We start from the raw sequence: 72,089 nt of genomic DNA on the forward strand, positions 1-72,089 counted from the left end.
GAATGTAAAGTCCATACATGGACACAAAGAAACATGGGAATTTCATATTTAATAAAGGTGGTACCTCAAATCAATAAGGAAAAGATGAATTATTCAATCAACCGTGTTGGAACAAATGGGTAAATAGCTGGAGAAAAAGTTACTAGCTTTAATTGCTTCGTCTGGTTTAGACTATGCATTATAAGAAAAAGATGGCTGTTCTCAAAAAGGAAGAAAAGGACAAAAAAATAAGTCCCCAAACTCCAGGATCTGTCAGACAGAAGATGTAACTAATTCCCATTTCTAACTGGAAAAATATAAAACCGAGATGGTCTTTGAGTGATTAAGGCCAATTACTACTAAGCCTCATGACAAGAAGCAAGTCAAGGGTATGACCATCAAAACCTTTTGCTTAAACATCTGGAATAATTAAGGTGGTTCTAAGTAAATCCTTTCAGTTGGACAAAATTGCTCCGGAAAAATAGACCAAAGGTACGGCTCTCCCACCAAAGCCTGATATGCTCAAGATACCTGCCTGGAAAAGAACTGGGGCATAACGATTGGCACAAAAAGCTAATTGAATAAAATAGATAAAAAGCCAACTACATTTTTAAGAGAGTTACACTGTCAAGAGAGCCACTAGCTGTGCTAAAAGGGGTTCTAACTTCTTTATCTAAGACCACAAGCTTATTCAGCATATTATTATCTACCAGACAAGTTCTCACAAAAGTTTTACTGCATTACATAGATTGCCTTCAATTTAGTCTCCTGTAACAGTTTCTTTGCTGCCCATTAGCTAGACCAGAAGCAAATGCCATTAATTTTCAAATTGCTCTTATGGAACTTTTTGCCCCACTCTTGGAACTAATTTCTGTATTAGCCAACTAAGTCAATGGTGGTAACAATGAAAAAGAGTGAGTCACTTATAATATACATACAAAATATTTTCCCAAATAATTATTTATATTTGGATGCTCTTTATTGTGGTTTTTTGCCATGAAGAATCCCTCCCACCTGTTTATATAGTCAAATACCGTTTGGTTCTCTTTGTCATTCTGGGTTATGGTTTTACTTTGAAAAGGTTGTGTCATTAAATCAACAAATTAAGGGACATAAGAGCAACAGCTCCTTGTTTTCTTCTAGTGTTTTTATAGTTTCATATTTTAACATTTTTAACCCAGATGAAATTGATTCATGGTGGTAACAATTTCAGTTGTTAAAACAAAAAGGGTTTATATTTTGTGCATATAACATATTTTAAATAAATAGAAGCCATGACACCTATTGATGGACTTTTGTATTGCTTCCAATTTTCACATATCACAAGTAATTCTGCATTGGACATATTTGTACAGATATCATTCTGCACGTGGGCAAGTATATCTGTAGGTTCTCTTTCTAGAAAATAGAATTGCTAGGTTAAAGGATATGTACATTTTAAAATTTGGCATAGACTTATTGATTTATACTCCCACTAGCTATATATGAGACTGCCTATTTCCTCCTACCCGCAACAATAGCATTAACCTTTTTGGTCTTTGCCCCACCTGAGAGGTGAAATGTAATATTTCATTAATGTTTTTTTTTTTATTTTTTCAAGTTAGATTAGACTTTTCCTTGCTTTTCATATATTTCAGAAGTCTTTTTACCTCTTTTTTTTTTCATATCCCTTTTTCCATTTCTCTCTTTGGTTGTATTAACAATGGTTAAAGAAGACAATTTAGTTGATCCAAACAAGCTTTATTTAACACTTCATGAAGTAGACAGTCTCCATTCGGAGAGGTGCAAAATGGGGTAGAAGGCAGGAAGCTTTTATAGGTAAAGAATAAGGAATAAGGAAGAGAAAAAAAAAAACCTATCTGATTGACTGGGGCTGCAGAGTCTACCTTGTTTGGGGTGAAAAAGAACAAGGAAATAAGGGTAGATCCCGGAGCTGGCTTGGTGTTTGGCTAACAGGATAGACTGCATTTCACGTCAAGTGGAACATTTACAAGGACACAGAAGTCACCCAAGTTTGAGTTTGCCTCTGTGGCACTCCAGGCAGAAGTGGATCCATTTTGGGCCCAGAAAGTTATTTCAACAGACATAACTTTTTCTTATAGATTTATAAGAACTATTTACATAGGCAATAAAAGACTCACTTATGACATACACTGAAAATATTTTTCCAAGTAATTATTTATATTTGGATGCTGTTTTTTGTGGTTTTTGCCGTGAAGAATCCCCTCCCACACCTTTTTATATAGTCAAATACCAGTTGTTTCTCTTTGTCATTCTGGGTTATGGTTTCACTTCGGAAAGGTTTTCTCATTAAATCAACAAATGAATGGATATAAGAGCAACAACTCCTTGTTTCCTTCTAGTATCTTTATAGTTCCATATTTTGTTTTAACATGTTTAACCCAGATGAAATTGTTTCTGGTGTAAGTTGCGAGGGAGGGATACATATTTGAGGGTGGGTGTTTTTGTAGATGATGATCTGTGAGCTGTGGAACAAGAGTTGTAGAAGATTAACTTTCTAATGAATATATTTTTGTAATTTGGGGTTTTGTACCTCGTTCATGTAAAATCTACCAAAAATTCATTGAACTAATTAAATTCTTTGCTGTGATGAAAGAAAGCAACAGGAACACGGACAGTCTCTGCTCAGCTTCAGTTAAATGTCACCAAGGCAGAAATATGGAAACAGTATTGTCAGACCTGCCCACTTTTCAAAAGAAGCTGAAATCTGGATTTTCATGTGAAATCCCCGGATGTTTAAATGTTAACAACTAATTCAGAGTTTTAAAAACATTGCCTGGGCCAAGCAAACACATCTGTGAGCCAGATGGGGCCCTCAGGGTGCCAGTTTGAGACCTGTGGTTTAGACATGTTTTCCTCTTACCCTCAAAGATTCATTTAAGTGCCTCTTCTAGGGGAAGCCATGGTGTGGTCAGCCTGTATCACAAAGGATTTTAATTGATTGTTGGTGGCCTAGTTTTTCTATTAAACTCAAGCCTTTCTATTAAGTTATAAAGTTAGAAATATTTATAGATTTTGAGATCCCCAGGGCCTAGCACAGTATCTTGTACCTAGTAGACATTTAATATGAATGTCTGTTGAATGAATAAGTGGATGAATGAATGAACTCCACTGCAAATAGAATCCCTGCCAAACATTTGGACAAAGTAGCTCAGGTTCTCAGAGGTTACCTCCCCCCAACCCCCCAAGTCCCCCAGTGCACTCATGGCAAGCTGAACATTTGTACCCGATTTTGTTTACAGGTGGCCTCTTCCACGTTGTGAATCTTGGCCACTAGATGTCTCGCTTTGCTTAAAAGACATTCTGGAGCCCTGGGTTCAACTTGTGGTTTGCTACAAAGAAACAATACTTAAGTAAAAAAGAATGCCTTAATCTCAGGCCACATCTTCTACATATGTTTGTCCTCTTGAAGAAGCTGAAGACAGCCACAATATCAAAGAAAAAGTGCCTAGGGATGGAATCAGATTTATTTTGTTCTGGGAGAATTTTTTATCCACAGGAATGCACCCTTGGGGGCACTGAATGACAGTCTGTTGGGTTTTCGCCTCTAATCCAGCAGATTCATGAGTGTTCTCCACAAGTCTTGTTGGTGTTACTTTTCTCTGCTGCTTTCGGCTGGTGGAGAAATGCATCTTCCTGTTACGGGTCTGGGACTCTAGAACCCGTGTAGTAAAAGCAGAATTCTTGTAAGCTGCATCAGGACCAACTTCCCCCCTGAGGCTGCCCAGATGCTCATCTGACTTCCTGAGCATCACGTGAACACAGGGGATATGCTGGTGTCTGTGGTTGTGTCTTTCATGTGCCCAGTGAGGGTCTGCTGAGCTTGGAAAGGTGGGCTGCTTGGTGCGGTATAATTCTTATTTTCTTCTTCTTCTTCTTATTTTGGCCACACCCACGCAGCCTGCAGAATCTTAGTTCCCTGACCAGGGATCAAACCTGGGCCCTGGCAGTAAAAGCACCTAGTCCTAACCACCGGACTGCCATGGAATTCCCTTTCTTTTTTTAGTGCTCTATAATTCGCGTTTTAAAGACAGGCAGAGTAAGGGGTAAAAAAAAGCTCAATACTTTTATAGCCCATGGCTTTCTCTTCTCAGTGTTACCTCTGGCATTCAAACACAGTACATTCTGAACTGATTAAGGGCAATGGATGGAAGATTGCCCAACCCTGTTAAATGCACCCAGGGCCTTGAATTTAATGATACTTGAAGCTACTTGAATAAAATGGAACTGTGCATTCTATGGGGCTCTGGTGGCTCTCTGACTTATTATGGAAGGTTCAGATGGTAAGAACGCTGTGTCTCATTAGCACCTGAGACATAGCCTTGCCTTTACCTTTTCTTTGGTTATTTTGCAAGTGTTTGACACTTCTCTTTGTATTTCTCATCTGTCTTAGAGAAGCAATGGAGTGTAGGTTCAGAAAACAGACTTTGAAGTCAGCCTGTGTTAGTGTCCTGGCCCACCATTGAGACTACATCAATTTGATTGTTTTACCATATTTGTAAGACTTACCATATTACTCACTGTAATTTACATTTTACAGTCAACTCTCCCCCTCTTTACTTCTCCTTTCAGTTGTTTTTTGTTTTTGTTTTTTTTTTCGGTACGCAGGCCTCTCACTGTTGTGGCCTCTCCCTTTGCGGAGCACAGGCTTCAGACGCGCAGGCTCAGTGGCCATGGCTCACGGGCCCAGTCGCTCCGCGGCACGTGGGATCTTCCCGGACCGGGGCACGTACCTGCATCCCCCGCATCAGCAGGTGGACCCTCAACCACTGTGCCACCAGGGAAGCCCTCCTTTCAGTTTTTCTTTCTAATTATACCTGAATTTTAAAAATTGCATTTAACCCTTTCACAATTATGGAATAAAGCCACTGGAAACAGTTCAGGACATATCCCTCCCTTGAATCACCATGTCATTCAATGTGGCCCTCTGTGTTTGCAGCCCCTGGATCAGAGCTTCTCAAAGACCAAACGCAAAGGATACCCAGCACTTCCGATGGAAGGACACTCCTCAGAGTGGGTACATGTCCTTCGCAGGTCCACCTGCTGATCAAATTCAGATATTGTCTCAAACCCACTCAGGGAAAGATTGCCGTCACTCAGGGAAAGATTGTTGAGGTCATAAGAGTTAGATGACTAGTTCCAGTAACACGATTCTGTTTGCTATTTCCTTTCTCCTAGGCCTCAGTCTTGTTGCTGTTTATTCCTGTGACTCTTCTCTTTTGCTGGGAAACCAAGCCGTCAGACCAAAACAAACAGATGGAGTTAGGAGGCCTGAAGCTCTTCCTCAGCCCCCGGTCTTTCTTCTTGTTCTTCTTCGGCATTTGCAGGATGCTAGACCCAGACTCGCCAAGGAAGCTCTGTGGTCAAGTTCACCAGAGGAAAAAAATGTCAGGTTGACCAGATGGACCAAAACGCATTGGTTTAGCTACCTTTGTACCCTCAGGTGAACAACTTTGTTTCTGCTTCATAGGTTAGTGGGTGAGATTTGGGGGCAGAAGGAGCATTGCCATTGCATCAGAGCAGCAACACTTCCTCAGCTCTGCCTTCACAGAAGGTGGCTCTTCTTGGGCTCATAACAAAGACATGTCACAATGCCAGCACAAGGCTCAAAGCATGCTTCTTCCTTTTGGTCTTTGTCCTCTGCAGTGATGGGGGAGTCCCATCCCCGAACCAGGAAATATTGAAAAATTCAGCATCGCGTGTGTTAGCATATTATTAGGAGGAAGCTGGAAGGGGTGATTAAATGGCTTGGTGGTGAGTCATCGGTAACCCTCTTTGTGAAACAACCTGAATACTGGGCATACTATGATCTCCTTCTATAAAATATGGAATTAACTATTAAACACATACATTTATTTGAATTCAGGGTTTCACCAAAATCAATGTACTCATGAAATCACTGATGTTTATTGGTTGCCTAATTTTCTAGTATCTGCTGAATGGTTTTGAACTAATAAGAAACTGTAGGGATCCCTTTGGTTCTGAGGACTATACACCAGCCCCTAGGAAGCTGGTGGGCTTCATGACAAAAAGAGCTGGAAGTGAATAACAGAGCTGCCGTACGAGCTGCCAGCCCTCACCATGCTGAGCTCCACACTGATCGGCCACTTGGTCTGCTCTTCTGCTGTTTCCTTACCCCTCCCCCTCGCCCACCACCCAATTCCATAGCTACTTTCTCCCTAAGTAATGAATAAATTATTAGTCCATTTTATCGACACATTCCCACTGAGATGTCAGTGACTTGTATGTTCCTACAAGCTCCTGAATTTTCATCCAGACAATAGGAAAAGGGCAGCACTGAACTGAAAATATGGCATCTAATCCTAGGATGTTAGACATTGGATCAACTGAGTAAGAGTATATAGTTCTAGAAGTCCTCAACCCTTCGTATTGAATGGAAATTTGGTCTCCACGTACCATTGGTGGATCCCGAAAACAGGCAGAACCCTGCAGAAAAAGCACATGAGGAGAAAGGAATTAACTTGACTAAATGATGAGATCAGCTTTATTCCACCCAGGCTGGTGGGGGACACAGGAGAGATGGTTGATGCCCTTGAACTATTGGAGGTTGTCTGAATGGCTTTGTTCTCTTGACAGCTCTTCCACTGGACCAGATCCAGACCTGGTCATGAAGAGACAGGATGAGGACCAAGTGGCCCAGATGGTGTTGGAAACAAGAGGATCACATTGAGTTTAGGCCTGATTGGCACTGAAGGTTTTCAAAATGAAAATATAGACCCTAATATATGGGGAATATTGTTCACTCTAAAAAAAAAAAAAAAAGAGAGAGAGAGAGAGACTTCTGTTAGGTTTTAGTGCCCCGAAGACCATTTTGTCCTTCCTGAGAAAATGGCTGCTTCCTCTTTTCTGATAATAAGAACAATGTATCTGACTAGCTTCCTCTTTTCATTGCTAGGAAGCTCTGTCCCTAGAATTACATTTTAAATTTACAAAACACTGTAACTACCTCATAGGTTTTTATTTACATTCTTTTTCTTAGTTGACTCCTTACTCTTTTTTTATTTTATTGGAGTAAAATTGCTTTACAATGTTGTGTTAGTTTCTGCTATACAATGAAGTGAATCAGCTATATGTATACCTATATCCCCTCCCTTTTGGACTTCTCTCTCCCCCCACCATCCCACCCATCTAGGTCGTCACAGAGCACCAAGCTGAGCTCCCTGTGCTATACAGCAGGTTCCCACTAGCTGTCTATTTTACATATGGTAGCGTATTTATGTCAAACCTAATCTCCCAGTTCATCCCACCCTCCCCCCCGCACCATGTCCACATGTCTGTTCTCTATGTCTACGTCACTATTCCTGTGACTCTCCACTCTTATAGTTTCCCCTTTTTATAATTCATGTACATACATATAGTTTATGTATAGAACATTTATGTTTCTTTATTTCTATTCTAATGTAATTTTATGCATTAATATTGTAAGCTGCCTCAAATCATTTGTAAGTTATAGAGTGGTTTAAAGTGTCAACTACCTCAAGTCATTGGTAAATGTGGAGTGTCAGCTTTCAAATCGGATGACTCCTTAGAAAGAAACTTATGAAAAAAGTTAGTAAGGTTTAGCTCGAGGTTTTCTAAGGACAAAGAATATACCGAAAGCATTTGCCCTGGGCGTGGACGCCGTTGCTCTCTTTTGCCCACCCCCATTACATAGTATTCCACCCAGAAGTCCGAGGTGCCTTTGTCTGGGAAAGTAGCAGGTTGATTCTTCAGGCTTGAGTGAGAAAGTGGGAAAAGGAAAAATGATATCTACCTCTCCCCATACCTCCCTGGAAAGACCCACCTCTCCCCAGCTGAAATTTATGCATGAAAGGCTACATTCCTTCTGCTTTATGGGCTATGGCCCTGGGTGTCCAGAGGCTGATGTGAAAGCTTGACAGAGTGGCATCATGTGACACGTGAATCTAGGACAGAAGTATCCTGCATTCCCCTAGAGCATTTTTCTCCCATTTTCCTTCTGTGATTTCTGTGTGCTGGGAGAATCATTAGGTCTTGGACTCTGAGCTCTTTCCCCTTACCAGGCCTGTTAGGGACTTAAGTGGGAGGGAGAGTCAACATAAAGGTATTTCTCTCTTCCTTCTTGAAGGGAGTGTGTTCTGGGCTTGTCTGCCTACTGGGCAGCAACGTGCTGCAGGAGTTGCTGGTGAATCAGTGGCCTGTACACCTGCCAGCGAGCCCCTGTGGCTCAGATATTATGATTATCTTTCCAAACAGAACAAGAAGTGATTGAGCCACGGTTACACCAGAGGAAGGGCTCCCTGGGGCTGTGATGTGAAGAGAGGAATCACAGGTAAGCCTCAAAGCTGTGATTTGATTCCTTAGAATGTGTCTTACTATCATCCTTATTACCTGTTAATCTGAGATGATTTTTCCCCTCCGCATGAGGAAAACTCTGATTTCAATATCCCATTTCCTAAAGAAGGATAACTAAAGGAAGAGAGAGTGGAAAAAACGATGAGCAGATACGACAGAGTTCAGCTTCTCGGTAATTATATAAATTGAGATGTTTGGTGAGTCTCAGACTAGAGGTTTGCTGACTCAAAGCACAGCCTTCTCTCTGTCGATTGCAACACGGTGACCCCTATTCTTGGGGGTGTGCCTGGGAAATGGATTGACTGGAATAAAGGGTAATTGTTAAAACGTCAATCTCGCGGCTTCCATGAATTAGTCATAGATTTCCCCTCGCCATCTCTTGAAATAAAAATATTCTTGATAGGATCAAGTTTATTTTCACTTTAAGACGAATTAGTTTAAGCTTTGACCTAATTGGTATATTTCCAGGAAGTGCTTCCCAATTTAACTCCTTCCCTAGACTCTAAAAACTCCACAAACTGACCCTTTTAATCCTTTCCTCTGCTCCCTCCCCCAATAAATATAAAGTGATACACTTGAAAATTAGTCATTTTTCTTTTCCCTTTTTTTCTTTTTCATGAAGAATTAATTTATGCAAACCTGATATTCTATGTAATCCATCCAGGCCAGATACTAAATAATGAGAAGTTACCAAAGGAGGTATAGGAAGAAGGTCAGGGTGGAGAAATGTGGAAAAATGATGACTTTGGCATTTCCATAGAGAAATCCATTAAACTAAACCTGATAATAACACACATAGGCTGGAAATTACAGAGACAAGAGAGGTAACAAAAACAGATAAAAGTACATTCTATAATTTATCAGAGTATTAGCACAAGCCTTTTGTTATGTTCTTAATAAAACCACTATTAATTATTCAACCATAACCCAAATTTAAAAGGATTGTATATTATGTAGCCACATATAGTACTTTATTCAACCATTAACAAGTAACATCATCTTGAGCAAATTATTTAGCTTTCCTTATTCTGGTCACTTGATTTGCAAAATGATAGCCATGAGCATGAAGTGTTAAAATGAGAGCCTGGGGCTTCCCTGGTGGCGCAGTGGTTGAGAGTCCGCCTGCCGATGCAGGGGACGCGGGTTCGTGCCCCGGTCCGGGAAGATCCCACATGCCACGGAGTGGCTGGGCCCGTGAGCCATGGCCGCTGAGCCTGCGCGTCTGGAGTCTGTGCTCCGCAGCGGGAGAGGCCACAACAGTGAGAGGCCCGCGCACCGCAAAAAAAAAAAAAAAGAGAGCCTGTCTGTGTTGAGTCTTAGAAACTTGACTTTCAAACACTCCTATTCTGTGCATGACCACAAGTTGACTGAAATTGTTGCCGACAGGCCTCAAAGGTACATATGTCTTGCTTCTCTAAAAAGACAGTGTATTTCTTTATTCCTTTTTAAAAGCAAGGACAGGGTTCCCATCACAGGGTTTATCTCTTGTGGTGCTGAGGGTTAGGCGAGCACAATACTTTGGCATCCATGTGCCCTCTGGTGTCATTCATTCCACAATTAAAGGGATACAAATATCCTCCTAGAAAAAGTAAATGAACACATTCAATCAAACTAGGGTGTCAGTGACATTTTTTAGCAGCTTGGCTGGGAGCAATTGTGAACTGGATGAAGCAAGAGGATACTGGGTACGGAAGGACACGAGCAGTGGCAGCAGTGTGTCCCCAGGGTGAACGACCCAGAAAGTAGAGGGATGGCATCCCTAGGACAATGTCACTGAATTCACAGTTTTGCTTACAGCCGCTCCTTAAGAAACCACGTTCTACCCAATCTAAACGTATGTCTCTGCCACTTTCAAAATGGTCTGCCTTGTTCTCTTTCTAAAGGTCTTTGGCAGGGAATACCCATAGCTACATAGAGTGTGTTTGAGCAGAGATGTGCTCACAGGATGTCAAGGTCTCCATAGTTCTGGACTGGATACACGGTCTTGATAGCTATGAAAATAATCTTAGAAACCTGGAGGGATGGTGCAAAAGATCTAGAACATCATCCTCTCTCCCATGCCCAGCTGGTTCTAGCCTTGCTGAATTCCACCACTGTAGTACACAGAACTGGGCGGGGAGGCAGGTGGGGTGGGGGTGGGGGTGGGGGGTGGCTTCTTACCCCGCCCCCCCCCCCCCCCCCCCCCGCCCCAGCAAGCCACAGATAATCTCATCAAGGCTCCAGTTCAACGGCAGATGAAAACCTGGGCTCTGGCATGTTGAGGCCAAAAATCCATAAGAATTAATAAGTGTGAAAGTGCCCTGGCATTTCCTAGAATTATAGTAAATTTCCCATGCACAGTCAGTTGAATGAATAAAATGCAGAGGTGAACAGCCATGAGGTATGTAGCCCTAAAATGTGCAAAATATAGTTAAATCTTGTTGATGAAGGTCATCTGGTCTTCATCGTGTCTCTGGGTCCTCAGTGAGAATGTCAGTCTTTGATCCCCAGAGGCTCACAAACCATGGAAACTCTAGTGTTTTGTTTTGTTTTGTTTTAAAGAAAGTCTTTTAAACTAAAGACTTTAAGTAAAGTCTTGAAGATAATTTCCTTATCACTTGCTTCTTTCTTATAAGACAAAATTTTTAAAAACCTGATCATAAGAATTCCTTTATTATTAGGGATAAGCAGGCATTTACTCTAAGTTTGTGGTGTTAGGACAGCTTTGTCACAACAGAACAGATTCACACCTGCAAAGTTTTGGGTAAAGAGGTTTTGTATTAAGCAGATTATATTTTCCATGACGACTTTTCACACTTGTGTTTGTACGTTAGCCTAATTTTGCTTAAAGACATTCCTGTGTTTAATCTCTTAAGAGAATCAGGCTAATTATTTCTAAGAGAACAACATATTTCTTAGGCATATAACACTCTTCTACATTGTCAACAAAGATGCCAATTAAGCAAGTAACTAGCAAAAGAAAAGACACAGATAGCATAGAATTTAAAAAATATTTAGGTTAGAATTTTATTATATGACCATGTGCACCTTTAACATTGATAAAGAATTTTACAGGTGGTCTTGATAAAGAATGGTTTAGTCAAGAAATGTAGTTAGCATAACTGGTTATGCATTTGGAGGAAAATGAAAGTAAACCCCTATTTTATACCGAAACCTAAAATAACTCCAGAAGGACTGAGAATTTTAAAGTATATAACAAACGAACTAACTCACTGAAAGAAGCGTTAGAAGATACTATAGGAGGATATGTTTGCCATCTTTTTATAGAAAAAAAATTCTTAGCATGACCCCAATTTAAAATCCATAATGGAAAGGATTGACAGAGACATTCATTGATGAATGTCTTAAACTTTTGTGCCGAACAGGACAACGTAAAAAGTTAAAGACCAAAGACAAATGATGAGCGCCTATCTATAACACGAGTGACAAAGAGCTGATATCCATGCTATGATCAGCTCCTAGAAGCAGTTCTTAAGAAATAGGTGAACATTCCAATAGAAACACTTTGGACAAGGACTTAAATAATCAAGCCAGAAAAAAATATATATAAATGACCAATAAACATCTGAAAAATGCTTAATTTTATTAATAATCAAAGGCATAAAAATTAAAGCAATTAGATAAATATTTGCCTATCAGTTTGGCAAATATCATAAAGATGTTGGGGCCAGTGTGATGAAACAGGCATTTCTACACCTTACCAGGGACTGTAAATGGGTACAAATTAGGAGGGCCATTTGGCCATGTCTATCAAAACTCAAAATGTAATAACCTGGAATTAAAGATGCACAAGAAGAAGGTTAACAGAAGGAACATTTGAGGCAGATTATAGGAGCCTAAATAACAAATTTGCCATGATAACGTGTTAGATTTTCATCTGCACATAACGTGAAGCCCAGAAGGTTTTTGAATGTGGATTGGCATGACATTTGCAGGATAGGTAGAATGCCGGGCAACTGGCTTTATTTCTAGAAAAATCATTTGGGGAATATCATTGGAAAATGTGCTTTTACTTATTAGGAAATTATGATGAAAACACTGTTCATATGCTTAGGGAAGCTCAAAGAATGAGTGTTTTTTGGTAGATTTGAAACAATTGAGGTTTAGCAGTGTGAGCACTGAATGAAAAGTCAGATATTGTTTCACTCTTATTTAAAAATAGATTACGCAAGAACAGTTTGGAACATCTTTAATCTGACCTTTCACTCATGAAGGCCCCACAAAGCCCGTTCTGTAGGTTCTTTCCAGTAGGCCTGATGAATTGTGTTTTCTCCCTTGAAGAGCTGAGTTTCTTTGGACACTGGTGACACTCACATTGTTAGGAGGATAGCTTTGAAACATATATTCTTCTTTTTCCTGAATAAAGAAAGCTTAATTGTCAGGAACTCGGATGGGGATCATGTTAATAATTGTGACTAAGCAACAAAACGAACTGGGCCCAGAGTCCGAGAGAAATAACAGGTTCTTTGGGGAGAGAAACTTAAGGAAATAGTCAATACATTCTTTCTATTTAGAATTTAGGTTTACCCCTCTCATTTTACACAAGTGTAAAACCCAAATAATTCCCACTTAATTGCCAAATAATCAAAGCAATACATATGAAAGTATTTTGTAAATTAGAAAGAATTATCCTATTTCTTCTTATGTAAATATCCCCGCCCTTGAGTGCGGTTCTGGTACATTTTTCAAGCAAAAAGTCCAAGAGGAAGGTCAAATTCTCTGGGCTTGTCAGTAAGCAAATTCGAGTGGGGAAGATGGGAAACAATGACCTGGGGATTCCAGGAAGGCTGGGTCCCCAGTTGCTAAGCTGAAGTCTTGACTGAAGAAAGAGCTTGGCACCTTTCCTGGAATGCCATTAATCATGCTTTAAGTGCTTGGTGGTAACTTGTGTTCTACTGAACCATGAGTGACAGGAGCAAATCCTCAGTTACAGGGGGTTGGAATAGAGCCAACCCTTGAGGCTGGCAGTCAGGCTTTTTACGACAGAATTGAGCTAGACTTGTCTGTGAGTGATAAACTCAACCAGTACACCCAAAGCAGTATTGGGTGATGAGCTAAGAACGACCAGTCATTCTGTATCTCTTCTAAGAAACAAAGCAGAGATAAATGAATTTAAAAAAACCAGAATCCTTGTGAGGAGGGAGCAGACAGCTGAGCTAGGCTGACAGCACCAGCAACAGGAGAAATGCTCTCTAGCTGAAGTTCCAATTCGTGGCAAAGGACAGAAGGCCTCGTCAGAAATGTATCTCAATTTTTGGATGGAAAAGAATCAGATAAGAGGCATGGCCACAAACTGGACTCTGAAGGGAGATCCATTCGGTGAAACATCAGAGAGTTTAAATAGGGAACAGAGAGACCCCAGCAACCCAGCAGTTGTTTTCAAAAGTAGGTCTGATCATGGCTCTTGGAGTTTCCCCAAGTGGGTGGCACGAACACCCTGCCTGGGAAATTGGAGGCGCTCAATACACAAGGCTCTCGATACACAAGTGATTGGACAAATCAAAGTTTAGCAGATTGGTAAAGTGTTGCAAGGAAAGGGACAACTTAGCTAAGTAATTCCTTTTGTCTCTTCCAGCCTTCCAACTCCGTAGTTCTTAAAAAACCTACCGCTATTCTCAACTGAAGGGCTTAATTCTTATCAGGTTCTCAGCCCATCTCCAAAGATGTTCCGGAATGATAATAACCAGTATGAGGAGGACACAGGAACAGAGTCCAGTAAAAACAATTTAATCTTTCTAGACTCAGATTTGCTGACTGACAGACACTAATGAAAAGAACAATTACATAAACAAATAGAAACTGGGAAATGGGCATATAATAATGGAATCTGAATGTGAACAGATCTGAGCGCACCCTATTTTCTTGCTTACTTTATAGAAAAGGAAACTGAGTCCAGCAAGTATTCTTTTTAACTTTCACAAATTCTAGCAGATAAGGGACAATGCTGAAGTTAGGGTCTAATTCATCTAGGTCTTTTCCCACTAAGTTTATTCAACATGAACACACTAAAAACATGCTGCAATATAAAATATGTGTTTAAAATTTTACTGGGAACAGATGTTTATACAGACACTCACTGAACTTTTAAATAACTTTATAGTCCTTCCAAAAGAAGTTGGTCTAGCTCATAAAAATTACCAAACCACCAAACATTTTTCCATATATGACATTGGTTATCTTTTCCGTCTCCCACCTATATCCCCACCTGTCTTTACCATATCTGCCTACTGAAAGGAATGCAAAGAAACTCTTCTCAAAGGCAAATGGCCCAAGGACTCCTATACAAAGGCAGATCCCAATGAAAATGTGACCAAAAACTTATAAAATAAGACGTAAAATAAAACCGAGATTTTAAAGGTCCTCTGCCTATTAATCAGTTCTATTTGAATCCTGATTTCTTTCAGATCCCAGCTGGAGATCTGTTCTTTCCGTGTGTGTGTGTGTGTGTGTGTGTGTGTGTGTGTGTGTGTGTGTGTTATGCATGTGTGCACATGTGAGTCCAAGGCAGAGAGGAGGGTGACAGTTCTACTGGGAATTCTTCTATTTATAGAGGAAGAAACATAATCCCATACATATTGATGCCAGGAAAACAGCCCAAGAGTTTAACTCTGCCTAAGAATAGAATGTTGCTAAAAATGCTAGAAAATGTATGTGAGAGCAGTGCTAGTTAAGCACCACTGTTGATAAGGAGACAGCTGTTGATATAAATAAGTGATATTTGGATCCGTAAATACATAACTGGAAGATTGAGGAGACAATGGGCAGCTGTCTCCAGAGGCGTAATAGCAAATTCTAATGATTGTTCTCTAAAAACTGAAGGACAGGGATTATCAGGAATGAATTCACTTGAATGAATTCAAGGAAGTGAAGGGAGTCCCACCACGGCCAAGTCTTCCCATGGATGCCAGGGCCTCCCATGGACGCCCGGGCCAACACAGCTGTAGGTCAGGCATCGCTGGCCCCCAGCTGCACAGAGAGACGTGTGTTGTAGACAAGCACACACACTCTGATGACAAAAACAGCTTCTCGTCTATGGCAAGGGAACATGGATTCTGAGAACTTTTTTTTAAAATAATCAGGACCCTTCCAGTTTAGAAGGGACGTGCTGAAAATACCACGGGGTTTGCCTCTAGGGAAGGCAAAGTTAAGTTGGATTTAAGATTACACCTCAACACACACACACACACACACACACACACACACACAGAGTATTTCTTGACCCTCTTTAGAGTCAGATAACTAAGTCACTGTAAAAATGTATTTTTACTACCTCCAAGCTGGGATCCCTCCATTGATACAGTGCTAGCTATCAACCCAGGGGCACCTTTTATTTGACCAGTTAATTTGCCTCAGATTGAAGTCAAATTCTGACACAATCCAACAAGTAACTACAAAAACTGGTGGTGAGATTGAAACGCTAGTCGTACTAATATTAGCAGCTATCAATCATTGAGGCTCACCACCTGTCAGGCGTTGTTCTGAGTCCTCTATATTCAATGACTCATTCAATTCTCCGAAGAACCTCTGAATTAGATACGACTTTCCCCATCTTATAGATGAGCAAACCGAGGCATAGAAAGCCTAAAAAAGTGTCAAAAGGAGTCTGGTTGATAAACGCCAGGACCTGAAGCCTTTGCAGGCTAGCCACAGAGCCCGTTTTGACCCATGCACCCGGAGATAACGATTTTCCTCCTTTTGATTAGTTGTCAAATACAGTCCAGTTAAGTTTGAATTTCAGAAAAACAGCTGTAATTCTGGACAATGAATAGCGTCCCAAATATCGTGTGGCACATACGCACACTAAAACATTATTTGTTATTTATCTGAAAGTCAGTCTTCCAACCCTACCCCAGAGGGAGCTGAGTGCACCAAGGGAGCAAAGAAAACATTTTGATAAATTTGACGTTTGGTCCCAAATCCCAAAGGAGAATTCAAATCACAGTATTAGCCTCGGGGCAGAACTCTTTTTCCCTCTCCTAGAAGCAGTCTAGAATAACAGCTCTCAAAGCTGTCTGGGGGTCAGCCTCGCTTGGGAAGGTTTAATAACACACATGGCTGGGCCTGGTCTGCATAAGGTTTAGTAGGCTTACTGTGGGATAGGGGCACCATTATTTTCAAATGAGCCCCTAAGTGTTTCCTTGTCTCCTTCCCAGCTCCTTCCCCTTTTTCATAGTCCGGCTATTCATGACTGGCCTATAGACCAGTGACTGGGAATCACTGGTCTGAAACCCTGATTATAAGTTCCAGTTGACCATTTCTAGCCAGTCCAAGGAGACAGCCCAGGCTCCACCCTCCAGTGTGGGAAGAAGAGAGAATTAACAGGCTGAGAGGATGAGAGAGTTTCCTCACACGCTTGGAGCTGTCACCCAGGCCTCCTCACGGTGGGTTTGCAGCCTCAGGCCTGAATGCTACATGCGAGAAAGAGATTTTTCAAAAAGAGAGAGATGGAGAGAAAGAGCCATATGAGGGCCAGGCCTCCCGTTTGGAAGCAGGCCCTGGCGCAAGAGAGAGGGTAGATCATGTTAAAAATTGTCCCTGGAAGTGGAGGAAAATTGGGAAAGGGGCTGGAAAGAGCACAAGCTCCGTCTGCAATGTGGCTGCACTCCAGGAGGGTACTGGGAAATAAATTTAGCAGGACGTGGCAATTCACCAATAAATAAACAAACAAACAGATATATAAATAAAAACAAATAGAAAATATCCAAAGGGCACAGAAAAAGAAGTTCTATTTCACAAAACTGTTCAGTTATTTTACATATATATAAAATTTTCATTATGTGTGAGTATATATATATATCTATATATATATACATAATACAGATATATACACATTTTATTATGTGTGTATCTATACCCTCATGTTATAAAATATGTTTCTTTCTATGGGGTCAAAAATATTTGAAAAACACCACTCCAGAGGCAAATATCCATCCCTTTTGGAAAGCAGAAAGCACAGACCAGAGCGAATAGGACTCAGAGCAGCTTTTGGGAAGGAAGATGGGGAAGAATGATCTGGAGACTGGACAGCTGCCCAAAGAACGTTAAAGCTGTCGATTTAGGGGGAGTCTTGGCAGGCAGGTGGATGGGAGCACGCGAGGACCATTCCCTAAGGGGAGAAGGTAAATACAAAACGGGTATGTGTCTCATGGCTTATTTTTCATGCTGCCCTAGAAAGCCCTAGAAGGAATCTCTGCTGACATGTAGGCACATCTGTGGGAGTCGTTACCCTGTCTCTAATGCCTTTTCTCTTTTCTTCTTTTTAATCAATATTTTTTAAAATTGAAGCATAGTTGATTTACAATGTTGTATTAATTTCTGCTGTATAGCAAAGTGATTCAGTTATATGTATATATAAATTCTTTTTAAAAATATTGTTTTCCATTATGGTTTATTCCAGGACATTGAATACAGTCCCCTGTGCTATACAGTAGGACCTTGTTGTTATCTATTCGATATATAAAAGCTTACATCTGCTAATCTCCGCCTCTCACTCCATCCTTTCCCACCTGTTCTCTTTTCTTGTAGGTCAGAGAGCAAAGCCTGAGGCCGCACTGTTGGGATGGCAAGGCGTGTATGAAGTTTAAAGTGCACCCAGGAAGCAAGGTAAGGGCTGGAGAACCAACCCTGGGCTTCTGTGCTGCTGTCCCCAGGCACTTATTCCAATGGTGGGTTACTGAGCTTGGGAATCATAGCTCTTCATCTTTTCCTATGGAGATGTAAAGAGAAAGGGAATTTTATGACCATGACTATGGACTTTTGTCTAAATTATTCTGAGATAACCATGAACTTGAGGACAATTTGTTGCTAACCACATCAACTATGAGGAAGGCCACAGGGAAGTATTCTTTCATGTTCTGTCAATACTGGCCAATAAAACGTTAAAAAAATTTTTTGTTAACAAAACCCCACACAACATAAAACGTACCATCTTAGCCATTTTTAAGTGTAAAGTTCAGCAGTGTTAAATATATTTACACTGTTGTGCCACAGATTTCTAGAACTTTTCCTTTTGGCAAAATTGAAACTCTATATCCACTGAATAACAACTCCCCTCTACCCCCTCCTCCCAGCCCCTGGCAACCGCATTCTTCTATTTCTATGAGTCTGACTTCTTTAGATCCTCATATAAGTGGAATCATATAGTACTTGCCATTTTGTGATTGGCTTATGTCATTTAACATAATGCCCTTAAGGTTCATCCATGATCATAGCACGTGACAGAATTTTTTTTCTTTTTAAAGGCTGAGTAATATTCCATACCCAATACAATTTTTGGCAATGATGAAAGTGTTCTGTGTCTACACTGCCTAACATGGTAACCACTAGCCACATGTGGTTATTGAGCACTTGAAATGTGGCTAGTATGACTGAGAAACTGAGTTTTTCATTCCATTTTATTCTAATTAAAATTAAATTTATTCTAATTAAAAGTAGACTGTCACATGTGGCTAGTGGCTACTACATTGGACAGAACAGTTCTAACTCGTGATTTTTTTCATTGCCACCAAATAACCTGTGTGTAAATGATTAAATCTTGTGACCATGACTATGGGCTGAGTTTTGTCTAAATTATTCTAAGATACCCATGAACTTGAGCACAGTTGGTTGCTAATTACATGAACTATGAACAAGGAACTTTGCTGGATTGGTTCACTATTATTTTTATGCTGAAATACTCAGAGTCTATCTTTATATTAATGGTTCTAGGGTCCTTGGTTATTTGAATGCCTGTCTTTACTGAGATGAAAAGAAAACCTCAGTGAAATATAAAAGGCTGGATGTTAAATGCACCCAGCTACAAAGTAAAGCAAGCCATGATTTTAAAATACCCTGTGTTGAGTCAAATTTGATCACTTAGATCAAACTTAAACGTAGAAGAGAGTTCTGGAGAAATTTTCTAGTAGGTTTATAAAGAGAAAAATTCACTAGTTCTGCAGTGGGAGTGGAAGTGATGTTGTCTCTGGTGGAAAAATATAACCATATGCTCAGGGCTTCTGATGAGCCCAGCTAGGCTTTACCCCTGTGTGCATTTAAAAATGTTGGCTTGAATGACTTGTTTTTGTGCCTCAGCCTTGCATGGCGCACACATCTAGTCACAGACTGTGACTCCAGCTGTTCTTGTCCTGTCCAGAAGCAGGAGGGGCCAGGGGAAGATGAGAGTTCCTATGCCCTGGCTCTTCTCCTTCTTCATGATCACCGAGGGCTGGAATGGCTTCCTGGGTGTAAGTTTGCGTACGTCCCGTTTTCTTCTCTACCACCTCCCCTCTGTCCTTCTGGCACTTTGAGCGTCTGTCACTCTCTAGGCAACTGCAGTGACAAAAGTTCATAGACTTGGCATCAGAAGTGCTGGGTTCTTGTCTCAACAATACCAGCATTAGCTGTGTGACCTTGGATGAGTCACTTCATCTCTTGGAGCTTGGATGACCTGACTGCAAAAACCGGGATCTTGGACTAAGCCATACTGGAGATGTTTTCTAACTCAGCGCATCCTCTCCTATGGCCTCTTTGATGGAGGAAAAGCATAGAGATCGACATTAGCAGTCCTTGGCCTCTTCCCTATCTATACTCACTTTCCTTTTTTTTCCCCAATAACCTTTTTTTTAATTGAAGTAATAATTTACATATTTTAGTTTAGTTTACATAGTTAATTTACAATGTGTTAGCTTCAGGTATACAGCAAAGTGATTCAGTTATACATATATATATGTATACATATATATATTCTTTTTCAGATTCCTTTCCATTATAGGTTATTATAAGACTTTGAGTATAGTTCCCTGTGCTATACAGTAGGTCCTTATTGTTTATCTGTTTTATACATAGTAGTGTGTATCTGTTAATCCCAAACTCCTAATTTATCACTCCCCACCTGCCCCTGTCCCCTCTGGTGACCATAAGTCCATTCTCTAAGTCTGTGAGTCTGTTTCTGTTTTGTAAGTAAGTTCATTTGTATCATTGTTTTAGATTCCCCGTATAAGTGATATCATATGATATTTGTCCTTCTCTTTCTGACACACTTCCCTTAGTATGATAATCTCTAGGTCCATCCATGTTGCTGCAAATGGCATTATTTCATTCTTTTATATGCCTGAGTAATATTCCACATCTATGCCACGTCTTCTTTATCCATTCATCTGTCAGTGGGCACTTAGGTAGCTTCCATGTCTTGGCTATTGTAAATAGTGCTGCTGTGAACATTCGGGTGTATGTATCTTTTCAGATTAGAGTTTTGTCTGGATAGATGCCCAGGAGTGGGATTGCAGGATCATATGGCAACACTATTTTTAGTTGTTTTAAGGAACCTCCATACTGCTCTCCATAGTGGCTGCACCAATTTCCATTCCCACCAGCAGCGTAGGAGGGTTCCTTTCTCTCCACACTCTACTCACTTTCTTGATGCTTTCATCTGGGGTCATGGTTTTAATGTTCTCTGCATGCCAATGACTCCAAAATCTGTGTCTCCTTCTCACACCTGTTCCCTGAACTCCACACTCACCTATCTACTACCTACTTGATATCTCCAGTTGGGTGCCAATATCCCGTCAACTTAATATGTCCAAAATTAAACTCTCGGTTTTTTCTCACCAAACCTGCTTCTCCTTGCCCATCTCAGCAAGTGGTATCACTGTCTCTCCAGCTGCTTAGGCAGAAAAATTATTATTACGCTTGACACTTCTCATAATCCACGTCTAAACCATTAGATCTTTTTTTCTGGTTTTCTCTTTAAAATATATCCAGAATCCAAACACTTCTCACCAACTCCATGGCTACCATCCTGATCCACACCTTCATCATCTCTCACCTATATTATCTCGGTAGCTCCTGAAACACTCTCATTGCTTCGGTGCTTGTCTATTCCCAACACGGCTGCAGGATTGAGCCTTCTAGAAAGTGGAGCAGAGCACATCTTTCCTCCATTCAGAACTCTCCAGCGGGCTCCCATCCCACTCAAGCAAAAGCTAAGCCCTTGCCACAGCCCGGAAGGATCTACAGGACCTGCCTCCCTAGAGATACTCTCTGACATCACCTCCTGCCCCGCCTCCCCGACTCCACTTAGCTGCTCTGGCCTTCACGTGCCAGGCATATTCTTATCCCAGGGCCTTTGCACCTGTTCCTCCCTCCTCCTGGGAAGTTCTTTCTCAGGGATCCTTCAGGTTTGTGCTCAAAAGGTGCCTCAGCGATGTCCTTTTCTGCCCCCCTCCCCCACCATCCCTGGCTTGCATTTTAGATCCATGATTTCAGTTTATCTGGGAAATCCAACGAGGCCTTATGAAATACAATATGACCAAGCCTCGCTGTAATTCTTCTTCTTTTTTTTTTTTTTCTCTTAACAGAGTGATGATGGCATCAAAACAAAGCAAGAACTCATTTTGAATAAGAAAAAGCCTCTAGGTGAGACTCCCTCAGATAGCACGGTACAGCACACCCTGGAGCCCAGAGAGCAGGGTTCAAATCCCAGGGGCGCTCCTGATGGGTTTTATGATCTTTGGCACATCGTTAAATACCTCAAATCCGTAAAACGATAATTACAGTAATTCCTTGTGAGGATGAAATACTATAATAGAGGCATAGTATCCTGTCCCATAGCCAGCCAGTAGCTGCTGCATACTTGTCCTTTCCCTCTCCACCTTGATCCCAATAATGTAATGCATGGCACAGACTTCAGTCCAGGAATGAGTTGTGGTCTGGAATTTGATTTGCGGGTCTGATGTTTCAAGCACTGTATATATTTCCTCACGGAAACAATGGTACACACAGACGGTGGTTAGGTTCCTGGGTCAGTCCTCAAAAGCCTTTTTACGGTGCCATGAATCTGCCATCCAGCAATGCGCTAATAGGGCCATAGACCTTCCCACACTGTAGCAAGGCTACAATTCGTTGGGAAAATGAAACCAGAGCTTCAGCTTGGAATGCCATGGAAAGGTGTTACCAGTGCCATGCACTATCCTAAGTGTGTTAGATGAATTAAAGCCTCACAAAGATCCTGTGAGTTAGGTACAATCTCCATCTTTATTTTACAGGTAGTGAAACTGACAAGGCCGGTGGGTAGGTCGGGCAGGATTCAACGCCCAGTCAGTCTGACTCCAGAACCAGAGCCATTCATCTTTCCCCCCTTCCCCACCTATTACCTGCTTGGGCCTCCTAGCTTACATCCCTTGGAGTAATTCCCAAGGCCGGGACAGAGTTTCCGGCCTTAAGGAGATGCGGAGAGGGGTGAGTTGGTGGCAACTACAGCAGGCAGGAGTCTCCTGTAAATGTCCCGGGACATGCTGCAGCTTCTGGATTTCCTTCTGAGAAGCCTAGGGATTGATCCAGCTGCTTTTCTTCCCTCTAAATCTCCCAGCTCCCCCGGACCCTTAAGAAATGGGACAGTCTCATAGAAGCTCCCCATCTCATCTGTGCCTGTAGAAAGCATGGTCCCGTCCTGAGAGATCTAAGGGATTCTAAGAGAGTTCACTGCCGATGATAACAAAATGAGACCCAGGAAGAAAGGATGTTCACCTTTTGCCTCTTTTTCTCTGAGGCCCTTCACATTCTTAACCTGGGGTCCACAGAGGACCTTGGGAGGATTTTGAGACCCCATGGAACTTCATACAGAGTTTCATGTGAACGTGCCTAAGTGAATTCTGGGTGCGATTCCTCTTCTCTCCCAGCCCAAAACACCTAATGGTCTCTTCTTAGGGAAACAAAAGGTACTGCTCAGAAACGATAGGGTGGAGGTGAGGGTGCATCAAGGCTCAAGTAAGGTTTGCTTTGGTTTTACTCGTGCATTTCATCTCAATAGCAAACTCAGCTAATTAGTGGAACATTTGTACAGGAGAAGGAAGGGCTCTTTGGAGAGGAAAGAGGGGACTGGGGGTTTTATATCAAAGATACATCCAGGAGACCAGAGCTGGGGGAGGAGTCGGGTAGAGTGACCAGGACTTTCTCACCTCTTCTCCCTTCAGTCTTGACCCTGAAACTTGACTCTGGATGTGACCTGAGAAGTATATAAAGTCAGGAGGGCGATGCTGGGGTGGGTCAGAGAGCACAGAGCAGCTGGCCTGGCCGAAGTCAGAGGAGAGAGGTGTCTTAGGCACCTGTGGACCGTCTGATGCTTTGCTCGGGATGCTCATTTTTAGTCCATGTCTGGATGAATGGAAGTGACCAAGCCATGTCCGTGACCCTCAGGCTGAATCTGACAAGCGCTCCGAGGTCACTTGCTCTGCAGTATCTCCCTCCCAGCCTGAGAAAAGAAGCCTTTGATGGTCTCTCTTTCTCTCTAGGTCCAATCCAGGAATACGAGCTGCTGCTTCAGGTAGCCTATCGAGATTCCAAGGAGAAAAGAGACGTGAAGAACTTTCTGAAGCTTTTGGAGCCTTGCCCTGTTTTTGGGCCAGTGAAGATTATCAGAGCAAAGGCCACCACGTGTGAGTCAGTCTCTGGTAACTGGGAGTGGAAATGGGGAAGGTGGTGTGTGAGTCAGGAGAGGTTAGGTTCTGCTGGGGAATCAATCATCCCCCCAATATCTGTGGCTGAAAAGAATAGATGCTTGTAAAAAATATCTGGCCATCAGCACTAATGACCACCACAATGGGGTTAGGAGAAGTTAAATGATTTATCTAAAGCAAGGGTTCTCAGAGTGTGGTACCCAGACCGACAGTAGCAGCAGCATCAGGGAACTTAAAAGAAATGCAGATCCCTGGCTCCATTCCAGACTTACTGAATCATAACCTTTGGGGTGAGACCCCTCCCAGAAGGTTCTGATGCATGATCACGTTTGAGAACCATTTACTGCACACCATTGTGCATATTTTCACAACCGTATGTGGTGACTTTGCCCCATTTTTTTTTTTTTCTATTGAAAAGGAAAGGTTCTTTGGTGGGAGTTTTAGGTCCAATACAAGCATACAGGATTGGTTAATAAAATTTTTCATCATGACTCTCAACAAAAAGGTCTCTCTGCCTTTGCTACATTGCTAACAGGGACTTTGGGGGAGTGACGCTAGGTGGATAGGAGCCTCCGATAAGACAGTGGACAAATACCATCTAGAACCCTTTAAATAACTCTCAGGTCGACATATCCTCTTCTGCTTCTTTCTCCATGTAAGTGGTACCAACTGGGCACACATCCTTCTTTTGGACGCTAGCCCCGGACACTTGATTGTTATGTTAGCTGGGTTTCTGATCCAACCTCAGTATCTATTGAGTGGGACGTTTCCTTAACCTTAAACATACTTGTTTCCATCTTGTTTTCATCCTTACAGCTTTTGGAGAGAAATATCTCTAGCTTTCGGTTCAGATTCTATATCAGAACCAAAGATGAGAACTCAACCATAGCCAATTTATTAACCAGGTCCCGTGAGACCAAGCTCTGTTTTTTCGTGCAGACTGTGGCATCCAGAACGGGGTCCTGCGCTGTGCCTGTGACGACGGCTACTCCTGGTTTCCTCCCTCATGCCTTGATCCCCAGAAATGCTACCTTCACACGGAGGGATCTCTCCAGAGCTGTGATTGTCATCTCAACAACCTCACCCAGAGTGTCCATTTCTGTGAGAGAACAAGTAAGTGTGTAAGGATACACCCCTCCCACCTCCACATGTGACAGAGAGAGAAGGACCACTGGGTCTGTGCCCCAGTGTTTCTCTTTGCCTCCCAGAGAAGAGCCAGTGTTTACAGGGAGTTGGAAGGGCAGTGATGACGTACCCTGCTAGGCTTGGCTGGACACAGCGAGAGCTTCGTAAGTGCAGAAAATTCAGAAATGCGAGCTGATGTTTGGGCGCTAGTTCAGCCTGGAGGTAATCCAGCTCACCTCGACAATTCTACGATCCTCCTGAGATTTAGGGAGATTCCCTGAAATTCCAACTAGGGGAACAGCTTGAGTAAATAACGTTTTTCTTCCCACCTTCTGTTTACTTCTTTGGCCAACATCAATTTCCAGAAAATAAAAATTTAGAGTTGTGCAGGCAGGGAGGGCTGTCTAGTGATTACATTGAAAGAAATTCTGTAAATTGCCAACAAATATGTGTGTTGAATGAATTGCCAAAACCAAACACAAGTTGAAAGTCTAGTTTAGGAGCCAGTGGACGCTGAGGGAGCTACTGCTGACTTAGGCTGATGCCCAGTGGATGATGGGGTGAGCTGCATGACGTGGGCTCCGACAGCTTGAAGGACTTTAAGAAACGTCCCCAAAGACTAGTCCAGTTATCTTGAAGCTCCAGATTTTGGTAGAGTGGAGCAAAGAGTGAAGGAGGACCTGAAATAGCCCAGCTTTCCTGGGTCTCCCTGGGTCCCTTTCCCAGAACCACAGCAGTTCAGGTTAAGGTAACACTTCTTTCTTTATTTATTTTAAAAATTTGATTAAAGTGTAGTTGATTTACAATGTTGTGTTTAATTTCTGCTGTACAGAAAAGTGACTCAGTTTTATATGCATCTATCTATCTATCTATCTATCTATCTATCCTTTTTCATATTCTTTTCCATTATGGGTTATCAAAGGATATTGAATACAGTTCCCTGTGCTATGCAGTAGGACCTGTTGATTATCCATCCTGTATATAATAGTTTGCATCTGCTAATCCCAGACTCCTAATCCTTCCTGCCTCAAGTAACACGTATTTATTAAACACCATCTTTATACCCAGATCTGGGGCAAATTCTGGGAGGTCACCATGAGGCATTTCTCTTGCTGTCGATCAATTAGCAAGCTACCTGGGGAGGCCAGAGGCTGTTAACACATGAAAGAAGACAATGTGATCTCTTCAACAAATTTTGATGAAAGCCTACACTTTGAAAAGTGGTCCAAGTCTGATCCATCTTTGGGGGATACAAAGATGGATCAGATAGGGATTACACTCACAGGGAGATTCCCAAAGTAGAGTGGGGACACACATACATGAGGTGTGTTCACAGATAGGATAGATGTGTAGGTGAAGAGGCTGGAAGGGACGTATGGATAACGTACTGTAAGAATTTAAAGGAGAGGGAGACTCTTTTCATCTGGGGCCCAGGGAAGGTCTTGCTAAAGAGGCGCATTTAACTAAATCCTGAATGAAAGATACACAGGATTTGTCCATCCAGAGGTGGGGAATAACCTGTCCCAGAGGAGAAAAGCACCAGTGATGGGTAAGCAAGGGGTAAGTTGGAGTTAGCAAGTAGTGATTTTTTTTTTTTTTAATTTTTAAATAGGGACAACGTTTAAGCTCAGGGCCTAGACTGGGATAAGTGCCTTTTATAACCACATGTGAGTGGCTACTCATTTACCTGCTTATAAGGTCATCTTGATTATCGCACTTTCCCATTATCTTCCAAATCCACAAAAGAGAATTCCGGTTTTATGGATACTTCCTATATTACTTTAGGTGAACATTCATCATAAAAAGAAAATTGACAAAACAAAGAAGAAAGTACCAGTGTCAAATAGACGGGCTGAATTAGACTTCTGTAACTTTAAGCTATAATATATCAAGTGAGTAATTTTTATCTCTGTAAATTTCTTTTTATTTTCCATAGAGGTTTGGGGTACTTTCAAAATTAATGAAAGATTTACAAAAGATCTTTTGGATTCATCTTCTGCTATATACTCCAAATATACCACTGGAATTGAACTTCAAGTAAGCACCTTCTACTTATTACAAAAGAAATCCTTGCCTAAACGTAAGTTCAGGTGTTTCCAATTCAACATATTTATTTAACACATATTCTTAATTTTTCATTTTCAATGACTTACTACATAGCAGTTAATCACTCTACTCACAAGTGATGTACTTTGAACATTTTCTTTCAAGGAGCGTTAAGCAATTGACTTCTTCCCATTCCTTTAGTGTTTAGTTTTGCTCATTTGTTAGGGTAATATTAAACCACACCCTCTTTCTTTTCTTTTTTTTTTTTTTAAGTACTAAGGATCTTTATTCTCAGGTCTGATATTGAATCTGTGGCTGCAGGTAATGTCACTATTTTGAGAATAAAAGTTCCCGTTATCTTCATTCTTTGCAAGTCTTCAGCCACAAAGTTACACCTTATTCTCATAATTAGATGAGTGAATCAAGTCTTCTTGATTATTTTCTGATTTTTATTTGTCAAAAGAAAGTTTTCATGATCCAAGCTCAATTGTTAACATTTGGGATTTGTTCCTTAAAGAAGCCTCTCTTGTTAGAGGCTAAAGAGGGTTACTGACCAAAATTCTGGACTTCATAATGAAGTAACATAAACTACCTCTACCTAGGATGGTGGCTTAGATGTGGTCCTAACTGAAGACATGCACAAACACTTTGCAGGCAGACTCAGTTTAAGCATCTATTGAAATCAATGGCTTATTTAGGGGAAGGAGAAAATAGATTTTGGATGAATTTATTACATTATCTGGCACCCGACCCATCCTCTAGTCTAAGCAGTTGGTTCTACATCCTTTATTAGCAACCTCAACATTAAATTATATGTGTGTACGGAGGCGTGTGTGTGTACATTTTCTGCTATCATTTTAAATGTATTTCTACAACATGCAACTACCTCTCACCATATCTCTTTCCTTTTCTTGCTGCTTCCGTTGGTTATTTATTGTCTGTGATCATTTTTTGCTCAAATGTCTTTCTTGTGTGGGAACAAAGATCAACATATTGCTCTTTGCTCTCTTTGTAAAGCTTAAAGAAGCCTACAAAAGTATCCAAGGTTTTGAGTCAGTTCAAGTCACCCAGTTTCGGTAAGTAATACAACGGTCTTAGAAGGGCATCCCTGGAATCATGCACCCGTCCTGCAGGATGCCTCATGCTGTTTCCAAGTGACCTTGACCAAAAATACGTCAACTGCTTTTTGAAGCAGGATTCTTACTAAAACTGAATAAAAGTCTGTGGTGCTTTAAAAAATCTTAAGAAGAAAGCCTATATTCTCATTTAAATGCCTTTGCGAATATAAATATTAAATGGCATTCTCGAAGCTATGGATCGGAAACTAGAATTGGAAACCCGCATGGCTTGGAAGGAAGCAGGAGGACGTGGTGTGCATGCATGGGAAGGGGCGAGTGGTGGTGACAAGGGTTGTGGGTTGCGGAGGGATGCGTTTTCTCCTTCCATTAACACAGAGGGTGTGATGTTGTATAACTGGGGGCCAGAAGGGGCTCCTTGGGTAAAATATTATATTTTTGTGTAGATATCATGTATGCACCATAGTTCAAAGCCCAGTAGTCATTGTCTACAGCAAAGAAAGAGATATTTAGTAAATTACCCTTTTGTTTATACTTTAATTCAAAAGTTATTTGGTTAGTTACGTGTGTGTGTTGATTACCAGCTATTTATAGTCTGCTTGATAGAGGAAGTGACTTACAGGTCAGAGAACTTAACTTCTTATATACTTTTTTCACAGCTAAAGAAGAGCTATAGGAAATTTTCAGTAGCTTTTGCTATAAATATACTGTCCTGGACATTATCCTTTAAGCCTTCTCATGTACCTATAAAAAAGGCTCACATATATAATATTCTTTAAAATTCAGTGCTAGGAAAAACACTGCTTCTTTTTTCTTATATCAAGGTCTATATAATTAATCTAACTTCTGTTTTTGACTTTGCTGTCATTGAATTCATAGACAGCATTGAAACTCAATCAACAGTTTTGTATTCAATATTCACGTTTCTTTTCCTTGGTCCTGGTTTTCTATTTATATTTCTAATTTATATTCCATCATATATATATATATATATATATATATATATATATATATATATCTTACAAACTGTCTCCAATAATTTGTAGACAAAATCACAGTAAATGTACACATAAGTCTATAAAATACAACTATTTTGGTTTTACTCTTTACGTACATGATCTAAAGTAAATCTTAGTCTCTCACAGTCTCAATTTATTTATCTGTCAAACAGGACTGTTAATACCTGTGGAATTTGAGTTAACCTCATTACATAAAATGAAATAATAGAAAAATACTTTTCAAACACGATAGAAGGGCCGTATCAATGAAAAGGCATTGTGATCATCACAGCATAAAAGGGTATTTGGGTTTATTTATTGTGAGTTCAATGTAGTTCAATGTAGTGATTAAGAATTTGAGCTTTAGAGAGCCAGAGGTTCATATCCATCAATTAATAATTAATGACTTGACCCAACTTCTTTAGGACTCAGTTCTCTTATCTATAAAATGAGAATAACCCTAACCCTAACCCTCATGGAGTTGCAGGATTAAATTAATCCATGTTATCTCACTTGCTTTCGTAACTTCAAATACCACCTGTATACAGATGGGTTCTAAATTTATTACTTGACCTCAGCCTCTCCCCTAAACTCTGGACTCCAACATCCAATGCCTATTAACATCTCCAGGTGATTTTCTAGTAGGCATGTCAAATGTAACAGGTCCAAAATGGGAGTCCTCCAACTGCCCCCCATCATAAGCTTTCATCTCCTTCTCCCACTGTCTTCCCCATCTCATTTCCAGACCCAAATCTTAGAGCTATCCTGTCTTAATTTATTTTCCAATAAATTATACTTAATTATTGAAGTATAATTTACATACAGTGATATGCTCAAAACCTAATTGTACAGCTTTATTAGCTTTGACAAATACTAATACACGCCACCTCCTATCAAGACAGACCATTTCCATTATCCCCAAAGTTCCCTTGTGCCCCTTTCCAGCCAATCTCCATGCACATTCCTACCTCCCTACCAGAAATAACCACTGATCTTATTTCTATCACCATAGGCTGGTTTTGCTTATGCTAGAACTTTACCTAAATGGAATCATGTAGTGTATAGTTTTTGGGGGGGCCTGGCTTCTTTCACTCAGCCTAAGGCCTTTGAGACTCATCCTTGGCTTTCTGAGTATCAGTGATTCCTTCCTTTTTATTGCCCAGTAATAATCCATTGTATGAATATACTACAGTTTGTTTTTCAATTCCCTGGGGTCGTTCTTGCCTGGTTTCTTTCTCCCACACCCAAAATCTGCTCCGTTAGCAAGTCTTCTGGCTCTATCTTCAAATACAACCTGAAACTGACCAGTTCACTTCTCCCCACACACACTGCTACTCAATCCGTTCAGGGCACCACCCTCTCCTTCCTAACTAGCTTTCCTGCTTCTCTGCTTCCTCCCTTCACCTATTTTCTACACAGCAGCCAGAGTGATGATCTTAAATTATAAATCTGATCATGCCATGCCTTTTCAAAAAGAGTAAAACCTTTTAATAAAAGATGAAATTCAGACTCAAAGGCCCTCTTCCATCTGGCTCCTGGGTACCTCTCAAGGGTCATCTCCTATCCATCTCTCACCTGCTCATTGAATTTTAGTCACGTTAGCCTTGAAGTTTGTCAGACTCACAGGCATTTTCTTGCCTCCAGCCCTTCTCAGGTGCTGGCCACGCTGTACCAATTCTCTTTGCATCACTGGCTGTTTCTTTTCATCCTTCAGGTCTCAGCTTCAAAGATCCTCTGCACAGAGAAGCCTTTCCTGACCAGTATTATTTAAAGTGGGCCTCACGTCTACTTGATATTCTTTTTTTTTTAAAGATCTACATGAAGAAAACTTTATTTTATTTTTAAAGTTGTATTGGCATGTTGTTGATTTTCAATGTTGTCTTAGTTTCAGGTGTACAGCAAAGTGAATCAGTTATACATATATCCACCCTTTTTTAGATTCTTTCCCCATATAGGCCATTATAAAGTATTAGGTAGAGTTCCCTGGCTGTACAGTAGGTCCTTATTAATTATCTATTTTGTATATAGTAGTGTGTATATGTCCATCCCAATCTCCCAATTTATCCCTCCCCCCACCTTACCCTCTGGTAACCATGTTTGTTTTCTACATCTGTAACTCTATCCCTGAACTTGTCTCTCATAACACTTAACAAAATTTGGAATTATATATATATATATATTTATAATTATGATTTTATATATTTGGTGGTTATTTGTTTCTTATTTGCCTTGCCTTCTCCACTGGCACGTAAGCTCCAAGAAGGCAAAGACCAAATCTGTTTGATCTATTCCCACTGACCCAATGCCATCCCCACACAGAATAAGCCTTGAGTGACTGAATGAATGAATCTCATGTTTCTTTCCACATCATCATTGTAGAAATGGAAGCATCATTGCTGGGTATGAAGTTGTTGGTTCCAGCAACACATCTGAACTGCTGTCAGGCATTGGGCAGGCGGCTAAGAAGGCTAAGACAGGCCTGCATCAGCTGTTTCCACTAGAAGACAACTCTTTCAGAGTGTTCGGAAAAGGTAACACTGGATTCCCGTCCTCTGTAGGGAAGTAGATTAGGGGAGCCTAATTAGTAGATTGTATTATATATTGGAGATGTTCCCGAAACGGAATTGTTCTAAGACTGACTTTTAGTAGAAACAAGCAGCTGTTTCTCCTCCCGACCAGGATGAAACTCAATTTCAGCTCCACTATTTCAGACGCTTGCTCATGGGTCAGCTGACCTCCAGTTCTTAGTGTAAACGTCACACAAGACTGATTCACTGCAGGCGCTGATGGAAATGATTCAGCAATCGTTTCCTGGTATACATGCTGGAAGAGCCCTGGGGCTGATGAAATTCCTAAATCATAATCCAAGGGACCCAGGAGAGAAAGCATTTTTTCCAGGTCATTCACATACACCCAGACACACAAACACACACAGATATACATAGACACACACACCCTACTTCTTTTCTTCAGATGTTTAAAAAATTCTTTACATTCAGTTTTAAACCTCTCTTACCAAGCTTTGTGCCACTTTCAACATTTATTCAACAAATATTTACTAAGTATCCAAAGTGATTAGGCACTTAAGACACAGCAGTGGGGAAAAGAAACAAAATTCATAGCCCTTGTGGTTCTTCCTTTCAAGGCTTCCTCTTCGCAGTCCCAACGTGGTAAGAGTATATTATGAAGGGCCAGCTGCAGGAGGAACTAGTGGCTGATCACGATGTGAGAAGCCTTTAAAGGGGTACAAAGTAGGACATGTCACCCCCAAATGGCAACTGCCCATCTTTTAACCCTGTCATGCCTGCTTTGTCCCATAGTGTCTTGAAGATTTTCTGGTTTTCTAGTATTCCCTTAAAGAGTGAAAATATTTCCTGGGAGGGATCACACCCCGTCTTATTTTCACCGAATACTTAACTATTTGATAGCCCATTAAATTCAGATTGTTGGCATAGATCAGACACCTGGAGGGAAAGGGGGCCAGCCTTGGGGAGGGTAGGACATCAGGAAAGAGAAAAAGGGGTTGATGGGGTGAAGCTGGGCATCAAAGACAAACTTCTCCTACTCCTGAGTTTTGCCTGGGTTTTGTCTGAAAACATGACTTAGAAAGTACTGCTTTATAGTTTATAGAGAGTGTCAAAATATTCAGAGACATTTTTCTTCTTCGTTTCCATTCTTTTCCAGCCCAGTGTAACAGCATAGTCTTTGGATTTGGGTCTAAGAATGATGAGTATACTCTTCCCTGTAGCAGCGGCTACTCCGGAATCATCACGGCCAGGTGCCAACCCTCTGGGTGGCATGTCCTCAGGGAGACGTGTGTGCTCTCTGAGCTGGAAGAACTGAAGAAGGTAAAAAAAGCATTTCCGCCTTGCAGATTTGCCCTGGTTTTGAGTTTCACAGTGGGTGTCTCCCAGTGAGCATGGCTGGGTGGAAGGTAAAATGTATCAATTTGTCTCATTGGTCAGAAGTCAGTGACATCAGACCCTGGGAAACCCAGGGAGTGTAGGCGTGAGTAGTGAGTACCTCAGAAACGTAAGATTGGGTGGTTTTGGGGGGAGGGTGCTGCAGAGGTGTGAATCAATGCTGAAGAGAGCTGAAGATGGCAGAACAGCAACTAAGCTGGCCTCTGAAAGCCTGGGAATCAAAGATCCAAGTGAAGGTATAAGTCAGAAGCTATAACCTTAGTACATTTGTCAGAAACCGGGGCAGGGAATGAGTCAGCCATATAGAATGATAGAACTTCAGTGGCTCTCCAGGGCCATGTGCCTCACCAACTTCCTTCTATAGATCAGAAAAGGGGAGACTAAGGGGCTAGTGGTCCCTCTGGTAGCAGTAGTGTTGAACTAGAAACATGGTCACTTGATTTCCGGTCCAGTGCTATGACCTTCACATGACGCTCTCTTAGGAAGTTTCAAGTACTTAAGATGTAGTAGATAGAAAGATGGAAGCAAATGGTGAGGATTTAAAACTCAAGTCATGGAAGAGGAACTCCAGGACCAGCTCACAGACACTATCCTGCAAATAGTTCGTAGTGAGCAGAACTTCAGTCCCAGCCAGAGATCCTGCTTTGGAAGCAGAGAACCCCACAGTATTCACCAAGGGACCGTGGAAGGTCTACTGCTCTCTTTCTGGACCTCAGTTTTCTCATCTGTAAACTGGGGAGGGAGATTGGAGCAGGTGTCTTCTGAGGTTCATCCTTGTTCTTGCCTTCTTTGGCCCAGTTTCTGGACACGAATTGTAGCTGGGACCAGGTCATCCCAGGGTGTGAGGACAGTCAGATCCCAGGCGCCCTAGGCAGAAAACAGCTCTGTCAGCTGAGAAGAGTAAGAAGGAAAACAGGGGGGATCTGGGATCCTGGGTTGATGTGCTTTGAACAAAGGGAATATCCCTCTTGGCTGCCTTCCAAATTAGCTCAGTGTCGTGGAAGCAGATGGGAGCCTCAGGGAAGAAGTAAAACCCCAAATCCAGTGACCAAGTGTAGCAAAGTCTCCACTTATGTCCCTCTAAATCCTCTATAGGGATTTCTCAGCACAGTATAATGGATATAACATAGGATTTAGTGCCAAGTAGACCCTACCTTTCCACTTCCTAGCTGGGTACTGTTTGGAAAGTCCCTCACTGAACATCAGGTTCTGTATAATCAGGGTAACAATTTATATAGAAGTGCTTCTTAGTGGATCTCTTCAATTTCCTTAATCATAAAATGAAAATATCATGGTACCTCCTTTAAAGGGTAATGTAAAGATGAAATCAGTGAATCCCCAGTAAAACGTTTAGCGCACTGCATGGAAAATAAAAAGCACTGAATGACAGCCATTGTATCGTTGTTATCATTGTTATATGATTATCCTACGTTATAATGCACCATACAAATGCTGGTTATTCGTGGCCATGAAATCTGATTTAAGTCTGATGAAGCACAAGCATTTCATTGTTTTCTGGAACATAACCATTTCTGTTCCTAGAACTTCAGTGTGATTGCCAGCAACGCCACTGAGGCAACCGTGTCATCCTTGGTGCAGAATCTTTCAATGGTCATTCAGCAAAACCCATCAACCACCGCCGGGAATCTGGATTCTGTGGTGTCAATTCTGGGCAATATCTCATCCCTGTCCCTAGAAAGACACTTCAGTGTGTCCAGTTCGACAATGGAGGTAAGGTCTGCCTGAGCTTGAATGGCTCACTTTAAATGCTCAATCTTGCAGGAGGAATGGCAGAAGCCCCAGTTGATGGGGTGCTGTTGAAAAGGACCAAAGAGCCATGTAACAGTCTTGACGTGAGCTTCACTGCTTCCTCAGCAGTGTATAAGCAACCCCCGGGATCAATTATGTGAGTTCAAAGTGAGAGGGAGCCGCCTCCAGGCAGACTGCCTGGATAGCATCTGGCTGAGGGGAAGGCGTGAGCCTCTGCCCTGAATGACACAGGTGCCAACTTTTTAATATTTAATATTGAGTTGGCAATTGTTCCTTCCCATGGCTATAAGCTCTGACTTTAGTATATCATATTTAGTATATTTTAAGAGCTCCATTTTTTCGACTGGGGAATTCATGACTTAGTTTGGACATTTAAAAATTAACTTTAAAAATTACTCAAATGAGACATGCTCACTATAAGATATACAAATAAACAAAAAGAAAAATAAGTGATATGTAATCTTGTCACCCTAGAATAGCCACTGCTTACATTTTACATGTCACCTCAGTGCCTAGAAAATGGACAAGGGACACATAGCAGGTACTCAATAAATATTTGTTAAATAAATATCCTTCCAAACACTTTGGATGTGTGCATTTTGTATGTAAAAGCATATAATATTTTACAAAATTGGGTTATATAATGTATATTGTTACATAATCACACAATCCTGCTTAACTGTATAAGGTGAACATAATGTCAGAGATGACATTAAGTGTGAATAAGTTAAACTCCCTGAATCAAAGATGCTCAGATTTGTTTTTTTTTTTAAAGTCTGACTATGCATTGTTTACAAGAGACCAACTAAAACAAGATGACACAAAAAGGCTAAAAATAAAATGAAGGACAAAAACAGAGCAGCAAACACAAACAAAAAGAAGGCAGAGGTTGCTGGGGCAATAGGAGAAGCTCACTATGCGATCCAGGCCAGAAGCCACAGAGGGCTCAGTTAGGGTAAGACTCAGCCAGAGGGATAGACGCCCACAGCAGATGCCTGGGAACCAGACCCGTAAGAGTGAGTGAGGGTCCTGGGTGAGAAAACGCTGCCTTTCAGGTACGTTTGGAAAAGGAACCTGGTTTTTGTTGTTGCTATTGTTTTTGTTCGTTTGTTTGGCCTTACTGCTTGAGGGATCTTAGTTCCCCAACCAGGGATCGATCCTGGGCCCTCAGCAGTGAAAGCGTAGAATCCTAACCACTGAATTGCCAGGGAATTCCTTGAAAAGGAATCTCAAACTGAGACTGACCCTTAAAACCCACAACAATTCAATGCTTCCTTGTTGCATGTCCAGTGTTTAAGGATTTTTGCTTTATATTCTCCTCTATTAAAGAAAAGTCATAAATACAAATGAATTAAAACTTGAACATTCATGACATGAGTTTAGAACTTCTGATATTAGCAAAAAAACATGATATGGGAAAGCAATTACAAGTAACGTTTCACTCTTGGACCCTCAGCCTGAGGAGTCATGCAGTCCCGTTTGCCATCTCAGAAGGAAGAAAATGCACACTCTGCAGCACCCATTGCAGGATTCTCCTCCTCTCCTCAGAAGCCCCAACCGGAGTATGAATTCCCGGGGGTGATCACCGTGGAACTGACATGATTCTGCTGACCCTCATTTCTTTCTTTTTTTTTTTTTTTTGGTGGTACGCAGGCCTCTCACTATTGTGGCCTCTCCCGTTGCGGAGCACAGGCTCCGGACGCGCAGGCTCAGCGGCCATGGCTCACGGGCCCAGCCGCTCCGCGGCATGTGGGATCTTGCCGGACCGGGGCACAAACCCGTGTCCCTTGAATCGGCAGGTGGACTCTCAACCACTGTGCCACCGGGGAAGCCCTGACCCTCCTTTCTTAACCCAATGCTTCCACTGCGTGGAGCCCCAGAGCTGAATTTCACTGCTGAGTTTTAATGTGGTCCTCAACTGAGCCAATTCTCTGGGCCATTTTCCTGAGCTTAAGACTCACGACTATCCACCCGTCGTCCTCTGATCTGTTTCCTCAAAATCCAAACTGACTTTCACCCTTGTATTTCAGAATGTCATCAGTATATCTGACCACATCCTTAATTCTACCTCGGTGACCAACTGGACAGTGTTACTTCAGAAAGAAAAGAATGCCGGGTCCCAGTTCCTAGCGTCACTGGAAAACATCAGTGTTCTGGTCCCTTCGACAGCTCTGCCTCTGGAATTTTCTCAAGAATTCATTAACTGGAAAGGGATTCCAGCATCCTCAAATCAAAACAATTTGGGTTACAACTATCAGACTGAAATGTTCCTAAAAAACCCCTCCATTCCCATCAGAGGCCATGCATTAATTAGGTCAGATCAATTCCAGGAGCCCCTTCCAGAAACTATCATCAGCATGACCTCCTTGACCCTGGGGAACATTCTACCTGCTACCAAAAATGGAAATGCTCAGGTCAATGGGCCCGTGATATCCATGGTTATCCCAAACTATTCCATCAATGAAATTTTCCTGACTTTTTCCAAGATAGAATCAAATCTGAGCCAGCCTCATTGTGTGTTTTGGGATTTCAACCATTCGCAGTGGAACGATAATGGCTGCCACCTAGTGAATGAAACTCCAGACTCGGTGACGTGCCGCTGTACTCACCTGACCTCCTTCTCCGTGCTGATGTCACCCTCTGTCCCCCCTGCCATCGTTCCCGTTGTGAAATGGATCACCTTTGTGGGACTGGGGGTCTCCATCGGAAGTCTTGTCTTATGCCTGACCATCGAAGCTCTGTTTTGGAAGCAGGTCAGCAGAAGCCAAACCTCGCACATGCGTCACATTTGCATGGTGAACATAGCCCTGTGCCTCCTGATCGCAGACATCTGGTTTATTGTCGCTGCCTCCGTGCACACCACGGCGAACCCGTCTGGAGTCTGCACAGCTGCAGTGTTCTTTACACACTTTTTCTACCTCTCCTTGTTCTTCTGGATGCTTCTGCTCAGCTTCCTCCTGGCTTATCGGGTTATCCTGGTGTTCCACCACATGGCCACGCCTTTGTTGGTGGCTGTCGGGTTCTGCCTGGGCTACGGGTGTCCTCTTATTATATCCATCATCACCATTGCGGTCACACAACCCAGCAATGGCTATGAAAGGAAAGATGTGTGTTGGCTTAACTGGTCCGATGGGAGCAAACCTCTCCTGGCCTTTGCGGGTCCCGCCCTGACTATCGTGGCTGTGAATCTGGTGGTGGTCCTGTTAGTTCTCACGAAGCTCTGGAGGCCCGCTGTTGGAGAAAGGCTGACTCAGGACAGCAAGGCCACTGTCGTCCGCGTGGGGAGGAGCCTTCTCGTTCTGACCCCCCTGCTAGGGCTCACCTGGGGGTTTGGCATAGGAACAATGGTTGACAGCCAGAATCCGGCCTGGCACGTTATTTTCGCATCACTCAATGCATCCCAGGTGAGAGCGGTGAGAACAACCTATTACATCATCGGGTAATTGGAATAATTGTAGAGAATTGAGGATGGGAAAACCACTCTGGGGGTGATCGATCTCATTTCCCTGCCTCTAGCAGGACTATTATAACCCAAATTGCCTGGCAACAGTGAATAGAAAAAAATAAAATAAAATAAGATCCAGTCTTCCCAACAGTGATTCTCATACTGAAGCAGAATATTGGGCTTCTTCAGTAATCCATTCCAGGGTTTTAAATCTGTTAGAGTTCACATAGCTAACACTAATCTCTCTTGCCGTTGACCCAGTCCTCTTTGTCTTGTGCTGATGTCTGTTAAAGCACACAGGGAAAGGGAAATAAATCCAGAGTGCTTTTTGAGTCTGAATGGTGCAGAAGAAGTCCCTAATGTGCCATAAAGTAGGGCCTGGCCAATTGTAGGCAGCACTGTCTTTGTAAATAAAGTTTTATTGGAACACAGCCATGCCCATTCATCTATATAGGGCCTGTGGCTGTTTTCCTTACACAGGCAGAACTGAGCAGTTGTAAGAGACTGGATAACCTGCAAAACCTGAAATATTTACTCTCTGGCTCTTTACAGAAAAAGTTTGCCGAACTCTGCTGCCAAGGATGGGTTTTACATGCCATGATCAGAGAGTATTCAGAGAGTAGGTGGGCAAAACAATCCTTAGGTTTTGGTGAATCTGGAAGAGAGCCTTCAGTCCTGGTTCAAGAAATATTTGCTGGGTCTCCTCTGGACAACGACTCAGGGTAGTGGTGGTTAAACATTTGAGCTCTGGAGTTAAATAGCTCTGGGCTCAAATGTGTCATGCTATCCAACTGTGTGACTGCTAACAAATTATTTAATTTCTCTTTACCTTAATTCTCTCATTAATTAATTAATTACCTGTAATATTAAGTACCTGATAATATTTTTAATATTAATTAATATTATTAATATTAATTATCTGATAATATTATTACCTGTGTCTTAGAGTAAATGTGAAGATTAAATGAGATCATTTTGGCGCTTAGTGCAGTGCCTGGCACAGAGTAAGTGCCCAGTAGGTATCTCCTGAATCCAGTTGGTTCTCCACCTACTGCAACAAACCAGGGTACATTTAGGTGGTGGCACAGAGGGCAGTCATGGAGAGCACACACCTAATGGTGACAGGTTTAGGGAACTGCTGTCCAGGGCCCTTGGTGACACGCTGTCTGAACGGGCACCAACTGAGGGTCCTCTGCCTGGGAGGAGAATTTCAAGGTCCAAGAAAGACTCTGCCAAGGGTTACCCAAGGGCTGGATGGACCTGATGGAAAGCATGCTGATATAGTCAACTTCCTCTACTTGGCCTTGGGGTCGGACTTCAGTGACTGCTGACATCATAGACGCTTAGTTAATGTTTGTTTAATGCCTAGAGAAAGACTAAGACATAGAAGCAAATGGAAGTTCTTTGTTTTGGGTTTAGGATAACACAAAGGGGAAAATGGTGCTCCACGTGTGTTTCAGACTTTATTCACGCAATAATTTAATTATATGTTCAACCAAAAAAAAAAAAAATGTTTGCGTACTTTGTGTTAATCCAGGCATCGTGGAGTTTACACAGTGTCCTTACCTTCAAGGACCCACAGTCAACAGGGGGACAGACAAGGAAATAATTTCAATGTTGGGGGATATAATAGAATAGTAATACATATAAATGCTTTCTTTACTGGAAAAGGAAAAGATAATACGTGTGCCTTATTCCTTTTTTTAAGGGCTTTTTCATCTTCTGTTTTGGAATGCTCTTGGATAGTAAGGTATGTGTATTCATTTCTCTCTTTCTCCTTAAACCCAGGCACCTAGTCCCTCCCCTTCAGTTCTAGGGCCCTTATTCATATATAAGAAGTTAGACCATGGGTACCTGCATAATAAAATTCTATAATTTCACAAAAGGCAGGTTCCATCAGGAGACAAAGAAACTAAACACTCATTGCTGAAAATAGAGCTGTAGAGAACTAACCACAACATATAATGTGAACATTGTAGAAAAAAAGGGGAAACTTGTTTTTACTTTTAAATTATGATTTGGCATAATTAACCAGCAGAAGAACTTTCCTTAGGGGTGAATTCCTTTTTGCTCCTTTACTTAATTTATTCATTCACTTAGAATATGCTGAAAGGCCTATCTATATGTATGTTTCTAGAATTTTATGTAGTAAATATTACATAGCCTCTAACATTAAATAGAATTCCTAATGAAGGATGACCAATGTAAGTAAAAGAAAATAGAAAAAAACTTAAACTTCTTTCGTTATTTTTCCAAGCTTTGAGCAATTCTGCAGAGAGAGGTAAAGACAATAAGCTAAAAAATGTAGCCTCTGTTTTAATAAGAAGATAAGGATATTTTATAATTATCATAATTGTTGCACATGCCTCCAAACCCCTGTTTACAAAGAAGCAATTTGCCTCCTTCTTGATTGGACTAAATAATTCTGTTGTTTGCACCATTCACTTGATAAGGACACTCTTCACTTCAAAGACAAACTTCGATTTAGCCATTATTGCCAATTACTAATGTCTAGAATCTGAATTATTATGTTTTTTGGAACTGTTGCTTTTTGTTTCATTCTAGATTTGTTTACAGGTAAAGAAAAGAAATAAAAGAAAAGAAATCCTTTCATCAGATCCACATGCTTATCGCTTATTAAATGCTGCCGGGAAATACTACTACTAAATAACAATTACACTCTTCAGTTTTGTTCTTTTTTTTTTTTTTTTTGCGGTACGCGGGCCTCTCACCGCTGTGGCCTCTCTCGCCGCGGAGCACAGGCTCCGGACACGCAGGCTCAGCGGCCATGGCTCACGGGCCCAGCCGCTCCGCGGCACGTGGGATCCTCCCGTGTCCCCTGCATCGGCAGGCGGACTCTCAACCACTGCGCCACCAGGGAAGCCCTTCAGTTTTGCTCTTGATTTGCCTCTGTACGATTGCCTATGTGTAGTTCCTCACTATTTCTTTTTTGCCCTGTAGCTGCGACAGCTGCTGCTCAACAAGTTGTCTCCTTTAAGCTTTTGGAACCAAGCATCAAAGGTAATCATCTCCTGCAGCCGTGGAGGCAGTTCGTGAAGTTCCAGTTTTGCACTTTTTTACACAGTCCCACGGCAAGCCCACTTTTGTGTAAACCCCTTGAGTTTCTGTCCCGTTATATTCCTGGTATCTGGCACGATGTCCAGCACATGGTCAATACTCATTAAAGAGCTGTTGAATGAATGGGTGAATGAGTGAATGGATGAATGGATGCGAGGGTGTGGAAAGCTTCAAGGATGCTCAGGCATGGGGGTCTGGGGTGCTCTTGTGAGCAAATACATTTCAACGGTGTTGCTTGTTATAGTCTGACTTGTCTCCCAATATCTAGAATCAGTAGGGTCCTTTTCTCTGCCTGCCTGTCTAGATCTCCTGCAGACCACTCTTCCTTCTCCAGAAAATCAGACGGGGAAGCCTTCATTAACTTCTAATATGTAAAATGATCTTTATGAATTTTCCCTTATGCTGGTGTACCTGACTTTGTCACTTGCAATTTTAGCTCTTCAGTCTACAAACTGACAAGTTTGTATGGAAACAAAGGATTCTTGTTTCCATTCTTTGCCACAAAAGTGCAATCCACTTAAGGAACAGTGTAGTTAGGAACAAAAGTACTTGCCTCTCGGTTTTGTCTTTTTGACATTAACTCAGACTTGTGTCTTTTAGCAAGACACGGAGGGCCTTTCAGAAAGGGTTCTAAAGCAGAAATTTCTGTGTGTGATAAAAATCAGCCGATTTAAGTGCATGAAAAACTACATGGATATTTAGAGATTCTTAACAAGGGATAATATAACGTTTTGAAATTAAAAAAACAGTGAGGAAATTAGCCTCTGGCATTTTTATAAAATAATTTTCCTGGGTCTGCATTTCATAGGAGAGGGCTGTGGGTTAGGAAGCTGTGACCCCAGGAGCTGGCAGACCTGATTGTATTTCTGACTCAGTAACCAACTGGCTGTGTGACCTCGGGAAAGTCACCTAGTACCTTTTGGTTTCAATGTTCTCAAGATGTAAAAATTAAGTGTTAGACTAGTTACTCAAAGCAGAAGTTCTAATATTCTGTGATTTTGATTTTATGTCTTGAAGAACTAAAATCCCTTGAACCAGAAAATGTGAAACTAATGAATCATTCTCTACTCTTAAGAAAAGGAGGGAGTTACAGCATGTGTGACTGCATTAAAGTCAAACCTTTAGTTAGTAAAGCAAGACAGGACACTCCCCACCCTACAAAGCAGGAAGTCAGAATTTTTCTCACTGGAAGGCCAAAGAGAGAAAAACACTGAAAAGGAAAATACACCAAAACCAAAAGTAAAGACGCCTGACAGTGGTTTATCTCCCTGTTTTCATTTTTTTTATTTTTATTTTTTATTTTTTTGCAGTATGCGGGCCTCTCACTGTTGTGGCCTCTCCCCTTGTGGACCACAGGCTCCGGACGCGCAGGCTTAGCAGCCATGGCTCACATGCCTAGCCGCTCTGTGGCATGTGGGATCTTCCCAGACCAGGGCACGAACCTGTGTCCCCTGCATCGGCAGGTGGACTCTCAACCACTGCGCCACCAGGGAAGCCCTATCTCCCTGTTTTTAATGTAAATTGTTGACCTTTTTCAGAAGGCAGCAGTGGTCAGTGAGGGCTTTGCATCTTCTGGATTTGTACCCCTTCTCCAGTTTCACTTTCAAATTAGGTGACAGAAATGAGATTTTGTTTTTTGGGTAGGTGGCTCATTTGCTTAAAAGTAAATGCACATTTGGCAGAAGAAAAATTGAGTATTTGTAATCTTCTGAGGGAGTCTGAATGAAAAAGCAGGCACCTGAAAGAATACTTTGAATGCCTAAATGACTTGGTTTTCTTTTGTGCAGCAAAACTCATCAGATTCATCTGTCAAACCCAGATTCAAAATGACTTTCAACCCATTCCAACACAAACGTGAGTTACAACAAACCAAAGGTTCTAAGGGGTAGGAAGAAAGAACATGAATCCATCATGAGCAACTCACTTTAGAGTCCAATCAAAATTCTTTGGATTTCAGATAAAGTTCAAGTGTCGGAACTTGAAAAAGCGTATTTCCCTCCCCAAATGCTCAATGTGCTCATCCAGAAGCTTTGGGTCCTGTTATCACTGCCACCAACCAGCCTGAGGGCTTTTAATAAATCTGTTTACCTTTTTGGACCTTTGTTCCTCATCAGTAAAAAGAAAAACTAAGAGATCACTAAGTTTCCTTCCAGCAGTAACATTCAGTGATCTCAAACCAATCTCATTCCCCAACGTCTGAAAATACGGTGCTTCTCTTCTCAAATGAGAGATGTCTGACAAATGTAAGCTTCTATGGCATTAATAAAATGCTGTACACCCTAACCTCTTCCTAACACTGTCCAAAATTGTAAGGAATTGCATAGGCTTATTTTCATTTTGGTCTTATGCTTGATTCCAACATAGTAGCAATAATTCTTATCCTCTTTTTCCTCTTTTAGGCAACTATGTACTTTCTTATACTGGAGAGTCCTCAAACGACATCACGCTAACTCAGTTTTCATCAACTGAATAAAACCGGGAACCCTAAAATCAAGGAAAATTTTTTGGAGCAAATTGACATTAGAGCTAAATGTCAGTGAAGAAATCATGCTCAATATTCAATGGATTTTTCTGATTTCGGAGTCTGAGAATATAATAAGGAACTCTCAGCAGTTTCATGACAGCCATCTTTATCTTCAATTAAATGGAGAGATTTACTTCCATGGGGTTTGATTCAAAGGAATTGCTTCATAAATGTAGAAGATTAAGTTTTTGTCGGAAATTATGTCAGTGGTACTAGCCTCTCACTGCCACAAACTATGGTTTCCTTTTTCATAAAATAGCGTTATTCATGTGACATTTCTAATCACCTGAATTGGAGTAAGGAAATGCCATGAAATCACTTTAGATGCATTGATGGACCATGTTCACTTTCTTATAAAAAAAGTCACTGGTGAAATTTCCTAGAGAAAAGGCGTTTTCCTCCAAAAACTTCCAGTTGGATTTTATGCTTGTTTTTGTGGTACAGTCACTGAACTTTGAAAGTTAATCAGAAACAAAATAGAAGTGTCCATTTCAGATAGCTTCATAGCTGTTACTTAGGAAGTATAAAGCAGTATATATATATATATATATATATATATATATATATATATATATAAAATGCATTATTTTTCAGTTTACAAGGCACTTTCATCTGGTCCCCCATCCAATGACGTGAGGTGTCCAGGCAGACCTAGTGCAGACATGATGAAATAGAGGCTTGGACAAGTGAAGTGACTTCCCAAAGTGAAGCCAGTAAAGGGCGCTTTTAGGACTTTTGGTTCCTAGTCCATTTCTACAGCCTCATAACAGCCTTGAAAATTACCTGCAATCCTAAGCAAGCCTTATGAGGTTAGATACGAGATTCATCACTCCCAGAATTCTCTCTATGTAAGAGGAAAATTGAGGGAGAATTTGGTTGTCAGCATCCAGAAAGACCTTAAAGCACCTGGTTTTCTTTCATGATGCACTGTCGGCACTTTTGGAAGTTATTTACATGTGTGGCCGTTGCTACTTTTGGATGAGATAGAGAGCAGCAGGTGAAGGCACTGCAGGAAGCAACATTTCCCTTCCATACTGCCATCACTTTGGGCTCACCTGAGTTTCAGTCCTGACCACAGTGCCCAGAAGAACTAAGCCCTTTGATTCATCCTTGCTTCCAGAGCCTCCTAACAATCTGCTGTGGCATTTTTAAAGCAAGTGTTGATTTCTTTCAATAACAATTGCAGTGATGATGATGATGATGGTGGTGGTAAGAAGTCATAAAAGAAGAAGCTAAATGTAGAGGGTCCTCACTATGTGTCAGGCATTAGTCTAAGTGCTGTGCATCTATTAACTCATGTAATCTTCACAATAAGCTTGTGAAGGGGGAATAATATTATCCCTGTTTTACAGCTGCTGAAACTAAGGCACAGAGAGGTGAGATGTGAGCAGGGCAACATGGATGGCAAATGGCTATGCCAGGGTAGTATTTATGGAAGTTGAATTACAATAAGAAGAGGGTTATATAAGTCAGCCTAGCAGGATTGGAACTGCTAATTTAATTGTAATTAGAATCCTAGACTACTTGGTCTGCAAGGGAGCTCAGGTATCATCTAGCTGCTATTTTATGAGTAACCCTGATGTCCTAAGGCTCAGCAGCCTGTGATTACAAAAGTAAGTCAAGTCCACATTTACTGCTATCTGTAGGAGTATATTAGTCAGCTCAGACTGCCATAACGGAACATCACAGACCAGTGGTTTAGACAACAGAAATTTATTTTCTCATGGTTCTGGAGTCCAGGAAGTCCAAGTTGAAGCTGCCGTTGGGCTTGTTTTCTAGTGAAACTGCTCTTCTGTCTTGTCTGTGTCCTCACATGGCCTCTTCTCCATGCACATGCAAATAGAGCTCTCTGGTGTCTCCTCCTCTTCTTATAAGGACACCGATGCTATCAGATTAGGGCCCCACCCTTATCAGCTCATTTCACCTTAATTACTTCCCTACTGACTCTGTCTCCAAATAATCACATTGGCGGTTAGAGCTTCGACATACAAATTTTGCAGGGACACTATTCAGTCCATAACAACTAGCTAGAATTTTTATTTGCCTGTTTAATTGAAATTAGGGTCTTTTAAAAGTGTGTTGGATCACATACCATATATCATGTTTGTCTAACCCACTGACTACACACACATTCAGCTCAGCTCCCTTCCAGAATGCTACTGAAACAGCAATAAAATAATTAAAAAAGGAGAAAGACATTGGAATATTTTCTATGGCTGTGTAAAAAACTGCCACAAACTTAGGGGTTTAAAACAAACCTGCATTTATTTTCTCACAGTTTCCCTGGGTCAAGAGTCCAGACACAGCTTAATTGGGTCCTCTGCTCAGGGTCTCACAAGACTGAAGGAGCTAGCTGGTCTACCTCTTTATCTGGAGGCTTGACTGGAGAAGAATCCACCTCCAGCTCATTCAGTTTACGGGCAGAACTTATTTCCTTGCAGCTGTGGTAAAGAGAACCTTGGCTTTTTGCTGACTATTGGCCAGAGGCTACCTTGGGACACTAGAGGTCACCTACACATCCCTGCCACTGGGATTTTCCAAAATGGCCGCTTATGTCATTAAGCCTGCAAGGAGAGTCTCTTAGTCCAGTCTGCTTTTAAGACAGAGTCTTGTCCAATATAAGGTAATCAGGGGAGGGACATCCTATACCTTTTTCCGTATTCTATCGGCGAGAAGTGAGTCACAAGTCCTGGCCACACTCAAGGGAAGGGGATTTCTAAAGGTGTGAACAGTAGGAGGAAGGGATTACCAGACCTGAACTACTGAGGATAAGGAGAGAGAGAGGAAGCAACAGCAACAGAGCTTTGGAGAGCAGGTGGGGTGAGTGCAAACTGGCTTAGCTGGCCTAAGAAAGCTAAATATGAAGCCAGAAGCGAGGGAAGCCAAGAAGCAAAGCTGCTTTACCCTGCGGAATCCCCCAAGAGACTGGAGACTTGGCAGCACCAGAGTCCATAAGCAGTGAAGTGAAGGTGGAACTGAACCGTACGGTTGTTCAAAGTCAGTTTAAAAACAGACTCTCAGATGCCTCCCTCACCCCAAGCAACCAAGTAACCATCCCTTCCTCCATCCTAGCAATAGAATATATGGATATGTGGGGGAAACATGGGATTTGGGGACTGTGAGACTCCGGAAGCATTTGAGGGAGAGTTTACCATCTCCAAAACAGAGAGATTCAGTGACAGTTAACATATAACACCAGCAGCGAGGCTTACCTCCTCCTGGCAAGAGACTGGGACGGTCCTCCCTGGAGAATCTGATCACCAGGAGAAAACACTGAAAGATACTGACTCTGGGTGTTTGCTAATGAAATGTTCACACCTACAGTGAAGCCAAGAACCATCCTACGCACTTTGTTCACAGACCTTCCAATCAGCTCTTCAATGTCCTACTCTGAAAAGTATAGCCAAACCGTCACAGCCCACTAGTCTCTCTAGGAAAGCACCCAGTATTAAATGCAGAGGGCAAAACAAACAGAAAGAGCCAGTATGGTGTCACCTAGAATCCAGTTCTATGAGCTCGACTAGAAGATGAAGGAGAAAACAGAGAAAGGAAGCTGGGGCAGGGGCAGGGGGGTGGGGGGACGTGACTAGAAAGAGGGGAAGGGCAGGGATCAATACTAACCTCCAACAGAACATTGCCTTTATGAACAGGGTGCTATAAAAAGGCATACTGGGGCCACAGAAAGAATCTTTGGAACTAAAAATAGAATAACATAACCACTAAAATACTTCAACTGAGGGGATGGAAGATAAAGTTGAGGCAATGACCTGGAAAATAGAAATAAAAGAAAAAGATGTAAAATGAAAGAAAAAAAATTAGAGGACTAGACCCAGAATTTCACCATTTGAATAGTAGGATTTTCAGAAAGAAAGACTAGAGGAACAAAAGGAAGGCATCATTAAAGTCATAAACAGAGAACATTTTTTGGTCACTTAGGGTCATGAGTTTCTCTACTGAAAAGGCCCACAGAATGCCCAGTATGATAAATGAAAATAGACCCACAGTTAGACATGCTATCATCTGAATGTTTGTGTCTTCCCCAAATTCATATGTTATGAATTCATACCTAGTCCCCAAGGTGATGGTGGTAGGAAGTGGGGCCTTTGGGAATTGTTTGGGTCATGAGGGCGGATGTTGCATGAATGAGATTCGGGCTCTTATAAAAGAGGTCTCACAGAGCTCCCCAGCCCTTCCCACCACCCGAGGTTGTAGCAAGAAGCCGGACGTCTGCAACCCGGAAGAACCTTCACCAGATCTTGTACTTCCCACCTCCAGAACTGTGTTGAATAAGTATTTGTTGTTTATATGGCGTCCAGTCTATAGTATTTTTCTATAGCAGCCCAAATGGACTGAGACAACATTAGTGTGAAATTTCAGGTCACAGAAGAAAAAAAAAAGAAGATGCAAATATTTTCAGAGAGGAAAAGTGGGATTTACCTGAAGGGTCCAAATCAGAATATTATCAGAACTCTTCACAGAAGCAGTATAAGCTAGAAAACAATGGAAAATGTCTTCAAAATGTTGAGAAGAAAAGACTGCAACCTAAAAGCAATTAAGTGTGAGGAAGAATAAAGATAGTTTCAGACGCAGAAATTCTTGACACGTTTTCCTGCAAAGGTTACTGGGGAATAGACTGCACCAAAGGCAGCAATAAGCCCAGAAAGACTTGGGACACAAGATGCAGTAGAAGAGAGAGAGAGAGGGAACCTCTAGTGTGGGAATAAGGGAGTCGCTAGCCAGACAGCAGCCGTGCGGCCGGTCCAGGCTGGACCCACAGCAGAGACTGCTCAACAAGGTGAAAATGATAGGATACCTGATATACTTGAGTGTTATTTAGAAGAGACCTACATACTTTGAGGTAGGTTGGGTATGGATTTTTCACAAGAACACAGAAATCTAAGCAAGTAAAAAAAGTTACACCTAACAGAAATAAAATGTTGTGCAAAAAAGGAAGAGCAGTTAAGCATACTACCTGGCTCAGCTATGAATAGAGCATACAGAGTGCCAATAATGTGAAACGATTTGGATATAACCAAAATAATAACGATGTATCGGGAAGGTGGAGAATAGGAAGTATATTTGAGAGGATAGGAAAAGAGATGTAAATACTTTGTTTTTGGAAATCAATAAAACTGAGAAACCAAGAAGTAGCATTATAGTCATGTTATTTAGAAACATAGAAATAAATATCAAAAGAATCAACTAAATCAGTTAAAAGAGTTTGTCTCTGAGAAGCAGGGAATTATAGAGTTATTTGACTCTTGAAATCATATCCACGTGACTTTGGTTTAATGTGTGTGTGTGTATAATTGGAGACAGCATGAGACATCCTGAAATAGGAAGTCACCTTGATTGATTTGATTGGCCACAAGCTTATGTAGCCTTGGTCAGCTGCTTCAGTTCTTGGAGATGCCTATGAAACCTTCAATTTGTAATGTCCAGTAGGACACTTGGCATATCAATCTATCGTTCAAGGGAGAATCTGGGCTAGAGATACACTCTTAGGGTCTTCACCCTGGAGATTATGGTTAAAGCCATGGGACCAGATGAAATCACCTAGCAGGTACAGGGAAAGAAGTGAGTAGGTCCAAGCATTGAGCTTTGAGGGTACCCCATCATTTAGGAGTAGGGAGAGGACGAGGATTCAGTAAAGAGGAAGGAGAAGGGCAGCCTGTGAAGTAGGAGGGAAACCAGGACAATGGGACCCAGAAGCAAAGAAAAGCATTTCAAGAAGGAGTTCAAGGACAGCAACTGGGTTAACTACTGCTGAGAGTCAAGAAAGAAAAAGAGCCCAACTTGCCCATTCCAGTTTGAATGTGAAGATCATTAATGTATGAGTATAATAAGCACTCAGGGTAAGGAATTCCACTAGTGGAGAGTTTCACATTGAACACAGAGAACGGAATCGTGTTTAGATGTTGCCATCCCTCATATTGGATAAGCTCTTCCAGATCTGCAACTAGCTATTTTAGAAAGATTAATTTTCTCCATTTTTTGGATGCTTCCAGAACAAATGGAGGGGCTGAGGGATGGTCATTTTGTCGCACCTAGAATGTTTCCCAGCCGGATGCAGATTTTGGTAAAAGTCCCAAATCTATTTCTTTCTCAATGATTCTTATGAGGAAAGACAATGTGCCTTTTGTTAAAAGAAGGCAGCAAAACTGTGCTGTACTTACCTTTATTAAACTTCAGGGGGCAGGCTCTGACCAAGAAATAAATCCTGGACAAATTGCTCAAAGCTCAAATACACCTGAGGTCCAGCCTGGAATGTGGCGAGGTGAAAGGCGTTTTAATCCAGCTACTCTAATTAGGAACAATTTACAGTGTTGCTGCTGTGTTTTGTCTAGTAAAAGAGATTAGGGAGCTAAGAATATAATAACTCTGTTTGGGGCTGGGAAACAATACCTCTGTTTCCTGGGTTTAAGCCCAAGGGTGCTGACGAACAGTTGAAGCCTGCTTTGAAGCAAAGCAGGAATTAGCCGTGGTTGGCAGGGGATTTTTGCCTGCTAGAAAACCAGTGTTTTATTTAAAATGTAGGTTGTCTAACAGGATATACCTTGAGTAACTTGGGCAAATGCAAGTTAATTCAAGTAGGTGGCACCAAATAGATTGGGGATGTTCCTAGATTTTTGGATTCATTGTTTACTTTGGGGGAAAACGGTTTGGCAGATTTTGTACGGTTTTGTCATACATGAGCTTCCATGAACGCATTACCCTAACTCTTCAGGGTGGAGGGAACAGAACAAAAGAAACACAAAATAGTGACTTCATTCAGAGCAAAGATTTACTAGGGCCTCAAAGATGAATCAGGAAAGCTCAGGGCTGCTTGCAATTTATTCCTCAGCCCTCCCCTTGCTGCCAGGGCTTGCGTTAGTGTTACGCAGTCCAAGCTCATACTGCCCGCTGCACAACAGGCCAACAGATCAAGAGATGAGGTGTTGGGACGAGGAATAGTGACCTTATCTGGAAAGCCAGCAGACCAAGAGTGGGTGGACTAGTGTCCCAAAGAACCATCCTGCCCAGATTTGGGTGCTAGTTTCTTTTATAGAGCCAAGAGGGGAAGGTGAGGAGGTAAAGTAAAAAAAGGGTTAAGTTTTGCAAATATTTCCTGGTTCCTGCCAGACTCCGGAGGGGATGTGTTGATTTCTTCTTTCCTGCAGCCATTCATAGGTTGGCCTGGTCGGGATGTTTCCTGTGAGCTAAACAAAGGTATTTTAGCTTAATCCTCAGGCATGGGAGGCAGGGTTCCCCAGGATGGGCCATTATGTATACTTTAAGCCTTAGGCAACACCCCTTTAGTGATTAACTTGTAGCAAAAGCAATAGAATACAAAGATTAAAATAAAAGAGACAGATCCAATATGGAGTCAGATTTGTTCTTCCCTATTACATTATTGACAGAAAGGGTAGGAAAGGGAACAGAGGTGACCAAAGCCCTCAGGATCCCAGTTTCTGTCTTAGACTCAGCATAGATCATGCTCGTTAATCCTCAGAACAACACAGTAAGTTGCATATTATTTTCCCCCTTCTATAGATAAGGAAGCTGGGACTCGGAGAGTTTGGGTAAGCTGTACACAGCAGGAAGGGTCCAGAGCACTCCACTCTGCCTCACTTCCCTTGTTCAGAAAGCCTCCTCGCTTCACTCTATGCAAGCAGCAACCATTCCTAATATTTTGTGAATAGAGATTTATTGCTTTGGGATAAATATTGGACCCTCAGGCTGTACCATGAAGTAATTTATCCAGACACTTGACTCCAGCTTCTCCTGATAACCCGGGCAAGGTCAGGGAAGGGTTAGAACTTGAGAAAAGGACAAGTGATGGGGGAAGAGTCCACTGGTGACCACAAACTCTTCTGTAATTTGTCTCCATTTCACCTGCTTGATCCTAAAAAAAAAAAGTGCCCATGTACATTTCCATGATGGGCTCCATGGGGCTTATGTAGAGGGTTCTCTCTGGGATGTAGTCCTTGGGAGGCCCACCTCTAGTTTGCCTCCATCACTTCTCTGTGGGTCAACTTCCCATCAGTAAAACCACAGATCTGCATTAATTCGATAAGCTCAGAGATCCCTTCCAGTCCTGACTTTCTCTGATTCTGCGTCTCTTCATAGGTAACACCCTGGGAGAAGAGAAATTTATCACCAAAGAGTACCAAGTGGGTTTGGCAAGACCTTATCTTGCTGGGTAGGAATCACAGACAAAGCATTGCCAACAACTACTTCTATGCCAGCCAGATGGGAGGCAACACCCCTCTGGAATTCTGACCTGACACTTGAAACCAGAGGAGAGGAGAGCCCCAGTGTGATGTGTTGCCAAGGGACACATTGCTTTTATGGATAAGGTTTCCTGGTTCTTAGATCTCAGCCATGTCCCCCAGTAGAGCACGGCGAGGCAGCTGTGGATTCCATGACAATACACAGCCAGGCACTGCCAAGGACAACTCTTTGTGGCACGAAAGCTTGCCTGGTGCTGGTGATAACGTGACTTTGTTTTCCTGAAGTAGGCTGGGTGTGGGGAGCCAGCCCCACCTGTCCTCTATGTCACCTGATGCGGGGAACGTTATACAGCCCCCCTCCCCATCAGCTTTCAAAGGAATATGTAAGAAGTCACATTCATGGAATCACTTTCAAAATTTGTGTTGATAATTTTTTACATATTAAATTCTGCAAACATGCAGTGCACCTGCCCTGCGTTCTTTTAGACTAGAGCAATGATTCCCAAACTATATCTTCAACCGGCAGCATCAGCATGACTGGAACTTCTTAGAAATGCCAATTCCTGGACCCCACCCCAGACCTCCTAAATCAGAAACTCTGGAGTGGTGCCCAGGGAGTGCTGTTTTAACAAGCCCTCCGGGGGATTCTGATGCACACTCAGATTTGGGAACCACCAACTTAGAGAACTGAAAGGGGGAATGTTTCAGGCTGAGGGCAGGAGATTAGGATCTGAATAAACCTTGCCCTGTGCAGGAGGGTAGGGCAGGGAGTGAGGACTTTTTTGTTTCATTTTCTAATGACAGCACTTCCGTGAGCCTCAGGGATCAAGACAGTCTTGGTACTGGTGCGAGCAGAGAAGTGTTAATGATAGATGTGTAATGTAACAGAACTGATAAGAAAGAAAAGGGATTGAGGCCTGGCTCCAACACTTACTAACGGTATTAACTTGGTTCCATTCCCAAAGCCCAGTTACTTCATCTGTAAGCTAAGGGTAATAACTCTTTGGAAAGTTATTGTTGGGAGTTCATGAGAGAACCTGAAAATTCTCGGCATACTGCCTGGTATTTGGTAAGCCTCCAACAAATACCGGCTGTTACTAATGTTAATAGTGCTGAAGTTAATAAAGCAGCGTGAATTCTATATGATATTGTCACGGCCCCAAAGCAGTGCACTTCGAGGAAAGATACAGTCTTCAAGGTCCAGAGAGAAGGGTTCGAATATCAGTCCGGCTATTGACCACGTTGGACAGGCTATCTTATTTCTAGTTATTTGTTAAAAATCGGAAAGATGGGGGCTTCTCTGGCGGCGCAGTGGTTGAGAGTCCGCCTGCCGATGCAGGGGACACGGGTTCGTGCCCTGGTCTGGGAAGATCCCACATTCCGCGGAGCGGCTGGGCCCGTGAGCCATGGCCGCTGAGCCTGCGCGTCCGGAGCCTGTGCTCCGCAACGGGAGAGGCCACAACAGTGAGAGGCCCGCGCACCGCAAAAAAAAAAAAAAAAAAGAAAAATTGGAAAGATGACAATTATCTATTGTCATCATGTTCAGGCTTGTTTAATGCCTGAATATATAGGAGTCCAATACATTTTCTTTTTTCTTCCTCTTCTTTCAGTGGGAAAGGAAACCCAATTTTCAAGGGTATGAAGGTCAGTGTGTCAGCGATTTAATCATGCAGAACATTCATATCGGAGCGTTCTGTCGAGGTGGCTTACAAAATACTTGTTTAAAGCTGAGGAGAAAGGCCATGGGCAGCTGTGAAGGAGAGAAGGACCCTGGATGTATATTTCTTTTTCTTGTTCATTATCCTATAGAAAAGTGTAATGACCCTTGACAAGTAGAAAGAAAAATAGTCCAGACCAAAGAAGGCTTTACAGGGAAGAATCCTGAAGACTCACAACCAAAAGAAATGTCCAATTACTTTTCCCTTGTTAATATAAAATAGACTTTAAGAATATCAAAGGCATTGCCATAACTTCCGCTTAGGACATTTCCAAATGTACTGGACTCTCAGGTCCCTAAGTGACGATGCCTTTCTAGCCCATCTCTCTTTGCTTTTTGTTTTTTCACTTTAACGAAGACTGGTCACCAGCCTCAGACGTCTTTTTCCGGCCTCTCTTCCCTTCTGCCTCTCCCCAGCCCAATGTGTATACATTTTCCTCATCCTGGCGTTGCAGGTGCTGGGAGGGGTCATGTAGTACAGTCATAGGCATTTGGTTGAGTGTCTAAATGAGACAAAGTGTACATTCCAAGTATTGAGCATAAGATGTCTAACAGGCGTGACTATGAGTGAGTGAGATTGATTCTTTGTTTCCCAAAAAGGAATGTTAAGTTTATTCATTTGAGGAAGTTGAGTACCGTGGCAGGAAGTATGAAATCTGGACTCCCACTGTAGCATAGCTCTTGCACTTAGCCCTGTCCTCTGGCAAGTGATTTAGTCCCTCCAAGGCCTCAATTTGCTCAATGGTAAAACTGAGACAGTGATAGGAACTGCCTATAGGGTTGTTGTGAGAAGTATCGATAAATGAAATAACACATGTAGCAAAATTCCTGGAACAGAGTATGTGCTCAATATATGTTAGCTATAATCACGTTTAGCTTTTATTTTATTATAAATAAAAAAATACATATGATAGAATATAAAAATCCGTTTCCTTACTTTTACGTTTACTTTTGCCTCCCCAGTACCCTGCCACACACAGTAAATAATCATTGTTTTTGGACTATATCTTTCAAGACTTTATCCTTCCACACAAATGGGATCCACTTTCTATGTGCACGTATTCTCCCTTGTCAGCTAGTGTTTGATGTTTACTTCAAAAAAATCACAGAAGAGATTTGGAAAATTTCTATGAGACTGAACCAGGTATGAAATACAGAAGGAATAGATCTCATAACATTAGAGCTTTGGAGTTATACCTAATTTTCAAAATAAAAACTGCCTTGTTCTACGTGGCTACTGAATTATTTACAAAAAGAATGGGTCTGGATACATGTGAGTTTCTCAAAAAATTCATACCTTTCTCAAAGTTGCTGGTATTGTCATCATAGCAGATATTTAGAAGATTGTGATGCTGGCCCTGAAGGTGGGGAAATGTGAATTCTGCACACACATGCCCTTCTTCTCCCATCTCCCTGACAGCCCAATAGTGTTGTAAAGCCCCAAATCAAAGTGTTAACTCGGATCCTCCCTCCAGCGCAGCCGATAAACCCACGGTCATGTGCAAAAATACACTGTAGACACAGAGATGGGCAATGAGTAATTTTGTTCAAAATCTGACACTGTCTTGGCAGGGACCAGCAGCTTCCACTGCCGAGAGGTGAGACTTCACTATTGAAGTCCAGCTCTTCCTTTGCAAAGGTTTCTTTCAGATAAACAACAGTACATGATAGCATATGTTCCTACATGTGCTCATTTATCTTACAAGATTCCCAGGGCGAGGAGGGGTGCAAGCAGACCAGGAGTTAGGGTCCGTATGTATCACTTTAAGACACGGCTCTGGCTCCTGGTTGAACAGTTGCCTAGATACAAGTACATTTTTCTTGTGCCATCACTTAGTGATGTTCATAGTTATCACCTCCACCTTATCCAGTCCTCTCGGAGCACATCTTATTAAAAATAAGTGCTTTTAATACTGGAGTATGTAGGAGTAACATGATATGGTATCAGAGATCTACTGCTTTTTTTTTTTTCTGGTACGCGGGCCTCTCACTGTTGTGGCCTCTCCCATTGCGGAGCACTGGCTCCGGACGCACAGGCTCAGCGGCCATGGCTCACGGGCCCAGCCGCTCCGCGGCCTGCGGGATCCTCCCGGACCGGGGCACGAACCCACATCCCCTGCATCGGCAGGCGGACTCTCAACCACAGTGCCACCAGGGAAGCCCCAGGCTGAATTTCTTGAATGAGAAGGTTAACTGTTGTTCTTTCTCCCACAGTGGAAAAGTCAAAGACAGGCATTGAGAAGCCCCTAGGAAATCTTCCAGTTTCATTCTCAGCTCATCTCCAAGGGAGATAGGGACAGGGGAGAGCTGTCCAAGAAACAATCAAATATGTAAAACAAAGCAAAACAAAACAAAACAAAAACTCTTATTGGATGTTGGAGGCATGAGGGGGAGAAAAAAAAAGTAAAAAGGAGGGAAAAAGAAATCACTTCTATTTCTACTGCTACTGAGAGCACGTGGTGGAGAAATTGCAAAGGGTTCTATATTCCTAGAAGGAAAACAAAGTGCAGACACTGGGGATTACTGTACAGAGGACACTGACCTTCCTCTCTTCCTGAAGAGCTTATGAGACCACACAAGGAAAAAGAGATTTGTGCTGGGAGAATCTCTTTACTTTCTTCCATTTGTCAGAAGTAAAATATCAAGGTGGAAGAGGTGGAAAGGAGAGGAAAGGGCCATTTTCAGAAAAAAGAACAACAACAACCCTGAAATATCACAGTTACCCTTAGTTCTAGGAAAAGGAATAAAACATGGTCTCCTTTTTATTTTTATCTTTTGAAGGGGCACCTGAACTCGCCATGTTTTCTTAGTTGGAGCATTTCCTCCTTCCAAATATATCCTGTAAATCTTGGGACAGATCTTTCCTTTGTATTTAGTTGGAGCTGTCAGGGAATTTGACTAGATTTGGAGCCATTATGCACAATAAACTCTACCATACGTATTCAACCCTCAGAGTGTGCAGATGATTCCAGCAAAATTAATAATTGAGTTGTTTGTAAAGGGCCGAACACTTGTGCAACCTTTATTAACATTAGTAGTCATGCAGACTTTGGAGTGAGCAGTCAAACTTCAAGCTTCCAGGCATGGGCAGGGAACAGGTCAGCTTAGAAAAGGACATTTACTCTCACATACTTCTGAAGGGAAGAGAACATTCCTTGAGTTCTTTCACCTTTACTCCAATGGGCAAATGGGCTTGTATTCTTAGCAAACGCCACTGAAGACCAACCCATTCAGGAAAACAAACGTTAACAGTAGCTCTGTAGGTCTGAAAGGGTTCTGCTTGGAAGTGTATGAGCCCAGGTCTCACTTTGAGTCTTTACAAGATTCATTCATTCATTTGACAAAAATCTATTGGGCACCTACTGTGGGCCATACACTGTTCTAGGTATTGGGGATACAGTGGTGAACAAGATGAAGAGATGAGGTTCCCATGCGCCTCTCACCATCCATGTGGGTACAAACCCATCACAAGTCTACAACTTTTCAGCTTGTCTGGTCAGTCTCTCCTAGGCTCTGCTACTTTTCGAGAGGTTATTTTTTATTGATTTGGAATACTTGGGCCCTGTCAATAAATAATCTGATATCCATCTACTTTTATGCTCTACTTCCAAAGGAAAAACTTACCACTCCCCATGTTGTTTCATTCAACCTAGAAAGCCCGCCCACTCTCCCTTCCACCTTTGCAAACCTCCTTGGTTCTTCAAGGTTCAGATGGCAGCCTACGTCCTGCTTGAAAACATTTCTGCCTGCTCCTGCCTGAATCGACTCCCTTGTCCTCTGAATCTTATCGTACTCAAGTAGCCACCAAGATGTTGCAGGAGGTATTGATTGCATAGTTTTTCTATCATTTGTTGTTTTTAATCCCTATTAACTTTGTTTCACCTGCTGGATTATGCATTTCTCACCAGTGAAGACTGCGCTTTATACTTTGATGATAGCTGACTCATTGGTATTAGACTTGAATATCAATTGCATATATTTGATACATACAATGGAATATTACTCAGCCATAAAAAAGAATGAAATAATGCCACTGGCAGCAACATGGATGGACCTAGAGATTATCATACTGAGTGAAGTAAGTCAGACAGAGAAAGACAACTATTATATGATAATCATTTCTATGTGGAATCTAAAAAATAGTACAGATGAACTTCTTTACAAAACAGAAACAGATTCACAGACACAGAAAACAAACTTACGGTTACCAAAGAGGAAAGGGAGGGAGAGATAAATTAGGAGTGTTGGATTAACAGATACACACTACTATATACAAAATAAACAAGGGCCTACTGTATAGCACAGGGAACTATATTCAATATCATGTCAATAATGGAAAAGAATCTGAAAAAAATACATATATGACTGAATCACTTTCCTGTACATGTAAAGCTAGCACAATATTGTAAATCCACTATACTTCAATAAAAATAAAGAAATGAATTGCATACCTTTGAAGTATACATTTTCATTTGCGAATTAAAAAGCTTTTCACAACATTGTAAATCAACTATACTTGAATAAAATACATTTAAAAATATTTTTATTGGAGTATAGTTGCTTTACAATGTTGTGTTAGTTTCTGCTGTACAGCAAAGGGAATCATCTACACGTATACATATACGTTACAATTTTCTACAGGAAAGCCAGGTGATCGGATAAAAGCCAAAAGAGATTTAATTGATTCTCCAGATGTTGAAAACATAGAAAAGAAACCACCAGAAGATTGACCTGCATCTTCTCAATACTAAGCTACTAATTCATGAGCTAGTCCTAAGTAAGCAGTTGTTCACAGGCATCTCCCCCTTCATGCAATTTGAAAAATGGGCATCCCTCTGGTCAAAACAATTTTGCCTTCTATATCATTCGTTTGTAAATTTGGAGTAAGAAGAAAGTGGCTCTGGGTGTGGGAGAGAAAAGGTGGCTGGAGGAGATGCAGAAAGTAAAGCTCATTCATTTAATGACTGTGTATTCACCTCAACACAGCATGATCCAGAGCCACTCACAGCTCCCTGTTTTTTTTTTAACATGCAAATAAGCACTTCAAGCAGCTTTTGGGTATTTTCCCATCTCAGGTCTCCCCATTGTTTGCCAAGTCCTTCTGGACAAGGCGAAATGCAACGTATTTCCTTCTCGGTGATTGTTTGGTCTGTAGACCTGTGTGTGCGTGTGTTTGTGTGTGCACTGCCCAGCTGGTAGGTAGACAGATTTCCCCCACGCCCTTGGCCTTTGAATAGAGCAGAAAGGTGGAGATTGTTTTTTAACTTAGTAATAACAATGCTGTTACGAAGCAATTGAGAAAATACCTAAGGCTGCATCAAAAACAGCTGACTTAGATGTGACACAGAGCCGCGGTGACTGTCATCAGAGACAGGGTCAAAGACAATTTTTATGGGTCCTCAGACCAAAGGACATTGGGGCAGATTCTGTGTTTGAGGGGGCGGGGAGTGACATCTTATTTCCTGAGTAGGATATGCCAATTTTTTTTCTGTATTTTTATAGTCTTTTTTCAGATGTTATGGTATTTTCCACTTTGTGTGAATGTGTGTGTGTACCTGAATATATTTAAGAATATTTTTATAACTTATTCTTTCATTCAATCAATCTTTTATTTTGATGGAAAATAAATTGTGCTTTATATTTTATTTTGCTTCATTTTGTCTGTTTGTTTTTCTCTGCAGCAAATGGCAAAACCAGAAATGGTGCTGGGTGAATGACCGTGAAATCAGTACAGATTAGGTGTGGAAACCTCGGAGTCACTGGAAGCACCTCCTTTAAGTGTCAGTCCTGCTATTCTAATGTCTTGAATAGCAACGAAATATGCCTTTTGAGTATGAGGGCTGGAAGGGGAGCAAGTGGTCAAACTCCAAAGTTAATAGAAGAAAAGAAAGATAATTGGGATTCTGGGTCCATAAGGTGGCAGATGCCTGGGTCACCATCCTAATACTGCCCTCTGGGATCTGTTTGTGGCCTGGAAGGTGTAGGACCTATGGAGAGAGGTGAGATCTACTGTGGATGCCCTACTTCTATGGCTCCAGCTAGAGTAACCTCTCATTGATTGTGTAAGTTTCTAGACTGGAACTTGCTGTGGCACTTTGGGTTTTAGGGGGTGAGAGGACACCACTGTCCTATATGGTAGCTTAGCCTTTATATGTTTCCTTCTGTCGCCAGATTCCCAGTGTTTTGAGTGTGAGACCACATGGCTCATGCATCTCTATAGCCCCAGCCTTGCACACATTCCATGGGGTTTGTTCAATGAAAGAAGGAATGAGGAATAGATTCTATAGGTGGAGAAACAGAGAATTCTTGCTGCGAAATTCTCTGCTCTCTACAACTGACCTTCCAAAGTGACTTTCCATTCTTTGACTTTAAACACTGCCACAAGTCCCGGTTTGGGGTTAAACGTAATAGGAAAGAAGGAGAGGCCTCTGTTATTCTGTAAGAAAATTCATAACTTGAACTGGGGGATAAAAAATACATTTCATAGAAACTAAATTTGTGGACAATTTGAAAAATCATTAAAGCAGAATGTAAATATATCTTAGCTGAAAGACTTCACACACACACACACACACACACACACACAATTTAAAAGAAGTACAAAGACTATGCTCTATAAATTTCTCCATATCATAAGTAACTTTCAAAACATATCTTTAGTGAGCTGCCTGCTCCTCCATCACGATGTTGGACTATATTTAATTTAATGAATTAAACTCATTTGGGGGGGCTCTGTAGCAAAGAATTAATCTCACCCAGAGAGAGATCTGGCCTTTGACCTTGGCTACGGGGAGGTATTCTCTTGGCCGTTGTAATGTCCTGCCTGATAAGAACGTCTTTGTTTAACTTGGGGTCTTGTGCTAAACTGGACAGTCTAACAGTGTGATTTATAATGGGCCCCTTAGGCCACACAGCATTTGCCCAGGTGCAGAGGGGCAGGAGATTAAGTAGGATGCGCCACACAGTGACACAGGCAGCCACTCGAGTCTACGCGATTGAGCCCAGTAAACACTCGGGACACCCAAGGATCAGGTGGCCCTCTCTGTGTGGCAGTACTCTAGGCGTATTGCCACACATTGTTGCAAGGGGACTTCACGCTGTCCATGACTCTACTGGGAGAGGCCAAATGGACACTCCACCTTTGGAATTTTCTGCCCTGTGCACATTTGCCCCTGGCTGATTTTAATGTGCAGTCATTCACTGTAATAACCCATAACCAGAAGTATAACAGCTTCCAGTGAGTTCTGTGAATCCTTCTAGCGAATGAGCGAATCAGAGGGTGACCTTGAGAACCCCCAACTCTGCAGTTGGCATCAGACATGAGGGTGGTTTTGTGGACTGTACTCCCTAACTTCACAGGAGCATTAATATTTCCCTTTGTTCTAAGTTGTCAATGACTTTGAAATGAAATATGAGTTTAAAATAACATTTTGTAGAATAAAGAAAAATTTACATGACATATACATCATCTGTAATATGCATTAGAAAGGCTAAATGTGTTAAGATATGGCTCTTAGAATTAAGAAAATTAAGCAAATTGTTTCAATTTTTTTATAATATAAAATAATATAGTAATGTACAGTATGCACTTGGATACGTGTCTTTGACCCTTTCTTTACATTAGATTCATAAAAGTAGAATTAATTGGTTGAAAGACCTGGACATCAAGCTTGAAGGATGTGGAGCTTTGAATGTGCAGCAACAGATGGGGAAGGAAGGGGCTTCCCTGGTGGTGCAGTGGTTGAGAGTCCGTCTGCCGATGCAGGGGACACGGGTTCGTGCCCCGGTCCGGGAAGATCCCACATGCCGCGGAGCGGCTGGGCCCGTGAGCCATGGCCGCTGAGCCTGCGCGTCCGGAGCCTGTGCTCCGCAACGGGAGAGGCCACAGCAGTGAGAGGCCCGTGTATCGCAAAAAAAAAAAAAAAAGAGATGGAGAAGGAGGAAAAGAGCCTTCCAGGTGGGTCAATGAGAGGAAGCTGATGCATGGAGACAGGGAGGCCAGTGAGAGAATGATCTGGACTGAACAGAATGAAAGCTTGGACAGGTGAGTATTTGAGAAAAAGTATTAAGAAGATAAATCTTCTTATGATAGTGAAGTTATGATAGTGAAGTCATCCAAGATGCTTACAGGCCTGCAAAGTAGGAGAAATTAAGACTTTCAGGCTTTGCGAGAGGCTAGCTGTTGTTGAACCTCATTCCACAAAGGATTTGAGGGAGCTGAAACTCCCATCAAAACCTATTGAAAAGTTGATCATTCCAGAGCAGCCAGAGGAAATAGGTAACAGGCAGATCATTTGTCACATGGACAGAATCTAGACTCAGAGGCTGCTTAGTAGAAGGGTAATTACTAAGACCGCAGAATTCTTATAGTTCTTACACACAACTCGAAACAGTGATAGGCTTCCTTCTGAAACATGATAGTAAGGAAATGGTTCTAAACTTTTCCGTTAATGTGTATTTGCAGGTTAAACCAATACCCATTTATTGACTCACATTCTGTATGTCAGGGTCTGGCCTGGCATGGCTGGGCTCTCTGCTCAGGGTGAAATAAAGGTATTGGCTGGATGCATTCTCATCTGGGACTTGGGCCCTTTTCTAAGGAAAAGTCCCCATTTTCTTGCTGGCTACTGGCTGGGGCTGCTTTCAGTAACTAGAGACTGTCTCAGTTCCCTGCTCCAGGGACCCCTCCATCTCACATTTCAGATCTCTGACATCCTCTTCTGTTCCCACTTGAAGACAACTCTCTGCTTTTAAGGGACTCATGTCATTAGGTTAGATGCACTGGAAAATCTTCCTATCCTAAGGTCAACTGATTATTGACCTCAATTACATCTGCAAAAATATCTTTTTCCACATGAAATAACCTAATACAGGAGTGACACCAGGGAGTGGAGACCATGGTGTCCTCTCAAAATTCAGCCTCCCACAGGATAGACCAGAAGAAGTCCTTCAGAGAAGGACCCTGCAGACAAATGTATAAAGACTGGCAGAGCTTAATTCAGAAGTTCTCAAAGGATAAGTCAGTGATCAGAGTCCCTGAGAAGATCATGAGATCAGAACCGTTTTCAAAATAATATTAAAATACAACTTGCCTTTTTTTACTCTCGTTTTCCCACATGTGGGTCTGTCTAAAGGCTGCATGATGTGTGATACAGCACAGACTGAATACAGAAGCAAACATGAGGGTCCATGTCTCCTATTAAAGACATTAAAGAGGTTTGCAAAAATATAAAACAGTGACACTAGTCACTCAGTTTGTTTTTTTATTTGGAAAGCACGATTATTTTTCACACACAAAATTTTTTGTTAACATGTAATGGGTTTACTATTGCCATTTAAAACGAATTACTAACCCCAATGTTCAAGCAGCATTATTTACAATTGCCAAGATATGCAAGCAACCTAAATGTCCATCCTTTATGAAGGGATAAAAAAGATGTGTTTTATATATATATATACACACACACACACACACACACACACAATGGAATACTACTCAACCATAAAAAAGAACAAAATTTTGCCATTTGCAGCAATGTGGATGGACTTGGAGGGCATTATACTTAGTGAAATAAGTCAGACAGAGAAAGAGAAATACTGCATGATATCACTTATATGCAGAATCTAAAAAACACAACAAACTAGTAAATATAACAAAAAAGAAGCAGACTCACAGATATAGAGAGCAAACTAGTGGCTACAGTGGTGCAGGGGAGGGAAATATAGGGGTGGGGGAGTGGGAGGTACAAGCTATTGAGTGTAAAATATGCTACAAGGATGTACTGTACCACATGGGGCACATAGTCAGTATTTTGAAATAACTGTAAAGAAATGAAATGAATTACTAAATATATATACTTTAAATTCTGATTTAATTCCCAATATGGTTAATATTGATAAACATTAACAGCACAATAACAACATAAACACCAACAAAAGCTCTAATTTTTAATGTAAAGTGTTTCTGAGACTAACTGGTGTGAGAAATGCTAGTTTCACCAAAAGAAATGTTTTGAGCAAAACTTACTAGGAGAAAATGTATTCTATCACATTGTTTCATTTGGATAGCTAGACTTTTGTTTTTGGACTGTTAGCATTATGGGGGAGAAAAAGCTCATTCAAGTGAGTTTTCCATCTGGATGACGTATTAAATATTTCCTCACTTCATGGGAAGAGAATAAAAGTGTCATCAGCCGACTGTATTCTTCCTGGAAGTTGCAACCCTGAGTTCTAAGAAGAGACAGAGCTATATTTGGAACCAAGGTCAAGTCTAAAGTGAGCCTACTTTTGGCTCCTAAGTAACCAGGGAGAAATATATTCTCTTTTCAAGCATGTATGCCCCTTAACCAAGGTCTCACTCTCAGCAAAAGACTGTCTCCTCTCTAGTTTTCATGCTCAGCTCTCTCTTGCTTTTTGACTATATTTCAAAGGATTTGAGAAGTGATAGCTGTATGAGGCTGTGTGCAGACTACAAGGACATTGAATAAGAAAGTGGTATAGTCTGGTGGTTCCACCACTGCGTAGGAGTGACAGCATGGTTCAAATACTAGCTTCGTCACTTACTACTAACTGTGTGACTGCCTTTGGGCAAGTATTTAACTTCTCCAAGCCTCAATTAAAATGTACCTATTCACACCAACTATGCTGATGGCGCATAGTTGAATCAGTTTAACTTTGATCGTTAAATGTGTTGCGAACACCCACGTGGCTAGGCTAAGGGCACAAGAAGTGATGCAGCTGGAGTCTGAGGTGTAGGGAGCCTTTACAGTCTAACTGGGAGATGTCCAGATTCTTCTTATTTCCAGATTCTATGCTAATGCCTCCACCTAGGTAGGAAGCTTTTTGTAGTGAGGGCAGGCATCCATGATTCTTTCTGAGCTTAAACACCAAACAGGATCCTCCTCTTATACTTCCTGTCTCAGAAAATGTCCCCATCATTTATCTCCTCGGTCCCTCTAGCCACCTTGGGCATTGTCTCAGCTCCTTCGACTTCTCACCATGCTCTCTCTCAACCAGTCTACTAGCAAATCCTAAATATTTCTCCCATCTGCCCCCTCCTCTTTATCGCCACTGCATCCACTAGTTCAGAGAAGGACTCTGGAGATGAATGTACAAAGCCCGGCTTGGCTTAAGCCCTGGGTTCTCAAGGCCAGGTCTGGGATTTACCAGTAGTCCCCAAAGTGTCAAGGATTGAAGAACAATTCAAGGTTGTAATGCTCTCACTTTGTTCCACTGCCCTTTACAGGTGTGTTATACTGTTGTTTCTGCAAATATTTTGTATTATATCAGGACTTTGTGTGATAAAGTCATGTGTAAATCACACAAGCTAATAATTGACTGCAGACCTTTAAGATTTTCACTTTATATTTAAAATTATACTGCTAAAATCATGTTGTTTGAAAGTCCCCTCCCCTCAAACTAAGAATAAGGAAAAATAGCTTGGCTTTTCAAATTTTTACTAAGTCCCCTGTGGACCCATGAATCTCTTCTTTTATAACTTACCTTTCTGAGACTGACATGTATATGAAAAATCAATTTTGTGTTGATGACAGCCATATTTCCTGATGGCGTGGTTACATATTTGCCTTAAAGTTTCAGAGAGATAGGAGCAAAGGGTTGAAATAAATGTATCATTTGCCTTCCATGTGAATTGCCCTAGTAAATCTCAAAATGTTTGCTTTCTTGAGGGAGGGACTTAATTTCATCAGGCAATCCACGTCTTATCGGGAGTTGTCTGTACTTTTGGGTCAAATAAGAGCACTGGAGAAAATAGCCACATTGATGAAATAAGAATGACATGTATGAGGAATGAGTTAATTATCCTCCATTAATAATGTGTCATATTTATGGTTTTGCAAAAAGATTAGCTTTAGGGAAAGAGATTACTTCCACTTTTCTCAGACTCAAGTTTTGTTCTTTCCTTTTTCCTTCCAGAGGACAGAATGTCCCTCAGCATGGAAACAAGCAGACCAGGTAGCCAAAATATCATAGCGTATTCTCATTGAAACAAACAGGAAAAAACATGCTTGGAGAGAGTTTCGCTTGTTTGATGTTATGGTTCCTGTTGAGATTTTTCAAACAGAAGTTTTGAAAACAAATGTGTCCCACAGTCTCCCACCTCTGAAAAGCAGTATTTATTCCTTTTTCTACGGGTGTCTTCATTCCCATGAAAACTGAGATATCTTTTTCCGAATCGGCAATTAGATTGTTCCCCTTGTATCAAAACTACAATGAGGTACCACCTCACACGGGTTAGAATGGCCATCATTAAAAAGACTACAAATAACAAATGCTGGAGAGGATGTGGAGAAAAGGGAACACCCGTACACTATTTAATTCAGCAAATTTTTAGCGATACTGTCTGTATATATGGGAACATGTTAGGGATACGGGGGAGATAAAGAATAGAGAGAAAGACTTTGACTACAGGAAGCGCACAGTTTATAAGGGGACTGAGAGAAGGAATCAGACAACGATAAAGCGAGAAGAACGTTCTTCCCAGAGGAGACTAGGAGATTCCAAATGGGAGGTATCCTCTGGTTGGGAGGATCAGCTAAAGCTTCATGGAAGAGGAAGCAACTGAGATTAATTTTGAAGAATGCATAGGATATCCACAAGCGAAAAATCAGGCTGAGATTGTGGAGAATGAATGTGTACCAGTGGGTGGATTGACCTGAGCAGGAGAAAAGCAACCAACTTAGAAACCTATTTAAAAGTCTAGACATTTTGTAATGATGGCCCAAACTAGGCAAGTGTTAGTAGAAACTGAAAGGGGAGGACAGATAGGAGAGACATTGCTAAGATAAGACTGTCGGTGCTTAACAACTGCCTTTGATCATGGGGTGAAAGAGAGGAATGAGTGTCCAGCCCAAGGGACTGGAGGAGCGGCCATGCTATCATCAGAAGGGCTAAACGTGGAAGAAGTGTCTTCATTAACACATTTGAAATAGGCTGAAATTCCAATATAGCAGGTAAAATAATTTGAAAGGAGAAAATTTGGTCTTTGCAAATGAATAGAACTACCAATGAGAAAGCTTATAACTTTCATCTTAGTCCTTCTTGGTAATTTGAATGGTATGACAAAATGGCCTTATCTTCCAAACATATTTATTTACAGATATAAATATTAGGCTGGATCCTGAAACACCTAATTAGAGATGTTCTTTAAAATTTTTCTTTTTAAAATTCACAGGCACCTTTGTGTGAAAGTTTCTGGGCATTTTAACAAAACAAATAAAACCTATGCCTTCTAACTATGTAATTGGTTTTTATTTTAAATTCAAAAACAGAGTATTTTGATATTACTGGTGCAAGTTTTATAATCCATTTTTAAGATCAGCTTTGGCCAATGAAGATATCTGTGACTGCAAACTCTTACGCTCTCAATAAGAGGAACAAAAATGATATACACATGAAAAATAGCCATTATTAGAGCTGAAAAAAAAAGCTGAATAACTGGAAAACAATTCATAGTATTTAATCACTAAAATAGACCACTGGGCATTGGGTGATATTATTAAAAGAATAATACTGCGTCTAATATTTATCCAAGCATAATGATGTGTTTGTGGCAATAACAGGACAATATTTACAGAAAACAATGGAAAATTTCTAGGTTAAGCGGAAATGATTTCCAAATTTGATGCTAAAATAGCCAAACACAGATTGAAAACACAGGTTAAAAAAAGAATGAAACAAATGATCAGTATCTAGAATGGAAAATTGTAAAAGGGATTGTTAATCAACAGTAGTAAAATAAGAATACTTAATATATAAAATTTTTAAGAATACATATCTCAGGTCAACTGGATTCTATTAGTAATAAAAGTCTTCTTGTATGTGTACATTTATCATACAAATTATTAAAAGCTACTAGATGAAGAAATAAAGAAGTGAACATTTATAAATGTTTCATTGGCTTTTACATTCTCTGTAAAGCTAAGTTTTGGCTTTTATAAGAAGCTGGAAAAAAAAACCCTTTTAATTTTAGGCATTGATTTAAAGTTCGATGAGAATTGTGCTCAGATGAAGAAAAAAACACGTTTAAGCCAGAAGAGAACTCAACATAGTTTGAATTTGTTACCAAGAGACAAGATTTCAATTTGTGGATAACAACGGCATTCTATGAACCAATTTAAACATTTATATATGTTATTGTCTATATCTGTCAAAAGGGGGAAAATGGAAGTAACCAATATCAAATTCAGCCATGCAACTATCCTTAAATACGTCATGGCAATGCGAACTGAGTGCTGTTAAAGCGGTAAGATTTAATTTAGACAAGATGTCAGATGTATAGCAGAGTTAAGTAACAGGAGAGTTTCAAATAAACAGCCAACTGTGGTCTTCAGCAGAAAATTAAATTCAGTTTGAACGTGAGCTTCCCACGTTATTTTGTTATTTGGAATGAACTTTGTTTATTTGGTATAAGCATTTAAGCAAAACCTTATAAAAAGAAAAGATCAGAGTTTGGCCATTTCACTATAAAAGGATTACAATTTTTTTTTTTAAGGAAAAAGTGTTTTTATAAATCAAAAGAAATTGCATATAACCTGTACAAGTAAAGTGACATTCCAATAAAATATTAGAACAAGGAAACAAAAATGTGTACATGAATATAAAGAAGATTCCTGTCAAATAATCGCAAAACGTATTTCTGTAAGGATGATTTCCTGGTCTTTATGGGTCACGGCATGCTCCTATTAAAGAGAGGTTTGGGCAAATGCAGCAACACAGTGCTATTTTCAGTTTTCTTTATACTATCCCAACTTGGAAAAACTTGAAAGAAAAGGCAATTTTAAAACATCATATGGGAAGAGATATGGGAACATATGTATATGTATAACAGATTCACTGTGTTATGAAGCAGAAACTAACATACCATTGTAAAGCAATTATACCCCAATAAAGATGTTATATCTCTGCAAAAAAAAAAAATCATATGGATCTAAATTTTGCCTTGAGATGATTAAAATCACAATATATGATAGCAATTTATATGATAAAACATAGAATTTTCTATGATAATGCTACTTTATCATATGTGATTCTATTAGACTATTTGAACAAAATATATAAAATTCCTAATGATTTCTCAATCTAAGCATTTCTTTAAGACATCTATTGGCAATTCTAGTTGCCTCTTCCCCTACAGAGCAAAATTTTCCAAATTTAAATCAATTTATAAAACTACCTAGAAATGATGATGACTCAAGAAAAGTTGTGTGAGGTGACGTTGTTAGTAACATACCAAAATCTTGATAACAACATATTTTGCAATTTTGTGGACATTAAGGCAAGAAAAATAGATTTTATGAAATAAATATATAATTGGAAAGTTCCATATATCTTTATTTTATGAAGCATCCAAACATCCCTGACTGGTCAAGAGAATACCCAGAAATAGGTAATAATAACTTTCAACCATCTTTGATACTTTGCTGTTTTTTCACTCATTTAAAAACCATTGCTCAATATATATTTTTTAATATTATCATCATGATGCATATTTGTCAAGGTAGATAGTTGTTGCATTATTGCTGAACAGCGTGTCAGTGTGTTGATCGGTTTTACGTGTCAACATGGCCAGGCTAGAGTCCACAGATATTCAATCAAATGCTGATGGAGGTATTGCCCTGAAGGTATCTTGTAGATATGATTTACATCTATAATGAGTTGACTTTAAGTAAAAGAGATTATTCTAGATAATCTGGGTGGACTTGATTCTATCAGTAGAAAAGTCTTTAGAGCAGAACTGAGTTTTCCTGAGCAAGAAGAAATTTTGCCTGTGGGCAGGGGCTTCAGCTGGTGCCCAAGTGTTCAGCCTATGCTTCCTGATTGCCTGCCCTACAGCTTCTGGACTCACCTGCCAACCCAACTGCATAAACCAATTTTTCCAATAAATCTCCTAATGTACATCTCCATCAGGATCCGTTTCAACAGTGGAATGTTGCATGATACAATTAGTTTAATTGCTAATTTTTTAAATATTGGCACACAGAGTGTGTGAGTCCCCACATGTCCACTACTCAGCTCTCTAGATGGAGGGACAGGCCTACATGCATGGTACTTCTCCCCAAAAATGTCTTCTCCAAATCTGACCTGAAATAGCTACCTTTTCTCTTTCCTTATCTTCTCTTTACTGTGTCTGCTCTGTTTTGCCCATTGGTAGGATTTTGACCATTCCATTGAGAATCAACGTATCTTCTCTGACCTCCTCTGTTCTCTAGACTTACCCAGTATTCCCGCGAGCCCAGATGCTGATGGTCCAGGACAAATGCTCCTCAGATGTGAGAGCTGGGCTGGGGGGGCAGCAAAGCCCCTCATAAGCTAATACCTTTGACCCTTACTTGTGAATTAGGTACTCCTTAGGCTTTTATTCTTCACCCATGACCATTCAGCTTCTAATACTATTTTGCCTTCCTTGCTACCAATTCTTTTCCAGTGGCCCAAGAAGAATTCGTCCTTCTTCTTTCTTTGCTGTCAGCAGCTTCCTTTTGATACCTCCAGGACACTTGCATATGGAATTGGGTGAGGCGAGTAAAGGTTTTTGAAGCTCAAATGGCCACCCTTTCCCAGGAGTGTGGGACTCTGGTTGGAGTGGGTCCCTGTTCTCTCAGTGTCTTGCCCACACCTTCCCTTAGTTCTGGTGACTCTCCAGACACTGAGTCTTTTTTTTTTTTGTAAAGTAGTTGTTTTGTTTTCCTCCAGTTTTACTGAAATATAGTTCACATACAGCACTGTATACATTTAAAGTGTTCAGCCTCATGATTTGACTTACATACATTATGAAATGATGATCACAACAAGTTTAGTGAACATCCATCATCTCCTAAAGATACAAAATTAAAGAAATAGAAAAAAAATGTTTTCCTGTGAAAAGAACCCTTAGGATTTACTCTCTTAATTTTATATAATCCATACATCAGGGTTAATGATATTTATCATGTTATGCATTATACCCCTAGTACTTATTTATCATATAACTGGAAGTTTGTACCTTTTGACTGCCTGCATCCAATTCCTCCCTCCCCCCTCCCCCCCCCCCAGGTTACCACAAAGCTGATTTATTTCTCTATTTGGGTTGGGGGAAGGGGGATGCCTGGGATTTTTGTTGATATCAGGATTTGATCCAGAGTCTCTAATAATGACAAAGGATCATAAGATATAAAATATGGAAGAGTCACTGCCCGGATTTCTGCCACCTGGAACTAGGTATGTTTCATTTTGTTCCATATGACAGTAAAAGGAAACCTCTCATGATGATAAATATAAAAGTGTGAAGAGAAATACTAGCACAGTAAGTCCCTACATACGAACCTTCAAGTTGCAAATTTTCAAGGATGCAAACGTGCATTTCGCATGTCCAATCACATAAGTTAGTTCACATGTGTGGCGTACATGGTCATGTGCTTGCGTCCTCTACAAGTGGTTGTGTTTTGTGTACTTTACTGTACAGTACTGTAGAGAGTACAATAGTACAGAGTCTTTATTTCAAGCCCAGGATGTCCAGAAACAAGCATAAAATCAGTGGTGATGTAGCTGGTACGCTAAGAAACGCCAGCTGTTGTACTGTACTACTGTACTTTTCAAGGTAATGTACTGTAAGATTCAAAAGGTTTATTTTTTATGTTTGTTTTTGTTTGTGTTTTTTTATGTATTATTTATGCGAAAAGTATTATAAACCTATTACAGTACAGTACTATATAGCCGATTGTGTTAGTTGGGTACCTAGGCTAACTTTGTTGGACTTGATGAACAAATTGGACTTACGAACACGCTCTCAGAACTGAACTAGTTCATCTGTAGGGGACTTATGTATTAAAGAAAAGTGAAGCCAAAAGTTTTCGAGTACAATTCAAAGTGACTAGAATTATCTCCCCAAGATATTCATCTCCCTCCTCTATTTAGACCAGTTTCTCTCAAACATCAGACTTCAATGTTAAAATCGTTTTAATCCAAAATAATTGATTTTCTGCATAATCTTATTACTAAGATTGTACTTAATTTTTGTGCTTATTTTTCTTTGCATGTGGACAATTACATAGGCTTCATGGATGGTTTCAAGAAGCCACTAGTTCATTTATTTCTTTTCTTAATTTATTTATTCAGTATTTACTGTGAGAGTCGAAAAGTAACTCTATATTTTTAAAGTACAGCTAAGTGTCCATGAGTAAGTTACACAACTTCTCTGAGCTTTAGTTTCCTAGCAAAGATGGAAGGCCTCATACCCACTTTTCAGAGTTGTTATCAGAATTGAGTGAAATATCATTCAACCTAGTATAGTATCTGGTACGTGATAAGTACTCAGAAAATGATAACATTTTTTCTTGCTGCTGTTGTTGTTATTTTAGAAATTTTGTTTTTGTTAAAAATACATTCTGCATTCCCAAATAAATGACTATGTTTT

The 72,089-nt window shown here is 41.1% G+C and overlaps 1 protein-coding gene and 1 long non-coding RNA gene across 2 annotated transcripts; both read left to right on the forward strand.

Annotated features, from left to right (window-relative positions):
• The first annotated feature begins 8,065 nt into the window (after window positions 1–8,065).
• On the forward strand, window positions 8,066–17,901 carry LOC309829088. The gene is made up of 3 exons (XR_014297380.1): window positions 8,066–8,083; window positions 8,236–8,311; window positions 17,860–17,901. It is a non-coding gene; the product is annotated as an uncharacterized lncRNA (long non-coding RNA).
• Window positions 17,902–19,487: 1,586 nt separating this feature from the next.
• On the forward strand, window positions 19,488–43,889 carry ADGRF1 (adhesion G protein-coupled receptor F1; the record flags this gene model as incomplete). Its single annotated transcript, XM_082664327.1, has 14 exons — window positions 19,488–19,556; window positions 21,669–21,726; window positions 23,601–23,744; window positions 24,705–24,878; window positions 26,827–26,927; window positions 27,954–28,012; window positions 31,390–31,541; window positions 32,695–32,858; window positions 34,476–34,664; window positions 36,734–38,107; window positions 39,857–39,898; window positions 41,110–41,169; window positions 43,014–43,080; window positions 43,626–43,889. 14 exons carry the CDS (start codon window positions 19,488–19,490, stop codon window positions 43,697–43,699), a joined length of 2,727 nt encoding a protein of 908 aa, XP_082520453.1. The 3' UTR covers window positions 43,700–43,889.
• Between the last annotated feature and the right edge of the window lie 28,200 nt (window positions 43,890–72,089).

The sequence above is a fragment of the Grampus griseus genome, assembly GCF_964374135.1.
Source record: "Grampus griseus genome assembly, chromosome: 10".
Lineage (NCBI taxonomy): Eukaryota > Metazoa > Chordata > Mammalia > Artiodactyla > Delphinidae > Grampus > Grampus griseus.